General features: G+C 41.2%; 4 protein-coding genes across 5 annotated transcripts in view; 3 read left to right on the top strand and 1 right to left on the bottom strand.

The window, feature by feature from the left end:
* The first annotated feature begins 2,250 nt into the window (after window positions 1-2,250).
* On the top strand, window positions 2,251-21,996 carry slc1a9 (solute carrier family 1 member 9). Its single transcript, XM_078269337.1, has 11 exons — window positions 2,251-2,276; window positions 6,459-6,607; window positions 7,250-7,402; window positions 8,663-8,916; window positions 11,780-11,885; window positions 12,036-12,162; window positions 14,811-15,044; window positions 15,822-16,016; window positions 19,671-19,805; window positions 20,003-20,435; window positions 21,817-21,996. Exons 1-11 carry the CDS (start codon window positions 2,251-2,253, stop codon window positions 21,994-21,996), a joined length of 1,992 nt encoding a protein of 663 aa, XP_078125463.1.
* Window positions 21,997-27,672: 5,676 nt separating this feature from the next.
* On the bottom strand, window positions 27,673-31,966 carry kcna7 (potassium voltage-gated channel, shaker-related subfamily, member 7). The gene is made up of 2 exons (XM_078269579.1): window positions 31,262-31,966; window positions 27,673-28,605 (listed from the first exon to the last, which is right to left on the bottom strand). The coding sequence occupies exons 1-2, from the start codon at window positions 31,964-31,966 to the stop codon at window positions 27,673-27,675; spliced, it is 1,638 nt and encodes a 545-aa protein (XP_078125705.1).
* A 3,356-nt stretch (window positions 31,967-35,322) lies between these two features.
* hsd17b14 (hydroxysteroid (17-beta) dehydrogenase 14) lies at window positions 35,323-42,252 on the top strand. Its single transcript, XM_078270629.1, has 9 exons — window positions 35,323-35,575; window positions 35,661-35,699; window positions 36,021-36,118; window positions 37,028-37,094; window positions 37,198-37,289; window positions 37,967-38,071; window positions 38,163-38,230; window positions 38,809-38,905; window positions 41,180-42,252. Exons 1-9 carry the CDS (start codon window positions 35,494-35,496, stop codon window positions 41,324-41,326), a joined length of 795 nt encoding a protein of 264 aa, XP_078126755.1. The 5' UTR covers window positions 35,323-35,493; the 3' UTR covers window positions 41,327-42,252.
* A 139-nt stretch (window positions 42,253-42,391) lies between these two features.
* The window catches only part of bcat2 (branched chain amino-acid transaminase 2, mitochondrial), a 14,346-nt gene continuing 2,460 nt past the window's right edge, over window positions 42,392-54,277 (top strand). The window contains exons 1-9 of one of the 2 annotated variants that reach the window (XM_078270628.1): window positions 42,392-42,852; window positions 45,977-46,048; window positions 46,509-46,709; window positions 47,219-47,329; window positions 50,225-50,344; window positions 50,678-50,841; window positions 52,274-52,416; window positions 52,543-52,628; window positions 53,538-53,678. In XM_078270628.1, the coding sequence (XP_078126754.1) occupies window positions 42,835-42,852; window positions 45,977-46,048; window positions 46,509-46,709; window positions 47,219-47,329; window positions 50,225-50,344; window positions 50,678-50,841; window positions 52,274-52,416; window positions 52,543-52,628; window positions 53,538-53,678 (1,056 nt within the window). In that variant the 5' untranslated portion in view covers window positions 42,392-42,834. Of the gene's footprint in view, window positions 42,871-45,976; window positions 46,049-46,508; window positions 46,710-47,218; window positions 47,330-50,224; window positions 50,345-50,677; window positions 50,842-52,273; window positions 52,417-52,542; window positions 52,629-53,537; window positions 53,679-54,277 lie in introns of both variants that reach the window. The other variant, XM_078270627.1, reaches the window with a different exon arrangement.

Here is a 54,277-nt window from a genome sequence, read left to right as displayed (position 1 = left end):
GGATCGGTTCGATCCCTGGCCCCTGCAGTTTACCCGTCAAAGTGTCCTTGGGCAAGACCCAGAATTGCTCCTGATGCTACGCCATCGGTGTGTGAATGTGCATAATTGTTTACCTGATGAGCAGGTGGCAAATTGTATGGCAGCCTCGGCCACCAGTGTATGAATGTGTGTGTGAATAGTGCCTGTAAAGTGTGTAAAGTGCTTTAAGTAGTTAAGACTGGAAAAGCCCTATATGAATGCAATCTATTTACATTTACACTGTGAACCAGAGACAGCATTGCAACATCAACATCATTGCTAAAGGTTGAGAAAGTCCCCATAATAAAATGCATAATATCTGCTAATTGTTAGTGTGTTTTGGGTGCAAAGCACAATAAAACTGGGAAAACGACAAAATTAAGTGTTCTTAAAAATGCAAGGATGCATGCTTAAATCGCTCCAACAAAACCTTTTCTGTAATTTGTTAATTTCTCGAAAAAGAATTAGAAGTTCCAGAATATAGGTGCATGCCTAATTTTGTATTAATGCAGAATGCATTCATTTCATAATATTGCCATAGTTTTGGTAAGGATTACCACACACCTAAATTCTCATATGGATTTATGCCTAGCTGTATGTGTGTTTGATATGTGAGGGGTGTGTTGTAGTGCAGCATTGTAGAGCTGCAGTGACCATCCTCATCTCCCTCTGCTGAACGAGGGGAGGATCAGGGGGCGGGTGGGGATTATATCTCGATCCCTTTACAAAGGCCACACTAAACAATCAGCCTTTGGAAATAATCCTCTGAGACACCAGGACACCCGAACACAGTTACAAACACACATGAACATTTCAATGGGTTCATAAAATACACACATTGTCAATTTAGGGAGAATCTACAGCATTTATCTCTTCAGTTAGCAGTTTAGTTATATATAGGCTGATATATGACAAAGACGAGCAGCAAATCATCTCATGTGAAAAGCTGGAAACAGAGGAATGTTTGGCATTTTTTCACAATTTTTGCTTGAAAATGGACTGAATCGATCCTTGGAATAAGTGCATGCTTTTGTTAAAAAGCATGCACTTATTCTTCACTTATTCTTCACTGATGCAGGCAATGAATAATTCAATCTTGATCAAACGTTAAAGGTAACAACACACTACAAGTGTATATTACGTAATCGTTGTACTGTAGCTAGGTTGTGTTAAATATAGATAAACAGAATACATACAGTCAATTAAACCACATTCATATTGTTATGCTGATTTCTATCACAGCTTTTAAAACTTATTGAATGTCTAAATTAAGATTAGGGGCAGGCATACAGATTTAGCAACACATCCTCATACCTAAACAACATTATAGGTCGATATATAAAAAGTATAAATTCAAATTAAATTAATTAAATTTCCAAAGACTCCCAAAACGACCCATACAGCCATTCTATTTACTGCCGCACGTTGGCGGTTTAATCATGTGACTGTAATCATGTGACTGTTCTATTTAACGTAACAGGCGCAGTTTTAAACACGTAGTTAACGTTGTGAAACCAAACTAGTTAAGTTAGGCAAATGAGTCACGTAAGACTTGGAAAATTATGATGTAACGCAACATCACGGATGTACCTAGGTCACGGACTTACAGTAGGTCCGCAATTTCAAAATGACAGTTGACTTTTGGTTTCACATGGGACATGAACCCCGGTTTTCTGAGTAAAAGTCCTGTATTTGTTTGACCCATCCACTGCCACACCCTTCCTCCTTACGGGGAATTTGGCGCTCTTATACTTTGTCACCTCACTTCCTTGTTTGCTCTAAATACTACATCTAACAAGAAATGCAATTGTTGGTCGTTATGGGCTGCTTGCATAATCGACCCATACGGTCGTTTTCTGGGTAAGGACGGGCTGGATTGAGAGAGAGGGGCGAGGTGTAATTGTATGTATAGCCAATGTGCATCTCTTTGATCTCTTGAATCAACATCCTCGATTGGCTGGTGACCTGGTTGGATCATTACTTTTGATATGCGGAGGGTGTGGGGTTCTTAATACAGACGAGCCTGTGACAGCCGGACTGAGCCGAGTGCTGAGGTAGTTTGTCGTGTCATGCTCTGGTGGTGTGTGCACCTTCATCTCCAGCAGCTTGGGTCAGAATGAGTTAATCTCCCAGAAGAGCAGGCTTTGATTACTGTATATGAGCAGTAATCAAAGCCTGCTCTTCTGGGAGATTAACTCATTCTGTCATCGGCGGCCCATCATCCTGGAAACCATGACGATTAAGAAGATGTGTCTTAAGTACATGACTACATGTGGAGACTGATTGTGATGGTTATCACTCACTGCATAGGTCACCATCACACATCTGTTGGACTACGAGAGTATTTACATTGAGGAACCTGATGTTTATGCAGTCTGCTTCACTTAGTAAGTCTCGTTGGCATGTGTTTTCGAAACTGTCTAAAAGACTACGCTTCCTTTCAAAGGGGAATGTCTTCTGTTCCGCAGTTTACCTGGCAGAGTAGTAATACCTGTCTCATGTTACCACGAAATCCAGGATTTACTGGATTGCAGCTGCCTGACCAAACAGTCTGAACCCGCTGAGCTGAATTGCTGTGTTTTATTAGGGTGCTAAACTGTGATGTAACAGGCGTGTCTATGGCTAGTTGTTCCTCTACTGTCTGCTCTGATAAGCCTTTTTCCATGAACTCTGGACAATGTTCGACTAATCAGATGCCCTTTTCACACATGTAGCACAAAACAGCAGATTGTTGGTGTCAGATGCATTCTCACTTACTGGAAATACTCTGTTTGGTGTAGGCAATGGGTGGTGCCTGGGTAGAGCGTGTAGGATGCAAGACATGCCGCGGATAAAACTTTGGTCACGTAGCCGGTTCATAATTTGTTCGTAAACAACCGAGTCTCTTGCCGTTCCTTGAATTTGTCTGACGATTTCGGTATCGGCCCTTACCGACACTAGTTCAAGAATCTCGTTGTAAGACATTTTCGATGACGTCTTTGTGTAAATTACCCTTCTTCACCCCCAGATATTTGGTTTTGGTTTTGCGCCAGCTGCATGATAGAAACATCATCAACATGTCCACTCGCTCGCTGTGAATTCTCTGGACAATAACCTGCTCTGTTGTCACATGGGCTCAATTGGATATTACACCAACTTTGTTCTTGGGAGCTGGCAAGGTCAAGCTGGCAAGTCTTTAATGTCCGCTTCAACTGATTCGGACACTTGCGTTCGCAATACAACTAATGTCTAGATCATTTCAGGTTTGCAGTGCGTGTGAAAGTGACTATACTCTGATCAGCGTCAGTTTCCTGTGTCCCTATAAACTGGACTTTTGTAAATACTTTTCAGTCAAGACAAGAAATTTAGGAGTCTAATTCAACCCTAAAAGGTTGTAAACAGTTTCAGTTTTCCTCAGTTGAACAGACCCACCAGGACAGCCCAGTAAGAGCTGGTTCCTAGAGGCCAGCTACGTTTTGTCTCAAGGCGGCTCTGACATTTCCTGGAGCAGGAAAATAATCTGTCTGTTGGGGAAGGAAGACAGATTTGCAGAGCAGCTTCAGCTCCTTGAGTATGTCCTTTCAGCTTATACTCCCCAGCGCCGCCCTCCTTGCAGGACACATGCTGTTGCTTCATTATTTCAGGGCCTCCATCTGACCTGCTCAGGGAACAAAGGTTTAATATCCAGCTTTCACTGCTGGAGACGACAATCATCCTTATTCTTACTCTCAACACGTGTAACTGAGGCTTAAATAACAAATTTATATTGGGAGGTTTTCGTACATGTCATCACAGAATAACCTGCATTGCCAAAAGTGTTGTCCTAAACTAAGCAAACCAGCCATTATCCTGGCATGATGACCTTGATTTTAAGTTTATCCGCTAGGTTTTGGCAGGATCTCATTTGCCCGACAGGTTTACAGAACCTTATCAACCTACTGATCACTGATTTTAAAAATCACCAAACCTTGGGTTATGATGATAAAAAAATTAATCTTTCCACCTGGTGCATGAGTTTATTGTAAAAAAAAAAAAAAAGGCAGGGAGGATGATTTCCCCATCCCACCCCCTGTTAGACAGCTGTATAACTGAAGCGTATGTGGTCGACTGACGTTCATGCTAAGACTAACATAAGGATTGAAAAGAGGATTTGTGAAGACTATAACAGTAGAACACCCTCCCCCCTCCTCTCCTCCATACTCCATACTCCTCCTGCTCACTGAGGATTATATCTTTGCAATTTAAACTTAGCAGGACATTCTCCGCCCCCAAAATATACAATTTCAGATAACACTGGCAATCCGACTCTGTGCCCGGACTGGCAACTGCAGGGCAAAGATATGGCCAGAGAGTGGAGGTGAAAGCGTGAGAGCATACCAACTAGTAGGTAACATTTATTGTGCTCCCTCTTGTCTACTGTAACTTAGTTTGCAACTGTACTGCATCCCTACAGCTGCAGAAAATGCCATCCACCCAGATGATGGATTATAATCATGTCTGATTGCAATTGTCTCACTGAGTCCAACTGTTTGTAAATGTGACATTCATACTTCTGACAAGGATTTGGCATGGCTGCGCTGCTCTAAAGATGTGTTTATATACGATTAATGTTTAGAGATTGTGGTGGTGAGGTCTCCGTTGAGTAGAAATGTGTAGTGTTATTGGACAGTGGACATTCTTATGGGTTGACTCTTTCGTGTTGAAGGTGATGACTTTGCCTCGGAGGAAAATTTGATTGCTTCGACAGATAGTTATTAACAGTTGTAAGGTGTTTATTGGAGAGCTGTTTGTCCACTCAAAGAAGTGATGTGGCTTTAGGGAGACTGTTCAAAATGACGGATGCAGACTTCCATAAGTACAAGAATAGAGTTGACGTATGTACCTTTTTCTGCATACTTTTTTTCTGCTGCTGAATTGCATCTGGATAAACATCATACTTGAATGTCATCAATGCCAGATTATCCTTTTTTAGCAATGCCAGTGCTGTGGCTTTAAACATGGTAATGCCAGTCAGGCGGTTCACTAATTTGGTCCAAACTGAAATATCTCAACCCCTATTGGATGAATTGCCTTAACATTTTATACAAACATAATCCCGAGAGGATGATTCTTAAAGACTTTGGTGATCCCCTGCCTTTTCTCTAGTGTCACCATGAGGTTGAATTTGTTTTAGTTTTTTAGTGAAATATCTCAACTATTGATATGGTTTGAAATGCCATGAAATTAGGTATTCATGTTGCCTAGAGAATGAATTCTAATGAGTTCAGTGATCCCTTGACTTTTCATCTAGCATCCCCACCAGCAGGTTAAAAGTTTCACATATCAAGTAAAATATCTCAACAGCTGCAAGTTGGATTGGCACATTGTCATGTACAGATATTTATTGGTCCCATTTGTGGTTAAAGGTGAAATGCCTTAACAACTATTGGATGGATGAAAATGTGGCGCATGGCAATGAAATATGGTACAAACATTCTCATCCCCTCAGGATGAATTGTAATAATTTTGGTGATCCCCTGACTTTTCCTCTAGCACCATCATCAGGTCAAAATGTGTTCAGTACTTTGGTTTGTGACCAAATAACTGCAAATGAATGACACTTTAGGGCTAATTAGCAAATGTTAGCATGCTAACACGCAAAAACTAAAAGGTTGAACAAGGTAAACATTACACCTACTAGAAATCAGCGTGTTTGCATGTGCCGCATTTCCCTCCCCTTCCTCTATCTCCGCTATCTATTTTGCAAGGGCACCGTTTTTTTCCCTATCCCAGAATAGATAAGTGGTGTAGCCAGACCATGCTCCAGCTCTGACGCAGCGTTGTGGAGATCCAATATGTGACTTCCACTCAGATCTGTCAGTCACAAATGGTCAAAGAGCACACAGTGCTCCAGTCCAGCCATCTCCAGCCATCTCTTTATCATCAGAGTCTGTATTGTGTTGTATTTGGATTCTGGCATTTTCCATTTAGAGGACGATTACAGAGTTGTTTCTTCATGTCCTGTTTAGCCATCGCCTACTGTGTTTGGGTTACCTGCAGTCATGCCTCTTCACTTCCCTTGGGAATGTAAACCAAATACTCAAAGCACATTCCTGTTGTGTGAATGAGTGAGTTAATGAGTGAGTGAGTGAGTGAGTGAGTGAGTGAGTGAGTGAGTGAGTGAGTGAGTGAGTGAGTGAGTGGTTGGTAGCCTTGGTTGTCCGTCTTCCCCCTTTAAGAGCAGAGCAGAGCCAGCCAGCCAGAATAGCAACAATGTGAATCCTCACTAGCCACTGGACAAGAATGCTTTGTTAAGATAGTGTAAACAATCCAGCGTCTTCACATTTGATGAATCAGTTAAAGAGCCTAGGGAGCATCATTAACCAACACTGAATGCTGTGCAGGCCAGCGTGTGCTGAATGATGTTTAAGCATGTATTCTCCCAGCAGTAAACCCATCTCTCACACTGTCTCCACAGGCAGGATGACAAACAAGTCGACAGCCAACCAGTCCAACACAAAAAAGGAGACAGAAGAAAACCAGCGAGATGACAACACAGACGTTGCGTATAAAGATGCAGGTCACTGCAGCCGCAACACGCACAACCTACTGCTGGGACTCACTGTTTTGGGTATGCATGGACTGGGAAACTATCTATCTGTTATTAAAATATTCTGTGCTGAACTGCAGCACATTTCCATCCGCTTGTGAAAGCTGGATTTGAGTTGTTAAAATAAAGAGTTCAGTTTTATTGTTAAAAAAATAGCCATTTGTGCTGCAGCAAATATGAACACGCACACTAGATGTACAGACTCGGTGATCATTTTCACATGAGATATCTTTGGCTTGTTGTTTTCTTAAGTCTGCCTCTTTAAACACTTTGGTATTTCTGCATAGTTGTGCTCTTTAAAAAAAAAAATAGCCCCTGCAAAGTCGAGAAGTGTGTTATTTTTGTCTGCAATTTGTCATCCACATTTAAACCCAGATTTAAACCCAACAAGTAGATGGTTCTCATTTGTCAGAGGTCTTTTACATGGGTAAGAGAAGGAGGCCAGTGAGTCCACAAAAAAACTTGGAAACTGATGGTCTATTAACATGTGTTTTTTATATTCAATACCAGTTCAGAGATTTAGATATGACTCATATTTGGCTGATATTTTGTACACACAATAGCTTTATTATAACTTTAAAATAAAAAACCCATAATATAATATATATATTTTTTAAATCAATGTTAGTTGTCTCCTCTCCTCCCCCCTCTTCTCCTCCTCAGGTGTTGTCATGGGAGTGGGCTTTGGGATGCTGCTGCGGTACATGAAGGTGACGGACAGCTCTGCCCTTACTATGGTTTCTTTCCCTGGAGAAATCCTCATGAGGATGCTGAAGATGCTCATCCTGCCTCTAATCATCTCCAGCCTCATCACAGGTGTGCCATTACGCCCACATGAAAGCATAGACACACAGGAAGTAATGTTGGTTGGCATTTTCTTTTAGGTTACAACGCGTCCACAAATATTGGATTGGATCATATTGGTTGTTATCCCCATGACCTTTCATAGCACCACTAACCAGTCAAATGTTTTACTTTAGAGCTATTTGATTCATGATAAGATACATTTACTATTGACTTTAAGAGTAACGCTGACATTGCATGCTAAATGCTAAGACGCTGTAAGGACGTTATACTAAAATGCTAAATTACGTGTTTTACCCACAGTTCTGGTTAAAAAGCCATTAACAAGATACCTCTAAAGAATGAACAGATTCCTGTGAGCCTCAGCTGTGCTTTGAGAACAATGCTAACAGTGCCTGCTTACTAAATGCTAACATGCTGTAAATATGTTATACCAGTGGTTCTCAACCTTCAAAAAAAATCATACAAAAATCATATCATTGAATGAAAAATGTTTGACAGCTATATTCATAGACTTATTAAATATAAATGATGTTAACGTTTAATATAGACTATAAAGTTCACGACAAGACCGATTCATAACGCTGCAGTACGGAGTTTATATAAGATGATACTCTGACGTCCCGTTCCCATGAAGGCAGCACAGAGCTGCACCACACAAAGCCTAAAGAAACACTAAAGAGAAGAGTTACGATCCATCATCTCGTCCAGTCGCAGTGGCGTAAACTGGCAGGTTTTAATGTTGCAGACCACTGCTTTTTACAAGTAGTTTAAAGTGTAAACTCGTATTGTTGTGAACCTTTGGCGTAAACTCGCCTTAAAACAAATGCCCCCCAAAGGCACCTCAACGCCCTCCTTTCCACAATATTGCTTCCAGCACCCCCCGTCATCCTATGAACGCCCCCTTGGGGGGCTGTACCACATCCGTTGAGAAACACTGTGTTATACTAACATGCTTTACATTAGTTAATTACCATGTCAACTGTATCAAACTTAAATGCTAAATGTTACACGCTAAATGTCAGCATGTTAACATACTAACTGTACACAAGCTAACATTTTTATGTTAGCATTTTAAGAGTAATATTGTACTGCTGGCTCCATGGCTAACTGAGCCTTCTAAACGCTAACACGTAGGGTAACTATTGTTGTTAGTGTGCTAAATATCAGTATGTGCACAAGTTAACATTCTGAGGTTAAGAGCAGTTGCATTCACAGTACATGGTGTGTACATGATGAGTGCAAACACTGATGGTCATCTGTCTCTTTCAGGGCTGGCTGGTCTAGATGCCCGCTCCAGTGGCAGGATGGGTAGTAGAGCCATGGTGTATTACATGTCCACCACTATAATCGCTGCCATCCTCGGGGTCATCCTGGTGTTGGGGATCCACCCGGGGAACCCCAAATTAAGGGGAGGCTCGTCAAGCTCAGTCCCGAAGAACCAGGAGGTCAGCAGTCTGGACGCCTTCCTCGACCTGCTCAGAAACCTTTTTCCTGAGAACCTGGTGCAGGCCTGCATCCAACAGGTAACCTTAGCATCTGAAATATGTCTTATGAACTGCTATATTACCATGGCTCTTTATTTGTGCACAGTATACAATTGCTTTGAATCCTGTAATGAAATCTGCATCATTCAACTTTAGGATGATGCTAACCAAACTACATTGAACAATTAGTTTTAATAGGAGAGGCTTTCAACTGTTAATTTTTGTGTCCGGTAATGCTAATTGCTAATCCACAAGGCTTATTCAGTAGATGTTCTGGAGATTTCAATCATATCACATGAAGATTATATGATCATGAATGAACTTTGGAGCTCAGCTTTTAAGCCGACATTGATTGAAAGATTGTGTGAAATAATCTAAAGCTGTGGTTCCAAGTTGTACGTGAGCTGCGTTAGGTCAATTTTTACATCATTTGGACGCCGCTTTATGTTCTGCTCCTTGCATGTTATGTTCATTTTGCACTAAAGTTCTTGATAAAATAAGAAAATACTTAATTTGTCAAGTATTTAATTCACCCAGGAGTATACAAAAATAGGCTCTACCATGTGGTTATTTCTTATTTATTTATTCATTGAATTACCAGAAGACATGCTATAGTGTGATATATATCGTTATCGAGATGTAAAATGACCTATATCGGGAATCAGGATAGAAGATTTTGGCCATATCGCCCATCCCTACTTTAACATAATGTTTATTTTTCAGACTTTTCTCCAATCTTTCTGCTTTTGGTGTGAAACACTGTAGTCTCGTCAGCCCTCAACAAAGTAGTCAAATGAAACACTGAGAAAATCACTGCTCACATCTCAAAGACATGCACAGAGGGTCACAGGTAGAGGTTGGTAACCACTGATCTAAAGCTCCATAACCACTTTTCAATGGATCTTGAGGTGAGATAGGTTTGTCAATATTATCAAATTCTTATAACTAAAAGTTGCATTAAAGAAGGGCCATAGTGTATCAGGTATTAACTGACAGAATGAAGGAACCACAGAGAGTTGTTAACGACTGGTAATTCTCTGGAGAATCTGGTTGTCCTCCAAACTCCATACACAATGCTTTCTGCATGTGTCAGGAATGAGGGAGAGGATGATTTGACTCAAAGGGTTTTGACTAACAGGACCACCTGTTCATGTACATCATACACAAGTGTAACCTTGGTAGTGTAATTTTCCAGATAAAGATGAAGTTTAATTAATGCGAATACAAGCAGAGCTCCTCAAACAAAAAAAAACAAATGTAGGGCAACACCAGAGACCCTTTTTATTTAATACTATTGCAATTTGAATATGTTATATGTTCTTTTTTACTGTTGTTTACGCAGAATAATTAAGTTAAAATAAGATATCAATTTCGGCAAACAGGCAAATGGAGATAGGAATTTGTCATGTTTGGGCCATTTAATAAACCTGTTTTGAAGGATAAGGATATTTTTCAAAAGGTTTCAAAATCAGAAATCATCCACATTGTTTTGAATAACAACTGAAAAATAAGATTTGTGATTTTCCGTCTGAATACTCAGTTACAGTAATGATCAGTTGGCTAATGGTGGATGGGACAGGATGACTGTTTATCCAAGATGATAATTTTTAAACGATAATCCAAGTCTCAATCATGATGCGAGTTCTCTCCCCCTTCTTTCTGTCATGCGTGTGTGTCTGAATGATTCCAAGTAATTGTCAGTGTCAGACTGGGTGAGGGTCAGCCCTTCTGCTCCTGCTAATCTCTTTACATCTGTAATGCTACGTCTTTATTTACCACAGTAAGGCATCTGCTGGTGAACTGAGAGCACTGCTGAGCACCAGCTTATAGACTTTTCCTCCCTGGGGTATTCTCTGTTTCTTCTCTTTTTCATCACTCGTCACATCTCTCTCTCTCTCTCTCTCTCTCTCTCTCTCTCTCTCTCTCTCTCTCTCTCTCTCTCTCTCTCTCTCTCTTCTCTGTCTGCATCTCTGTTTTATTGCTTCTTTTGTTTGTACTCATGTGGGATTCATTGAAGTCATAAAAGCCATAATTGCTTTTGCAGGAAGGAATCGTCCTTCCCCTTTCAACCTTCTTGTCTCTCCTTTCTTTCCCTTCCTTTTTTCCGTTGTCTTTATGTGGGAATCTCTTGTTCCCTCTTTTGTCTTTTCTCTAAACAAGATTCTGTGTGTGTTGCGCTGCTGCCAAGCTTTTGTTTGCTCATGTTTAATATGAGTTAAAAAAAATCGGGGTTTTGCAGTGTGAATTGGAATCTTGTCGTTCGATAATGCCACTAATAATTTGCCACTGCATGGTACAGCTCAACTTCTCTCAACTCTTTTTCAGTTTTCCATTAGCAAAAGTTGTGGATAGTACCAGGTACTTTTTTTGGTACCACCTCGGCCGATGTTCCAAGCAAGCTGAGCCGATACTAAAAGGTGTAGTTAAAACACTGCAGATCACTGATTGGTCAGAGAGAACCGTCACTAGCGCGACACGGGACATCCTGCACAAACCCGCCATTATTAAATAGCCAAGATACTATCAATAGCCACCGCAATGTTTTTATTCACTCCACCCAGATTTAAAAAATGGCAGCCCGCAAAACTACAGCGTGCACTGCGTACAATTGATGAAGGGCAGACGTTCCTCTGTTTGGTTGCCGATAAAGGGGGAGGATTCAGCGAGTGTCCCGTTGAAGATGATGTCCCGGCAGTTTCACGAGCCGTCGCTATGGCGATCAGCTGATAATCATGCACACGCTTGCTTTTTTCATTATTCGCAGTGGAAACCAAAAAGAGAAAAGTACTGGTAACAAAAAAGGGAGTTGAGTCGAGCAGAGCCGTACCATACAGTGAAAGCACGGCATTATACGTAGTCTGAACCCCTGATCAATCTGAAAGTGGTTCTGTCCTCCCTCCAGGTTCAGACGGTGCTGAAAAAGGATCTGGTTGCAGCACCAAACCAAACCGAACCTGTCTTGGTGAGCAGGAAGAAACTGGAGTACAAATGGGGCATGAATGTCCTAGGTGAGTCAATGACAGAGCTGATATTATTTTCTATTTTGAATGGTTTGAAGCTCCCTGCATTTACTTTTCCTGATGTTTGCTGCTTTGCATTGAGAACTACAGTACTTTCCTGCAGTCTCCAGTGACGTGCTGCTTTGTGTCTTCCTCCAGGCTTGATTGGCTTCTTCATCACCTTTGGGATCTGCATGAGCAGGATGGGTGAGCGAGGGAAGATCATGTGCGACTTCTTCAACATCCTCAATGAGATCATCATGACGATGGTTTCCATGATCATGTGGTCAGTGTCTCTGTCCTCCCCCCACCACCCCCTCCCCGGTGTGTGTTTGCGTGCGTCCATCGGCATGTGTCCCTGCTTTTGTTCATGCGGACCAACGGCTGCATTACTATGACATTATGGAGATACCACACACCGAGGTCAGTGACAGTGATGGATAAGGCGAAGACTGCGTACATGAGACATATTGTGGGAACGAGCAAGAGTGTCGGAGAGGAGCGAAAGGAAGAGGAAAAGGGAGGAAGAGTGTTAATGAAGGACACGGACAGATGGAATGAGAAAAGGGAGAGAGAGGGTTTCCCTGGCACATGCTGGGGTCTGGTATGCTGGGGAGAAGCAGGAGCTGGGGCCCGGAACAATGTTGTGGACTCCCAGGGGAGCCGGGGTGGATGATGTCCAAAATGTAATGGATCCACCGACAGCAGAGGAGCCACTTGGCAGCAGAGCAGAAAGCAGATGCGTGTGGGAGGGACAGCGGGCCATGGAAAGATGCATGTGAGAGCATGTCTTCAGAGAGCAGTGCACGCCTTGAGGCTTCACAGGACCCCGGCTAGTCACACAGAGAAAGAGAGAGTAGTGGCACTCAGAGCAGGGACGGGAAGGGATGTGAAGGGGGGAGCAGGGTAGGCAGTTGGAAGAGAAACAGCAGGATGCTTGTATTGCAGCTCTTCTAGGCCATCTACATGTGCAGCTGGACACCAAAGAAATTGTGTCCTTGTTCGTATCACTCACACAGTATAAACAGATTACTCACGGGCCTATGGAGCTCGCCAAACACAGAGTCCAGTGTATACAAAAACACGTATCATACAAGGAACACATCCATCACATCATATACACGGCATACTCCACCAAACAACTGTCACTGAATGCCAGGCTCGGGGTTTAGCATGCAGCTGACCTGGGAGAGAGCAGGCCGCTGTTGTGATGGGACCCGCTCTGACTCGGACCAGGAAAGGCTTAAAGGGGAACACCGCTTTAATTCATGCGTCCCACAGCCGTCTGTATTCATGAAGGGGAACAACTGCACTCCAAAGCTAGAAACCAGAGATCCAAGAATGTGTCAAGTCCTCTCAAAGTGAGAAGTGCTCCTTTGACAGTGAATGAAGATGAATTAGGTGTTGACATTTCACACTTAAATTATTGAAATAAGGATGTTGTTTTTTGGCCAAACTGATGAATGCATCCATGTGCCAGATAATATGCTTTATAGGACTGTAACTAACGATTACTTTCTTTCATCAAGTCATGGTTTTTAGTCTATAAAAAGTCATAAAATTGTGTAATTGTTTCCCAGAGGCTGAAGTGACAAATGAAAAATCTTGAGAATATATATTTTTTTTTGCTCCAAAAAAGTATTTCAACGAATGATCAGTTATCAAAATAGTTGCTGATGAACTGACCAATCAATTAATAAACTGAAAGTTTCAGCTCTAGTACCTCTCAAGTACAAATGATGATCATTTGATCATTTGATGCATCTAAGATAAAAACTATGAGATCCGCCCTCAACTTTAAGTCTCAGGTTTGAGCATGATTTAAGACTGAAGGCTTGATTAAGTTTAAATAAATTAGAGCTGCAACAATTAGTCGATTAATCGATCAACAGAATATTTATTCACAACTATTTTAACAGTTGATTCATTGTTGAAATCATTTTTCAAGCAAAAAATAAATATTTAATGGTTCCAGCTTTCTAAATGTGAAGATTTGCTGCTTTTCCTTATCTTACATTATAATAAACTGAATATGTTTGGAACTGAAAATCACATGTGGGAAACTGTAATCATTACAGTGTAGTGAATATTCTTTCATTACATTTCTGATGTCTTATAGACTAGATGAATAATCAGTGAATCGAGAAAATTAAGCGATAATGAAAATAATCATTAGTTGCAGGCCTAAAATATATAATTATTTAAATATATATCACGAAACAACAGTTTCAAAGTGCTTCACATATATAAGAAATTCTTTACAAATGATAGAAAACAGAAAAATACAGATCGATTTACACTACCGGTACACTATCAAAAGTTTGGGGTCACTTAGAAATTTTCATTCCACTCCATTACAGACAGAATACCAGCTGAGATCAGTTGCATTGTTTTTTTAACCAGGGCAGCAGTTTTCAGATTACATTATGTGTTTACATAATTGCAAAAGGGTTCTCCAATGTTTTCTCAGTTAGCCTTTTAAAATGATATCAGATTAGTAAACAGAGTGTGCCTTTGGAACATTGGATGAATGGTTGCTGATGATGGGCAATGTAGATATTGCATTAAAGATCAGCCACTTCTTTCTACAGCAGTCGAGAACCCTTTTGCAATTATGTAAGCACATAATGTAATCTGAAAACTGCTGCCCTGATTAAAAAAAAAACAATGCAACTGATCTCAGCTGGTATTCTGTCTATAATGGAGTGGAATGGAAATTTCTAAGTCACCCCAAACTTTTGACCGGTAGTGTATAGTCGGGCCTGATGCAGTAAAGAAAATATACAAATACATATACAGTACATATAAGTATAATCACATATACTTATTTAGAAGTCAGCCTTAAAAATAATAAAAAACATAAGGTAATGAAGAACGATAGCAAGTTATCATAAGTAATCATTCCAGCTCTGACACATATAACTGTGTGCTTAGGTACTCGCCTATCGGCATCGCCTCACTGATCGCGGGGAAGATTGCGGCCATCGGGGACCTGGAGATGGTTGCCAGGCAGCTGGGCATGTACATGGTGACCGTCATCGTGGGCCTGGTGATCCACGGGGGCTTGATCCTTCCTGCTATATTCTTTGCAATCACCAGAAAAAGCCCCTTTACTTTCTACTCTGGAATCTTCCAGGCTTGGATCACAGCTCTGGGCACTGCTAGCAGGTAGGACAGCCTGCAGGAAGTGTGTGTGTGGAAGTTTGGGCATGTGTTAACACATGTGTGTCACATGTTTCTTTTACAACATCTATTCCTCGAGCAGCTGCCGTACTTACTATGATTGATCGGAGTAGCCTGCTACTCGATTTCAGCTATTTGGGTTGAATCTGAAACAGCAAAAGGCGAAAATGTGTATTTACGCAGACAAATCAGGACGGCGGAGCCAAATGTGTGTAAGCAGCACAGGCTATCATAGATGAGACCATGTCAGACAGATCCTGTGTTGTAAATGTCTAAGCCTTCGGATTAGTCGTCAGCAGCTAAACTGGCCTCGCTGTATCCTGCCTGGCTCGACTTGGCTCGGCCTGCCTCGGAGTCTGCATCGCTTCTAAAACCAACTGTCATTTTGGCACATTACTGAGGCTTTAGTGAATATGGGTAATCCTATCATCGTTTTCTCTAATTATATTATGACCCGAGCTTAGCAGGGCCAGGAATCAAATTCCTTTAAATCACACGTTAAAGGATTGCAACAGTGGCCTACACCAGCTGTTAGGAGGAGGCTGTCAGCGGACTCAAATTTCCACTTTTTTTTGTCTCAGCCCCAACTTAACCCCCTCACCTCCCTCCTCACCTCTGCACTTCGGTCTTTCACCACCTGTCTACCTATTTTATATCCTCCAGACACTGAGCTCCTGTTCTTTGTACATCTGCACCTTTATTATATATATATATATTTTTTTTTTTCCTAACTCTGTATCTTGTGGGACCTTCTTCTCTCAGTGCAGGAACGTTACCCGTCACCTTCCGCTGCCTGGAAGAAAATCTGAAGATTGATAAGCGAGTGACTCGCTTCGTGCTGCCCATAGGTGCCACCATTAACATGGACGGCACTGCGCTGTATGAGGCTGTGGCAGCCATCTTTATTGCCCAGATGAATGACATCACCCTGGACAGCGGACAGATCATCACTGTCAGGTAAGACACACGGTGGACGTCCTCTACACACACACGCCTCATGGTGTTTCCCTGTTTGTGTCTTTATTTTGACTGAGAGTTTCTACAAAGGAGGTAAGAGAGATAAAAAGCCTATCGTGTGTGTTAATAATATCCAAACATTTGACCCTTTATTTCGGATGTACGATGCTCCACAGACACACCCCTTTGTTAGCCACTCCACAACAACACTGTCAATTTAAAACATCCCGCTGTGCCCTGCCTTAAAGGGTCAGTTCGGATATTTTGAAGTGGGGGCTGGATGAAGTATTTATCTTTGGAGAAGCAGGCAGGAGTACCGAAACGGAAGCTAAGCAATGCACCACTGTGGATGGGGGCGGCAGCTAAACGTTTTTTTAAACACCTATCCAGCCATAATCAACATCAGTTTGTACGCTAAATTTACAATATTTTCACTGCTTTACCTTGCCGTCAGACAGCTCTTTCCCATGGGGAACTGAAGCCGGAATATCCATCTATGCTCTCTTCATAGCCACCAGACTCCTTTAACATTTTACCTCGCAGAACACAGGATTTGCTGGTCTGCCTCTGCTGCTGCGATCAGTTAGTTTGTTTGTGTTATTGTGTGACTTTGGTGAATCCTAACTAACCCTTTAAAACACCAAAGCTACCGTCTACTGTAGGTAACACACCGACTGTGGATAAGTACCTCATACAGTCCCACATTTAAAAAAATCTAAAACTACGCCTTCAAATTACCTAAAGATCTCCTTCAGACATGTTTTAAGAAGAAAAAAATTACCATCAACATTTGAGTCTAATTTTACTCATCTACTAATCCAGAATTTATGAATATGCAAATATCTTTCATTTCAAAAGTGTAACCACTGGACACAAAGTCCATTCTCAGTCTTTCCGCTTCAGCAGATAAATATGAAGAAAGCCTTCTGGTGTCAAATTCTCAGGTCTATAGATCAAGCATCCAAGTGAAGGAATAATATACGCAACAAAAGACATTTTTGAATGGAGGAGGAATTCTTTTATTATTGTTTATTATTTCAGCACACAGCAAGTTACCTTCAGTCATGTCCATACCAATCCACTGGTTAGTTAACTTTGCTTTTCAGGAATTTTTTCATCTGCAACAATTTCCCACATACTTTCAAACATGATTTGTGTGTTAATATTACATGTGAAACGTGTGTAAAGCTTCACAATATTACAATATGGGGGTCCGGAGTGGTTCATCCACTCTGCCCGGGGATCCATGAAAAGTTTTCAGATTCATTCATTTCAATTATCATGTTGTAAAGAAATTGTTTTTTTGTGTGTTTTTTTTTATTTATTTTTTTACAAAAGGCTTTGTGGCAAATATGAAAAATAGTTTTAACTTAATGCAGCTAAGTAGTATAAAGTTAACAATTCTGTTGATGTTAATGGGCCACACACTGTGTAAGTCCAAGTTGCATTACAACATTCCTGTGTACCAGTGTAAACAAAAGTCCAAAGGCATTTTCATCAGTTTGAAGTTGAACTTTAATTTAAGAATGTGCAGAGACGAACGGCAGCTTTAAACTCTGCATGAATGCAGTAAGAAAGTAACATTTCTGAGGTTTCAGCAAAACATTCATGTCTGATTGGAACCAGTCTACTTTAGCTTGTTGCGCCGCAGAGTTACAAATGATGCTCAGCACTTTGAGGTTGTTTATTGTATGTCTTTCATCAACAGCCTTTAACCACTCGAATAAGATCCATATGTTGTGTAAATCTTATGATTGTCCCGCTTAACGTCACAGCGGGGTGATAATTAGCAATGATATAAGGATTGAGATGTAACGCAGAGCTCAGATGAACAATATTGTGAAATAAACAGTGTCCAAACTGGCCTGCAGTCACATCTGGGAGCAACATGAACTGATAATTGCTCTAATTGCAAACATGTCATGACTAGCAGCATTTTTCTGAGAATTAATTATGTAGGTAGGATTGTGAAGATCCACGACTTAGCTAAAAAATTGGAACATCGACAACTTCTCAGTCCCTCCCCCCCTTTCTGCTAAAGCCTAAAACGGTCTTCTAAGCCCCTCCACCCACAAGGGAGAATGAATGTGTGTGCATGAGCAGTGATTGACACGCAGTTAGACACCCCCCCCTGGCCCTGATTGGTGCATCTGAACAGGGAGCCGTGGCTATTTGCAAGTCACACTACAGGCTGTAGGTGGTGCCAGAGGAGCCGGATTTTTTTTTAAATGACCTGCTTCATGTAGTTCTACTGGAACATAGGGTCAGTTTCAGCAAATATGACAGAAAGTTATTTTTATAAGTTTTACCTACTGCACCTTTAAAGATTTATGTCTGAAAACAAAAGATGTCAGGAAACATTAAGAGATTTGGTTTTGTTTGGCTATAAACCTATTTTTTCCTCAGATACCACTTTCATACAAGCATTGCATGTACAATGCAGTGAAATTAACACACCAGGTTTTTTGCTGTATGACCAGCTTCTGTAACTGCAAACCACAAGATTATACCCCGCTTTACACAAACTGGGCTTAACAGGGTCAACTTTCAAAAACGTATCTGACATTTTAGGCAGTCTGGTTTTTATTTTTTTATTTGGTCACATGAAAATGTAATACCGCGACTCACATTCTACAATTATCTACATGTATCTTAGTTATTAAGAACATGTTAATGTTAACTTTAACAAATGTTAAAGTAATGCTGTGGAAGGTAACTGCCATGGCATCTTGCTTTAAACCTGTGCAATAATGTATAAAAGGATTATACTTTGCAACCTCTTTTTCTGCGAAAAATGAAGATCCTGTAGAATCTGTTAGATGTTGAAAATATGGCCGTGGAAACAACTTTTAAAAGAAAGGTTATAATCTAAAACACTCAACTGGTTTTACTCCAGTTTTTCACCTGCAAGTTATCAAAACCACATTTACTGGGCTGTGCTGTTATCAACTAAAACAAAGTCCAGAAAACTGTGATACATTAAATTAATTTCACTTTATCTCATTAATCCCTCAAATCCTCACGTTTGCATTCCAAGCAGCTGGGCTGGATACTCTCTGCATGTTTCCTGATTAAACTTCCACTTTCACAATATCATGTGTTTCACATTTCTATTAGGATTTATACTTCATCTGATACAATGTAAGAAATCATGGATTGCAAGTTTGTTGATTCATAATCATAACAAATAATGCAGCAGGGTTTCATTACTACACAGAACCTTCAAACCACCTTGTCCCAAAACTGTCATGACCAACTTCCGACTCGTGTTTTGACACTGAATAACGTCCACATTTACATGGGCTGATTTTATTGCTGACCCAAACATTTATGCTTTCACTGTCACTGTGACTGCTTTTAGATTGGCTGCATCACTGCAGAGCACATAACACATACATCAACTGGCAGATATGTGTATAATACTAACCCTAACATCAAGTGGTATCCGATCCCTTCAGGGCTCGGACACACCTAGTTAATTGGGACTAATTGTGTTGTGTCTGATTTCTACATTCTTTGTGGTGTGTTCAAGTGCAGCATCTAACAAAACATTTGAGTACACCTTTGTTAGACGTCTAAAATGGAGTTAGTGTGTCAGGCCCTTAGAACCTCTATTAGGTTTGTTCTGAAAATTGTCTTCTTTTTCCTCCCCAGTATGACTGCCACCCTGGCCAGTGTCGGAGCTGCCAGTATTCCCAGTGCTGGACTGGTTACCATGCTACTGATCCTGACGGCTGTGGGGCTGCCTACTCAGGACATCAGTCTGCTCATCGCTGTCGACTGGCTGCTGTGAGTCAGGTGTCTGGAGAGTGGAGTGTGTATGACTGTGTGTGAATAGCAGGAGATAAAGAGTCCCTGCTGTCACGCTCCAGAGCTTTTTAAACAGTAACATTTGTAAGAGGAGTTATAAAGGTTCTGGTGTTATTCAGCTCTCGGTGGCTCTCTTCTATTTCACCCGCTGACACTGATACTGTTTGTCCACCCAGTGACAGAATGCGTACCTCCATCAATGTGGTGGGCGACTCATTCGGCGCCGGGATCGTGGACCACTTGTCGAAGGCAGAGCTTGCCGAACTTGACGCAGCAGAAATGCAAATGCTCCAGCCAGAGGAGGAGCTCGATTTCATCCCTCCGCCCCCGATCTTCACCGAGATGGACCTGATTGACCCCATCAAACCGCCTGCGCTGCCACCCCGCTCCCCTCGCCCACCCAAACAAAACCACCATAGTCTCTCCCAGTCTCAATCCATCACTTACTCACCGTCCCGTTCTATCCGATCTCCATCCCCACGCTCCATCCGCTCTCCCTCTCCGCGCTCCGCATGCTCCCACTCCCCCCGGCCTTTCCGTACCCATTCACCATGTCTCCTCCGCAGGACGGAGGCAGGCTACTGTGCCCTGCCCAGCTACGACAACCAGGTAACTACCCACTTCTACTTCTTCTGGTTCTAACACTACACAATATGTGTTCCTCTATGATACACTGATACTTTAAATTTGCTTAAAGAGCTACACCATGTTTTTGGAGATTGACCTGATGGTCAGAACATACAGTGGACTTCTAAACCATCCACGTATCCTTTGCGATACTGCATGAAAGTGCTGTGTGTGTTGAATAATAGAAGACTCTTTAGCTTACATACACTGTGTGTCCAATTTGAACAGTCACTTCCTTTTTAGTCCACATTTTAGGACCCTGTATTTGTTGGAAATATGGTTCCATAAGTTCACCAGAAACAGCTCCTCTGGATATGGTAGTTCACCTACTAACCTTCAGTCCTCTGAAGAACACACTTTAGCATGCATCCTTAGAACGAGGAGGCGTCTGAAATTCAACACAGCATCCATTTAGACTATTGTCAACTTCCAAAGAAAACCATGTATCTCCAAGTTTGGTGATTTTTAACTTTTCAGATCAACTGAAGGATAAAGTGTTCTTTTATGGGTTAAGAATAATTTTTAAATTTCCCATATTGTGAAAATTGAGATTTCCATGTCTTTTTTTATTATATGTTTTATTATAAAGCAGGTCGAGGTGCTATATAAATACTGTGAAAGTTTCAAAACACTCAATCCACAGAGAAATGCACACAGCCCATATTCAAAAAAGGTGAATTTAAATGAGCCGTCAGGGTTTCTGTACGGTTGTGATGTAACAACTGTTCTATATATATATATGTAGAAAGTGCCGGTACAGTTATTCCCCGGCTGACTATGGGGAGTGCAGATGCGGAAGACCTGGAAACGTTGATCAATCAGAGCAGACTGGGCTTTTTCGGGAGGGGGGCTTAAAAAGACAGCCGCTAAAACGTGTGTATGTGTTTAACACGTGTGTGTTTTTTGATTGGTTAAAGCAGAGAAACATCTTCTAGTAGAAACCCAAAATACAACTATGGACCTGAAAATAAGCATAATGGGACCTTTAAAATAAATAAACCATTTAAAAACACATCAGATAATCTAAAAAAATGCATTTTCACAAGCATGAAAAGTTTTATATCTTGGAGATACATGTTTTTTTACAGGACAGCGACGCTGTTAAGGCTAACGTTTTGTGCCATCTTGCTCCTCTTGTGATAAACCAACATCTTCTGTGTAATATTTCTTAAATCTAAGACGATATCTAGTCTCATATCACGATATCGATATATTGCCCAGCCCTTTTTTCAGGTACAATGATCAAATCGCTCCAAACCCTGGTGTATACCTCACAACATTTACAACGTATACATTTGTAAAATCCACCTTTTTTAGTCACTTATTATAAACTACATGTTCTCATTATGTCCTTTTGTCTCAGATTTCTACAATGCCTCGCTCCTACAGAGAGAGAGACAGGGAGCAGGAGCGTCTGAGGCGAGAGAGTGAAACCGAAGAGGAGGAGAGAGAGAGGGTTTTGGGTGAAGTAAGCGATGGCGAGGAGAGTGATGACACTGCCTATGATCGGAGGCACCCCATGCTGCCGAGCGACCTGCCATGATTGGAGTTTTACCACCAAAAAGCTTCCTCATCGACTAGTTTCCATTTTATGACAGCTTTTCGAGGTCCACAGTGGATTTCTGGCTGGTTACATTGCTACCCTCAGATGTATTTTCAGTTCACTGCTCTTAAAACAGAACTTTTGGATAAGTGATCAATAAGCTCACTTTAAGCTTGATATGAATATATATTAAAAATGTTGAGATGGCCCTTAAAACCAGGCCTGTTGGCCTTTGGTTTCCTGCAAAAGAGCTTAAATGGAGAGTTGTTTCCCCAGTTAAATCATGTCTCCATCACTGTCTTGATTTCCTAACCAAATTTAAAATGAGCCTGTATGTCTGAACTTCCTTAAATTTGCCTGCTAGGAGAGAAAGTGTGAGTCTGCTCCCAATGATAAAAGTACCTTGGTGTTACCAGCGTTTAAACGTGCAACCATGAGTTATTAGTTGATCCTTTACCTTTGCTCAACTCCTTTTCTTCTACTTCTACTAATTTTCCTGGGAGGAATTCAATTAACCATTTTATAGGATGTTATGTGCCGGGATATTTCATGTCTGGGAGCAGAGTCTCCACTGGTTTCCTGCCAGTCGAGAAATAGTCCAGCACATACAGTAAGTGTCCAAAAAGCCACAACTTGGTTTTACACTTCTGTTTTTGTGTGGATTAAACAAACAAAATACTTGTTAATGTTAAAGGGATAGTTCAGATATTTTGAAGTGGGGTTGTATGTGGTACTTATCCATATTCAGTGTATTACCTACAGTAGATGGCGGTGGACAGGCACAGAAGCTAAGCAATGTACTGACTGTAATGACCGGGGCAGCAGATAAACATAGTTTAGCTACCTAAAAAAAGGCCAACCTAAAAAAAAAAAAAAAAACATTTACTTTTACACTTTTAGTGTACGCTATATTTGGAATATTTTAGAATATGTCATTTTACCTCGTAGAAAACAGAGTTGCTGGTCTAGCGCTGCTCCCATCGGTTAGTTTGTGTTATTGTGTGATTTTGGTGAATCTGAACTATGCCTTTAAAACACCAAAGTCATACAATAACAGAAACTAACTAACCGATTGAGGCAGCGGTAGACCAGCAACTCTGTGTTATGGGAGGTGAAACGTTTTTGTCAATGGAGTCTGGTGGCTTTGAAGAGAGCATAGAGAACGGCTGAGTTTCCACGTGTAAAGGGCTGTAAAAGTAAAGGTAAAGCAGTGAAAATATTCTAAATGTAGCATACACTTAAACTGATGTTTACTTTTTTAGGTGGCTACAATACTTTTAGCTGCTGACCCCAGTCCACAGCAGTACATTGCTTAGCCTCCATGTCTGCTTCTCCAAAGTGAGGGCGTGCTAGAAAGCGTTTTTCCTAAATGTCAAACTATTCCTTTAAATAACCTTGAGAATAGCAACAGGTTCATGTAAATGAAAGAATATGCAACCAGCAGACATTATTTTTTATAATTCCGTACCTTCTTGCATCTCTTTACATTTTCGTCTTCGGTGCTGTTCTTGTACATCACCTCTCATCTTGATGTTAATATTGTGTATATCATCTATGGTTTGTATCTTCTTGTTGTGGTCTGGTGTCCGAAATGATGAGTAATAGGCAAGATGCCGCTATTATTTTGTTGTATGTTTAAATTGACTAATTCTACTCTCACTTATCATTCTTAATTGCTGTAAAATAGCGTCATCAGTCTCTCCCTCCCAACTGGATTTCCTCTCATTTTAAATTTAAGTTCATCAACTGCCTCCCCACGTCCTTAAATCTTAACTCAGATTCACAGGTCCAGCTCGTGTGTATATTGTATGTAATAAAATCGTAGCGATTTATTTAAAATAATTGCATTTCTGTTGTGTTTTCTCTGCTGCTTAAGTAACTTTGTGCAATCGTGGAGGGATTTGCAGTCAAAAGGGGACAGGCGTCAGTGTTTGGTGACCAAAGACGCAGGAACAATCCTGCAGACAAAGATATTACTGGATGGAAAAGGTGCAACAGACACACATGCAAACATTACTCACGAGGCAGCGCTTACACGCTGATGAGACAAAGACACACAGAGATACCAACACACGTAATCCTCTCAAAGACGCGTTAGAGATGGGCAAGGCAGGAGAGAGTGAGGGATGGGAGAGGAATCGGAAGGCGGCAGATGGCCGGAAAGACGTCAATCCTTTTCATTCTTCCCAGACAGCATAAGGGCACTGTGGGTTTTTGCAAGCAGAGCTAACGTTATAGCTCCAGGTCCCTGCACGTCAGAGAGGAGAGCTGAGTTAGGTAGAGGGAAATGGTGAAATGCTGCAGGTCAGCAGAAATCTGATAGTCTGACAATGTGTTGTGAATTTCAAATTTGTGATGATTTTCTGGCTGAAGTCTGTGGAACAAAGCATGAATCTGTCCTGTAGCATGAGAGAGACACATGACATGAGGATATCACACCATCTGAGGCAGCAGGAGGGTCAGGAATGTAATCACTGCAGCCATCATCATCCAGAAGACTGTGTGTGTGTGTGTGTGTGTGTGTGTGTGTGTGTGTGTGTGTGTGTGTGTGTGTGTGTGTGTGTGTGTGTGTGTGTGTGTGTGTTTTTGTGTTCCTAAGTTAGTTACAGTGCTTAAAACCACCATATTGTAAAGCAATAGTACATGTTTTTGGCTTGACTCAAATACCTGATGCAATCACACGTTTTATCTGCTTTGGTATAATAACTAATATAATTCAGTCAAAGTCTTTTTTTCTCTCTTTTTTTATATGTCATGGAATGAAAACAACATAATGTAAGTCATCTGGATCATATGGCATCAATGAACATGATCATTTCAAGAGGGAAAATGTTGCATTTGGTTTCTCTGAAGTCTTTCATGTCACATTACTGTAAATTAAATCCAGTGGCAGCAGGAGTGAGACAGATGTCCTGGTTTTAAAACACAGTCTGACATCTAGAGGCAGGCTGACTCATCACATGCACAGTGAAATATGCATATGGCTTACCATACAATCTGTACTACACAATATTTTTTCTGATCGTCATACTGACAGAAACTGATATGTGCAGCCTCCAGTATGCATCACCCTCTAATAATACTGTGTAAAAGCCTCATGATGCTTTTAAAACGTTGTTTAGATCCAAGCACACATCTTTACATTCTCCCGAATCACTGCACAGTCATGTGGAAGGAATTCAGAAATCCATGACCTGAGTGATTAAGTATGACCTTTATTAAATAAAGTAAGACATATATATATATATATATATATATATATATATTTATACACAGCCACATCTGTCCTCAGAATATACTGCAGGTCACACTACATCCACACAGTCAAAACAAGTTATGAAATTATCTTAGATTCACCTCCTTTAGGCTTGAAAAATGTTTCTTAATGGCTCTATTCCCACTCAAATTCATGCCAAGTACAATGGATTCAAATGGTGACAATATTTCACCAAATAAGTAACAATCTCCCAAAATAACTGTTTTATCTGCTTATCCATACTCTCAGTATCTTCCAAATACTCAAAAGTCTTTTGACCTCCTCAAAGTTCTGCTGGAATCTGGTGTATTTAGCTGTATTTTGGGAAAAGCAACAAGTGGGGTAAATTATATAGATTCAATATTTTAGCAAAATATATAACTTTTTGATTACAGTTTATCATAATATACAATTTCTTCTAGAATTTCCATTGAGAATCTGTTTTAAGATAAATAAAAGAATTGTTAGAACTTCATACTTCATCCTACTGATGCAAATATTCTGTAAAAGTAATACTGCCATAAAGCAGTCCAGTATTAAAGTCAGCTGGTAGCCAAACAGCCGATGAATGAGTCCCTGATTGGGAATCAGCTGAAGGAAACTGTACATGTTCGACATCAGTTTAATAACACATCTACTCTGCGTAGTTTAAGGCAGAGAGTAACTGAGGGAAAGTTGTTTTCATTGACGTGAGACAAAGCTGTGAAGATTGTTAGTGCTACCACTATCGCCTGGGACCATCAGAGCACAGTGTTGCTCCAGACACTGCAGTTAGTATAAATGTCAGCTGGCTCTGAGCTATATGGTCTGTGACTTGATATCAGCTTTCTCCACACACCTCTCCAGGCTGTATCTATTGCACTGCTGTATCTAGCTTACAAACTGGCTTTGGACTGACTACAAGAACTCTGTCTGCGCTGCCACCAGCCGATCTCTTTATTGTCAACGTCAACGCGAGATTACAGTGCTTCATTTCTGCCATAACTCTGACAAGTACAGGACATCAACACTTGCTGTTCACTTAGCTCCTATACAGTATGTTCACAGCAGCAGTTAATGGCACTGTGGCTCACTTAACACCATCAGATGAATGTGCGGTGAATTGATTTCCTGCATTCAGCACTTCAGTCATTTTCGTTTCCACATTGCTGAAACAGTGACACCAGTAAACCGTCATTACAGAGATTATACAACATAAATTGTATATTATAATAACGTTGTTATATAAGTTTTGTATGTCTGTGGAATATCTGTCTCTGAAGCGGTAGGATCATAATTTTCCTTTTTGACATTTGAGGTGTTTGTAGTGATGATAACATGCTAGTGACACGGGCACCTCACAGATTTTTAAACAACACTTTTCTCTGTTTTAAAGACATTTTTGAGTCCTAAAATAATCCTCCATCTAGCCAGGATAAAACATATACCATCTGCTGCACAGGAAAGAAGATGTTTTACCTGCTTTCTTAGCTGCAGCGCTTTTATTTAGCCAAACAAAGATGGTGGCTGGAAGTTCAATCATTTTGTAATGGTTTACTTTACGGGTCTGTACTTTCTGAATCATTTCTTGGTAATTTTCTTGAATGTTTCCCTGAAAGGACTATATCGTTTGGTATTAATTATAGGGAAATAGAAACGGTGTTCAGTTGGCACACTTTCAGCAACTAAATTCCAATTAATTGCAACCGAGATAGTGTTTTAGTCAGTGCACAGCAAGTCAACTGAATATGAGAAAACTGTCCAACCAAGCAAACATGTCTATATATAAGGAGAATAAAATTTCCAATGATAAATGTATACTGGTTGGAATATTTACTAAGGTTTAACGTTTAACATTTGCTTTCATTAAATTCCTAGTTACCAATGTACATAGTAATTTCCAGAAAACTTCTAGGAAATTATTATTAATTCAATTATGGACCCATAGCATGAAGCGTTACCTGAAACTTTTACTACCTGTTTCATTTGTCTATATTAATCATTTTTCCCTTGCCCAAAACGAGACAGGAAGGCACCAAATGTCAACTCTGGCTGCCATATTTGTTGGGTTTAAGAAACAGAGTCGCAACTTTGGAAAGAAGTTAAAATCTACTTTATTGTGCGGCAGGTAGGTTATTCTTTTATTTGAGCTGGATAGAGGATTCTTTGAGGTGTCTGGATATGTCTTTACTACAGCAGTACGTTTTATCAAAAGACCTGCAGGGTTTTTTAAAGGTTAGATTTTTATTTATTGAGGAAAAAAACAGATGCTTATCAGTCAAATATAATCATGCAAAAGCCTCAAATGTAACACATTAGAGCTTATATCAGTGCAAGTCTTTGTGAAACTTTTCTCCTGTATCCTCTGCCAGCATCTTTCCATCTTGGCACTCTCTTTTCCTTGATGTGAGACAGTGGGACAGGCCTGTCAATCATGTCTGTCAAACCTGAGTGACCAGAGGTTCTTTGAGGTAGAAGTTTATCCCTCTCTGATAATCAGCTTCCTGTCCGTCACAAAGCCCTGCCAGGAGCGTCCCATTGAGCGGTGGGCAGATACCCCTGCTGTCTTGCCCGTACAAGGGTACACAATCTCCCATGTGTTCATGCCCCTCATCCACTCCTTCCTCATTTTCCCCCTCTTCATCGTCCTCTCCTTCCCAGACCGACGTGGAGACATGGTTGTACTGGGTCGTGTCCTCGCACTCCATCTCGCGGTGGTAGAAATAGCTGAAGTTGGACACGATGACGGGAACTGGCAAAGAGATTGTGAGCACGCCGGCGATGGCGCACATGGAGCCCACTAGCTTCCCTCCGACCGTCACCGGGTACATGTCCCCGTAGCCGACTGTCGTCATGGACACGACAGCCCACCAGAACGCCTCAGGGATGCTGGTGAACGCCGTGTTAGGACTATCCACCTCTGCAAAGTAGGCGGCACTAGAAAAGATAATGACTCCGATGAAGAGAAAGAAGATGAGCAGGGCGAGCTCTCTGAGGCTGGCCTTCAGCGTCTGGCCCAAGATCTGGAGGCCCTTGGAGTGACGAGAGAGCTTGAAGATCCTGAAGACCCTCACCAGCCTGATGACCCTGATCAGGGCCAGGGACACGGAGGCCTGCGCGTCCTTGTCCTTGGTAAGCTCCGTGCCCAGGGTGACGAAATAGGGAATGATGGCGAAGAAGTCGATGGTGTTCATGACATCTTTGAAGAAGTGCACCTTGCTCGGAGCGCAGGTGAAGCGCACAATGAGCTCAAAGGAGAACCAGATGATGCAGATGGTCTCTACGATGAAGAAGGGGTCCTGGAAGGGAGTGAAGCCAGGTGGGATCAAGATGGTTTCGTTCGCTATGGTGGGGTGCGGTATGGTGGTGAACTTCTGTAAAACAAAGGATGAAGTAAAAGTTAGAGTTGCCGTCAGAGAGAGAAGAAGTCAGCGCCTATACCAGGCAGGCACATTCTATCATCTGTTTATCAAACATGAGTTGGGAAATATGAGAATAAAGGGGAAGGGGAAGGCTATAATAAATACTGTATCTCCATGGAGACAAAGTTTACAGGAGAGTAAACAGAGAGAAAAGAAGGACAGTGGATAAGTGAGAAGAAGCAATTATTCTGAAGTTTGTCCTCAGCACATTTGGAGTATGACACTTGTCATCAGGATCTCATCGAGCCTGTATGATCTGTGATACTGTGCTAACTTTTCTCTCCTCTCCATTTTCACTCCCCCGGCTTTATTTTTCCCTTACGGACTTTTATATAAATCGGTTTCTCTATATTTAAACGCACACAAAAAAACATTATGTTCATATGACGCTGGGTTGCATTACACTCCTGACACCAGCACGGCCACGACATCTGACACTCATTTAACCCGGCGGCTTGTTTTTTTCTGGGAAGTAGGTGCAAGTTTGAAATGGCTGGGCATTAGTGTCTTTTAACAAGTTAGATAGAGTTACTCTAAGCTTCTGGTAAACCTCGCAGCACATATTGTCCCCAAATAATTCTAAGATCTCCACTTCTAAGATTTCTGCCACCGCTTTGACTGACTCAACTATATGTTTACTGGTAAGGTTGTAGTTTGCAGTGGTGTTGAACACCAGTTCCTAATACTGCAAATGCAAGGGCTTTCATCAATGGCTATAGGCTCAATCACCACTGTGTTACCTCATTCAACGATAGTGACTTAACAGTCATTTATTTAAATGAAAATCTTCAAGATGCGTGCCCGTTCGGAACAGGTCGATTGCTTGGCCCTCGGAAATGCTGCTTACAGCGTTCTCGAGAACCGCTCATCCGATCGACTTCACACTCAACACTGCACTCCCTTGGGTTCGCAGTGATACACTTGCCAAGTTGGAAGTGGATTGGATAAATGTTTTTTGAGATATACGAAGGACAGTCATACATGCATACATGCACAGACAGACAGAGATTCTTCCTTTCGATGCTGCTGCTACAGCACCACCTATGGGCCAAATGGCACCAAATGTGTCATGGCCACTCAGACATCATATCTACATATGTCCACCAAATGTGGTTGCAATAGCAGAAAGCGTTCTGGATATAAGCCCTAAACATTTGAGCAAACTTTGAAATCATAAAAGAACTGAAAAAGTAACTTTTTCGGCCTTGGTTCAGAGATGTTCTGTACTAAATTTGGTGACGATTGCTCGAAATTTGTAGGAGGAGTAGCAAAACGGTGGAAAATTGATCGATGCAAATCGGCACCTACGGTAATTTACGGTTAAGAAGTTACAAGTAGGTGAAGTAGATCCGATTAACGGTTCTATATGTGATGTGAAGGACACACAGACACACAGACACACACACACACACACACACACACACACACACACAGACTCCTTGCTTAATATAACTTGTCATATAGAACCAATAACATCATCATCAGAATCTAACAAAACAAATGTAGTTGGTTTGATTTTCCCCACCATCCGGTGAGTGAGTGATTGTGTGGGGACGGCTTCGCATGCAGGTTTTGTTGTGTTTGTGTAGCTTTCCAAAAGCGTCAAATGCTCTGATCACATGAGCGTATCTATGTAAGGGAGTAACGGAGCACTGTTGGTGGTGATAGGAAACGTAAATCCAGCAAGCGCCGCGGTGTCAATTCTGCTGCCTGAACCTCCAGAATCTGCCACGTCTCCAGGCTACAGGAACAGTGTGCGGGTCGAATTCATTTTGTGTCGGTCATCAGAAAAGTTGAACTGTGAGCCTCTTTTCCATGCTGTTTTTCCCGTGTGTAGCCTATGAGTTACACCGTTTATTAATACAGTCATTCGTTTATGTGTTGATGTGCTCTTAGGGTTGTCCTATCCCTATATATAGCCCTTTAGATCTCCAAGGAGTAACGTGAGACAAGCTCGTCTCTTTTCCTTCCCTTCACACTTGCTTCTTTACCTCTAACTCATTCCACTCTCTATCTTTTCTCAGTACTTTTGAAGTATCCACTACACCTGAATGTGCTTGTTGGCTCTGGCGGTCAGCCCCGAGTGCACGATAACGCATAGGCCTATCATCTCCACAATGTTAACCTAACCTGCCCTGTCTGTCCTTACTCTTGCTTTTCCATCAGCGGTTTCACTGCCCGGCTCATCTCCTTCATTCCTTCACTACTTTAATCTGGGTGGATCAGATTTAACGACAAGTCCAAAATAATCTCAGGAAAACCTCGCCCTTGCCTTCTTCTCTGTCTGCTGCCTTTGCTTTCCCTTCCCTCGAACGTGATTCTTAACTTTACAGATTCCAATCATCCTTCAGATTTACTCTCCTTTTTTCCCCTCAGTGTTGAAAGAGACGATAAAGACGTTTTCACCTCGTGCTGGAAGAGTGCTTCATGTGACACTTGTCAGCACATGTTGTCCTTCTACGTTCACCTCATCACTCCCTCGCAGTGTTAACCTCTGCGCCCTGACAGCTACCTGCCCGCTCCTTCACTTATCTGGTCTGTTTCCATACATCACCTCCATCTGTGGTCTCTCTGTTTCCCTCATCAGCACCATTTAATCCATCCTCACCTCCCGCAGTTCCTTCTCATTCCTGAACTCAGGCATAGTTTCCAGGCAGAAGATGAGAATGGAGATCACGATGACCATGACGCTGATGATGGCGATGATCCGAGCTCCGCCGGAGGACTCCGGATACTCAAACAGCATCCAGAGGCGGCGCTGCAAGTCATTGGCGGGTAAGGGCCTCTCCTCCTCCTTGGGGAAGCCTTCGTCCGCTTTGTAGCGGTCGATGATCTCCTCTCCTAGCTCGTAGAAGCGCAGCTCCTCCAGGAACATGTCCAGAGGGACGTTGGCGGGCCTCCGCAGCCTCCCACCGGACTGGTAGAAGTACAGGATGGCATCGAAGCAGACGCGGCTCCTGTCCAGGAAGAGTTCGTTCCGCAGGGGGTCATAGTAGCGAAGGCGACGCCTGGGGTCACCCAGCATGGAGTCGGGGAACTGGGCCAGCGTGCGGAGCTGGGTCTCATAACGCATCCCTGACACGTTGATGGCCAGACGTTCGTTCAGAGCCCAGTCGCTTCTCCAGTGACAGCGACGCTTCTCCTTCATGGCCTTTCCGCTCGGCTCCTTCTCACTGCTCTCCTTCTCCAGCTTGTTGTGTTTATCTTTGGTCCACTTTTCCTCATCACCGACCTCCTCAGCTTTTTGTTTCTCGTTTGTCTGCCCTCCTCCTACTCCTCCTCCTGTACCTCCTCCCTTGTCTTGGTTATCCATCTCTTAGTCTTTGTTTCTTTCTTCCTTGTGTTTCTTGTCTTACTTTTTTTGTCTCTTCACTCTGGAGAAGACAATTAAAGGTTAACCTGGCTGTGCAGAAACAACAGAACAGGAAAACATGGGTAGATAAAAGGGGGAAATATAGTATATATAGTATATAACACTTTTTAATCACCATGTCTGTGCATTAAAATACATAAAGGTCATTAATATGAAATATATCTTGAAAGAAATTGTCCCTTAGTTGCTTCATTTTGTCATTAATCCACAAAGCAGTAACAAAGCCTCACCAATAATACATATTGTTTTCCAGGAATATGTTGGAACTGATTAATAAAATATTTAAATTTAATCTTTTTTGTAAACTCAGCTGAGAAATTTTCTGGACAAAAATGTTATTTAGATTACATTAAACTGCATAAAAGAGAGAGAGAGAGAAGTGTGCTACATTAAAAATAAAAAAGAAATGCTGACCAAACCATTACAAACTAAACAGAATTAGTATCAAGATGTTCCCATTTTGTATAGCTTTACACAAAAGCCCTCGTAATAATAATACATTTTATTTATATAGTGTTTTTCCTAGTACTCAAAGACACTTTACAGTAAAACCAGAACATTAAGCACATTAAAAACAAGTGAAGCTATAAAACCAACACATAAAAACGAGCCTATTAAAAGCAAACGAAACAGTGAAACCAGCAACTAACAGCAGAATAAAATGTGATATTATTATTATAGGGTGAAGGCTAATCTAAAGAGGTATGTTTTGATAAGTGATTTGAATGCGTCCAGGCCGGTACAGTCACTGATGTTAATGCAATGTTTTAACCTTTCTCCACCATATTCTGTACCGTAACTACCACCATGCAGACCCTCGGTGCAAAAAGCTCCACACATGCAGTCGGCTTCATGCTCCTCACCAGTTTATCACCATGTCCAGCTCCTCTCACCCGTCTGCCGCTGATTCAAACTAATAACACCTCCAGAGAGTGACCCTGCCTCTCCTACTGTACCTCCACCTCAGGGTGTCTTTTGGGCTAAACCTTCCCTCCTTCTGAGACGGTTTGTGGGTCAATTCCTGCATCATGATGTCCAGACAACCCCTCCTCCTCCATGTGTCACGTTTGGGAGAGGAGGGGAGGTAGCACGGGGTGCAGCGTGGCTCCTTCAGGGGCTGCTGGGGGGCGTTAATCTGCTGCATGAGTGAAGTTAAGATAGTAGGCAAAAGCTTGTTTGTAGGTCACTCACGGTTTTCACTTGTGCTCTCTGTCATGCTCAGTGCGCCCCCGGGGAATGCTGTCGGCCCGAAATTCAATATTCTACCCTCTCCTCCACCAAGAGCACTGCTGCCTCTTCTCCCCCCCTTTTCTCTGCCCCCAACAACCCTTCCTGCCCGAAAATGTCAACCTCTTAACCCCTCACTCTTCTTAAACATACTGTTTGCACGCATGTGTAGACTTGCACGCTCACATAGATGAGGCCAAAACTACAATGTAAAAGAAAAGGAACGATTTTAAGAAAAGTAAACGTTGTGTTGGTTATGGTCGTGATTTAAACTCTGAATGAGCACACACATATGTGGTTAGTATTTTCCTTTGGTTTCTGTCCCCTCTAACTGCTTTCATAACTCTGTTGTCATCATCTATTTTAAATTACATTTGGCTACTTGACTGTGGCTTGTCCAAAATTGCCCACAATTTAAAACATGGCAAATGAAACCTGACCTGCTAGTCCAGCCTTCATTTTAAATTAAACATAAATCATCTGGATGTCTGTGGTTATTTTAGACTCATCGTGAAGTCTACACTCAAGCATCTCTGTGTGGCACTGTGTCTGTGTGCAGTAAAACTACAATTCCCACAACAGGAAGCCCTTTGCAAATGTTGCCTTTAAATACAGTTTCTGACTTTTCAGAATCATAAATGCAACTGTATGGTACATTAAATAAACAAGAAATTGGACTCTATCAGAAGATATTGTTAGATTTAAAGCTGTGACTGTGATGATCTAAGGCTAGCCTAATCAATGTCTAATTGAAACACATTTGTGGAAACACATTTATATGAAAGCCTTTCATTTTACTTTCATGTTTAATGCTGGAGCTTTTTTTAATTTGTCATTTTTAGCCATGCAAGCGAAATGGCTATAGGGATGACGCAGTCATTCCAAGGGTTGTTCTGTTCACCTCTTTGGTTCAGACAGAAATATCTCAACAACTATCAAATGGATTTCCATGAATTTTTTGAATTATTGGTCACAAGAGGATGCATCCTAATACATTTGGTGATCTCCTAGTCTCACATTGGCACTTATCTCCACAGCGCTGTGGAGTAAGGTCTGGCTACATCACACATACATTCTGGGATAGGAGAAAAAACGCTCTGGGTTGTTTGCAAATATTGTCATAATATTCTTTGTAAATCTTTACAATCATTGCCCAAAAGAACCATGCATAATTTTCATTTTCAGCATGTAGCTTGCTGAATCGAAATTAGTTGTTGTTTCCCGAAGGAAGGGATTTTGAGAACGGCAACACACAGAGAGAGGAATGTGAGTGACATGTCATGCTTTATCCTGGTAATGTAGCCTACTTCCGTCGAGGTCAGCAAGTCAGTGTTTTCACATATTCTGTGAAATATCTCAATATCTTCTGGATGGATTGGTACAAAATGTGGTTGTTCATGTCCCCCTCAGAAAGAATTGTAACTTCGGTAATCCTTAAAATTTGCATGTAGTGTCATTTTATTAAAATTGTCATTTTTCCAATACCTATGTATAAATATCACCAAAACTATTCCCATCAGCATAAGCTGTACTTTGTGTTCAGTGCTAATTAGAAAATGATAGCATGCTAACAGGCTAAACTAAGATGGTGAACATGTTAAACATTATACCTACTGAGTAGTAGGTATATGCTCATTGTGAGCATGCTAGCATGCCGACAATATCATTTAGCTCAAAGTGCTGTAGCTGTAGCTTTAGTCTCTTGCTAGTCCTGTTATTGTATTGAATAAGGGCAGTCATAGTTGAAAACGTCTGTGTAAAATTAACAATTATTATTATTGTTGTAGTTGTTGTGAGCAGTAGCAGTTTTATTGCCGGTTTTCTAATTTGCTGCAGTGATTTAAAGAAGAGCAGGTGTGTCTTCATTTAGCAGCCAGACATGTTTTCATGTAATCCTTCCAGGTTATGTAAATGGAGTTTTAATGTTCTTTATTTAATAAAGTTCACAATAAATTTGGCGACTAAATTCTCCACTTTATTGACAGTTTAAGTGAGTTTTGTAATTTCCAATACTACCAACAGCACCTGAATGCAGCAGAGCAAACCCCATGATTTGGTAAAACTTTGAACCTCACCCACGCAACCTGGCTACGCTGATCTAAGGAAGTGGATAAACTGAAGAGACGTGGTGCTAACCCCTATAGGTGCTAAGAGACAAATTAGAGCAAATAAATCATTACTCGTCTCGTGCAGTGTTGCGGCGTTTTACGACAAGATTTATCATCATAATAACAGCCGAAATGTCCCTCCGATACCTCGACAAAGTTGTCATTGTGACTGGAGGATCCAAAGGAATTGGCAGAGGGATTGTCAAAGTGTTTGGTGAATATTGATATTTATAATGTGGGTTTGTTTGTGATCAGACAGGAATGGGCGCACTAAATGTTTTTTTGCATCTTTTTTTCAGTGGAGAATGGAGCCAAAGTGGTGTTTTGTGCAAGAGGAGGTTAGTAGCATTATTTTGGTCAACTATTTTCCTATTACATTCTGTTTTATTTGACCATATGCCTTTATCATCTGGGACATTTTTTTGAGTGATATGACTTTACATTTACTCCTAACTCAAGTACAAGTAGAAATAGGTAGAAATACCATAGCCTCCATAGCACTTTATAAAGTACTGCTTAGCTTAATAGTGAAAGTACCCAAGTACTTATGTGCAGTACTTGAATAATTGCCCCCTTTACTTTCCTCCTATAACTAAAGGAGTTTTACTGAAAGCATTTAAACCTAAAATGTGAATATGTATGTCACTATAATCACACAGGTGCAGTAGGTGAGGCTCTGGAGGCAGAGCTAAACAAAGCAGGGCCAGGCTCATGCAAATTTGTCACATGTGACATCTCCAAAGAGGATGACATCAAGGTAATGTGCAACTGCAGTGTTCTGGTTATACTGCACTCAGATTTACAGTTCACTTATAAAACTGTCATAATCACAAGATGTGTGTGTGTGTGTGTGTGTGTGTGTGTGTGTGTAGGGTTGCATGATATTGCCAAATTGTGATATTGCTATATTAAAAAGATATTGCATACTTATCGCGACACTTTCAATATAATATTGCGCAATTGCGCGGGGGTTGCACGATATTGACAAAATGTGATTTTGACACTTTCGATATAATATTGCACAACGTCATATCGCGATAACGATATTGAGTCGATATATCATGCACCCCTAGTGTGTGTGTGTGTGTGTGTGTGTGTGTGTGTGTGTGTGTGTGTGTGTGTTAGGGTTGCACGATATTGACAAAATGTGATATTGCGATATAGATATATAAACAAATATTGCATACTTATCGCGACACTTTCAATATAATATTGCGCAACGTGATATCGCGATAACGATATTGAGTCGATATATCATGCACCCCGTGTGTGTGTGTGTGTGTGTGTGTGTGTGTGTGTGTGTGTCTGTCTGTCTGTGTGTCCTGTTTATCAGTTGGTTTATTTCAAGACCAAAAGATCTAGATATGATATAAAAAAATGATATATATTTATAAAAATAACAAACAACAAAAAGACCAGACATTGATATAAAAAAGGCAGTTATTTGGTGACATGGGTGATAGTACATGGCATTTACCCATCAAAATAATCAGCAATCACCTGCTAAAACTAGCTTGCATTCAATCTTGCGTGTAAAACTTGTTTGTCGACTCCAACCAGTTCTGCGTTTGCTTGAGCGTCTGTGTGCTCTACTGGGTGAGGCGCTGTCTGTATTTTGTAACTGTGTTCTTGTTCCAATGCCACTGGTGGGATTGTCTCTCCGCAGAGATTGATTGCAGTCACAGTGGAGCATTATGGACACATTGACTGCCTGGTCAACAACGCAGGGTGGCGTGAGTCTTCACACTTCCTCATTCACTCCAGCAGATGTGATAATGAGGATGTTTCTAGTTTCTAGTGGAAAATACTTACCCCCCCCCCTCCATCTCTCTTTAGACCCGTCTCATAAATCCACTGATGACACCACAGCAGAGGAGTTCAGGGATCTGCTGAATCTGAACCTCGTCAGCTACTTCTTGGCGTCTAAAGTAATGTTTTGAACTTGACAGATTATTTATCGTAACTTTCTCCCATAAATGCAGACTTCCATGGAAGCAAAGAAGGGCTGTAAGGATTTTATTATATTATAGAGAGACGACAGGAAGGGAGCAAGAGATGCAACAAAGGTCCTCAGCTGTAAATACCGCTGTATTTATACTAAATTGAAAAATGTATGTGATCTGAATTACTCTTTAACGTGGTTTTAAGGGGTGTTACATTTTTTCTTTTTTTTTCACATTGAGAAATTCAGATTGTAAATTCAAGTGTCCAGTATTGAAAAAAAGTGGGAATTTTATATATTTTATATATATATATATGTATATGTGTAATGCTGTGCAGTGGTTTCCAAGTAAAACCTAGTGAGGTTGACATAGTGCAAGTAGTAGTGTGGTGTAAAGTTGTATTGCAGTTATGAATCAGGTAATTTACAAAGGGTGTATTAGTATTTGCCCATTGAGGCTTCCCCTCCCGACCCCCCTCTCCTGACACAGAGGGGACTGGTTGAACAGGACACGGGGGTCCAGAGGTGAAGCCTTATAGAATTACAATTATTACAACCTTTCTTTGCTTCCATTGACCTCCCTCACACGCCTATAGACAGCTATGCATGTACAGCATGTCTACAGGATATTTGAAGTGATAGGAGGTCTCACTCTCTCTTCAGTATGTGTTGCCGTACCTGCGACAGCGGCAGGGAAACATCATAAACGTCTCCAGTCTGGTGGCAACCATCGGCCAGAAAGACGCTGCACCGTATGTTGCCACCAAGGTGAGTCCATCCTCCAGGCAACAAGTGTCATTATTCCTTAAATCTCAGCTGAAGAGAGAAGAGTGCTGTAATGTGACCTTTTCTCCACAAGGGGGCGATCATCTCCATGACAAAAGCAATGGCTGTGGATGAGAGTCGCTACAACGTGAGAGTGAACTGGTGAGCCAAACTGCAGTGTATAAAAGTAAAAGTACCAATACAACAATGTTTAAAAAAAAAAAAAAAGAATACTCCATTTTAAGTAAAAGTCATGCACTCAAAATCCTACTAGTACTAAACGCACAGACGTATTAACAGCAAAATATACTTAAAGTATCAAAAGTAAAAGTACTCAGCAAACTGAAAAAACTATTTAAAAAAAACAGAGATAAACAAACTGCATTAAGTAGCTGTAACCAACATACAGTATTTCTGTCGTATTTTTAAAAATGATATCGATTGTAACAATTTTTTAGACTGATCAATTTTCTTTAAGTTAACTGATACATTAAACATTTCAGAATTTAAATGATGTAAACCACTATATATATATATATATATATATATATATACAGTATATAAACCATCCACTGATATTTAAAATGTGTAAGAGTCTCTGAGCAGACTCTGCAACAATAACTCTGTCCTTTTCTGGAGTAACAATACTAAATGATATAAAGTATCTGAAAGTATTTAACTGACTACAAAGCTAACCGTACCCTCTCTTGTCTAATAATACTGTCTGTCGTTTATTGCAGCATCTCTCCAGGTAATGTGATGACACCTCTGTGGGAAGAATTAGCAGGACAGACACCAGATGCTGCAGCCACAATTAAAGTGGGAGAAAATTCTCAGGCAAGTTCTCACAGTGGAACCAGCATGGAGCTAGAAAGATGGGGAACATGTTCAGAGTGAAAGTGATCTTAATGAGGCCGTGGGAGGTTTGGGAATGGCACAAAAACTTTGGAAACTGTGAAAACGAAAGACAGTCGATTTGTTGTGCGGCTGTAGTGAAAAATGTAATCCTAAAAAGTGTAAAAAGAAAATTGAAGAACTCGTGGCTGGGTTGGTTCAGTGGGTAGAGCAGGCACACATATAATTACATATAATAATTCTCACCTAGCTGTCCTGTCGAATAAAAGCGGAAAAGCCCAAAAAATAATCTTTAAAAAATATATATATATATATCTAAGAACTCTTGTTAAACTTAAATCCTATCATCAGGTCCAATCTTAATTATTTTAGCAGCATTTAACAGATTAGTTGTGAGTAAAGAAAATGCAGTACAATCATATTAAAGGTCCCCCTCATCAAGGAAAGAAAGGTCAGTTTTTAGCTGCAGAGAAACTGTTTCTGTTGAGCCGATGCAGCAGCAGCTAAAAACCCAGTTAAGACTCACTGATTAGGAGGTAGCCTTCAGTTCCTGCAACATTGTTGTGTTAATAGGGGCTTTCCGACTGGAGGGATTGTTGCAGTTCTTAGAACTAAACGTTCCTAGAACACTTTTTTCGTCATGTTCCGACAGGAAAAATTTGGGGATTTTTAAGTTCCTCTGGCCGCAGTAGCGTACTTTTTTAGCTCCTACTTCAGAGCAGGGTCTTTTCCCTTTTCCCTTTTCCTAGGTGTACTTGATGGGTCGAACTTATAAGTCACGCCCACTGCCAACTCAGAACTTGCAGACAGAGCAACAACCAACAACGGGACATTTTTAACAATTTTCACCATCTTATTCATCATTAAATTCACTTCTGACAACGTTTTAGGCGAGAAATTAACTGTTTAGATTTCGAATATAGGCAGTCTTGCGAAAATTGATGCCGAAATGACAATTTGCTTCAAAGTTTTCGGAGTTGAAAACCACCATGAAGTGAGGCGACAGCCAGCAAGCGCCTCCCCCGGCCCCTAGCTCGTCGCTCGGCCAGTCTTGCTCAGACACCTCGCTGTGAGCTGGAGGTCTCTCAGACCGCTCTCATAAATAAGAGGCTTTTATTTCGCCGTTGATGGTTCGTTTGTTTAAATATCACAACGCGTCCATCATAAGATTAACGGGAACCTGTGGTTAACTGTCTTTTCGGAGTTAAACTCCACAAGCGTGTCCTGAGGCTCGCCGGCCGTCACACACACACACACACACACCTCCACAGCGCAGCAGGCAGAGGCGGGGTCTGTTCCGAGTATAATAATGCCCCGTCTGTGTTGAGCAAAACATTACGTGAATTACTACGAGAATGGACGGAATGCTGCTTTGTTGTTGTTGTATGTGGCGCTAAGGTCTAGTGACGATGCTATAAAGACCGTTGCCGTGCTTGCGTCACTCCCTTACCCCTCCTACCAGTCCCTATGGCCACTTGGCCAGTAGGAATGCAAATGGAAAAAAAAGATTTTGGGGGAGAGTAGTTCTTAAAACTGCCTAGAAGTGTACTTTTTCCTCTAAAAAGTACAAGTACTATCCGGTCAGAAAGCACCTATTGATCCAAAAAGCCACGCACTGCGGTCACTCTATTGGGTTGTTAATGTTAACTCCCTTAATCCTTGATCTAAACAGAAAGAGTTTCTGCAACAGGCTGTTTTTTTGTTTTTTTTGCCATGCAAATTACAGCTTTCTATTTATCCCAAAGGTATGAGGGTGAAACAATTAAGAGGAGACACCAGGCTGTGGTCCTAAAGCACAGCAATTTCCCCTTTACAAATATAAAGATTCATCTGATCTTATTTTTAAGAGTCTCAGCTTGCTCGTCATAATTCAGAGTGGAAAAGTGCAAGCAATTAATATTCTCGTTACAGATTTGAAAATGTCTCTGCACTTGGTTCTTGAAGTGTTGCTAAAACACTTCCAGGAATTGACAAGTTCCTGGAAGTGTTGCAACATAACAGGAGGCCAATTTTGAAATGCTTGTTGTAGGAAATAGTTAAGAGAAAAAGAGATGCTTTTTACTGTGCAGTAACACAGTGCAGCAGCAACTGTAGGAACAGCAGAAGCATAAACCACACACACACACACACACACACACACACACACACACACACACACACACACACACACACAGAAGAAAGTTACATGATGCAACCACACACGTGCTGTTGGAAAGTGAACAGGAATAAGAAATGACACGTTGTCTTCTCCAACAGCTGCTGGGTCGTATGGGGACGGAGGCGGAGTGTGGACTGGCTGCCTTGTATCTGGCTGCTGATGCTACTTTCTGCACTGGGATCGACCTGCTGTTCAGTGGTGGAGCTGAACTCAACTACGGCTTTAAGAGTCAGATCCCTTCTTGACTGTCAGTGGTCGTGAAACAGCTGATTTAACATTGAATTGTTTAATCCAGATTATACATACACTACCGTTGAAAAGTTTATAATCTCCTGCCACAGAAGCTAGATTGGGTCCAGTCAGATGTCTGAGAGTATTACTCTATATGTGTGAATGGTCTTTGATGCTTTTAGGATGTAGAAAGTCCTCTTTACAAATAGATGTTATTTTGTATGAAAGGCTTGGAGAACAAAACTCTGTTTAATGGTTGAACCAGACTGACAACTGAAAGGGCAGAAAGAGACAAAGATCACTCTGGGCAACAGTTGAATAATAATAGAAAAAAATCAGCAGTCATTGGTAAAAGAAACTGTTAGCTTAGCATCAAAATGTGTGCAGATTTAAATAGGAACAGGTTATGTGCATAATAATGCAGCCTATAACAAACTGGAATTAACAGGCAACTGTTGCTTTAGTAAAGCTATAACTTCACAAACTAGAAAAAGAAGGTTGATCTAGGGTTAGCACTATTGGAATTTGATCAGGGAATATCAACTCAATACTTAAGAGTCCAGTTGCACCATTGTGGTTTAATATTGATCTTCACTTAACGCTTTGATGGACTGGAAAACAAATTCAAAATCTAAGTGTCAACAGTATTCTCCCATGTAATGTAAAACTGTAGGGACATTCACTAAATTTTTGAAGTTTTTTGAAGTTTTAATAATTTAAATCTTCTTTTGAGGCCCAAACTAGTTCACATGTAAATAATACATTTGGTGTCTGAATTATACTGGTTTTATTATCTCTGTTAAAATAGCCACTAATTAAGGAAAAAAGAACAGGTTATTCCAAACGTTTGAACAGTAATGTATGTCTAAGTGTGCTGATAACATTACTAAGATAAATACTAAATGGTTTTAAATAAAGGGAGGATGTTCATGCAATAAAATTGACTGATCTTTAATAAATAGATAAAAGTGACTTTCTGGCATCCTGGCCAAATGTGTAACAAGACCTGCACCACTCCCCACCGACCGACCAATCAGCATCAACGTCTTTGACTTTGAATAACCTCCCTTTTTTGAGCCTACTGGTGTCCGCCAATCAGATGTTACGCTTTTGTCACGCCCTCAATGACTTCATGAATGAATTATAACAAAGAATTTCTGATCATAATTACAAGACTACTATTAAATTAATTGTGTGGCTATTTCCCCCCTCTAATATACTTGTGTCTTCTTATAGAACAGTCCAGGTGATTTTAAATGATTAACCAAGAACAAATGGGAGAAAAAAAAAATCACAAAGTCGTCACAACCCGTCCCGTTTAAAAGCGTTTATACATTTGCTAAGTCAAGTGTTTCCGTTAAAGGACTAGCTAATATCACGAAGGACAGTTTATGTCTGGGAGGTTTCTGGCTTCACCTCAGCCGGACTGCTAGCGTCTCGTATTTCAAAGCGGAACTCAAGTTGACTTTGAGTGTTTGTTTCCACACGAACAAATAATCGCGTTTATCTCTACGTAGCGGAGATGGCAGCCCTCCGATCGGTGAGTTCATTGAGCGATGTATGTGCACTGTTTATCTGTTTACATCGACTGTCTGGGTAAATGATTGACGTAAATTAGCGACACTGCAGCTGATAATGACCGAGATAATAGTCCTTCACTATAGTCTGCTTTACACGGACTGACGTGTCTGTCCCGCTAGCCCCGAGGGTGGTAAAGAGGAGAGGTCATCAAACCAAACACTATGCTAAAATATGAAATGTATCTAGTTTGCCTCGTAACGTTAAATACAACCCAATGCTTTCTGTACATCTTTATGGTGCGGTAACGAATTCGGCAGACGTCTAGTTAAGTTAGTTAATTAAGTTTTACCTTAATTTATGAAATAAAGTTACCTAACGTTGCATATTTTACCACCTTCCGCGCACTGGTGGATGTCAAGCCAGTTAGATGATTGGTAGATTATTAGTATGCCGAATTGAAAAAGATATCCTTCTGATGCTAGTAGTCGTGAGTCTGTTTTCTATGTAGATTGTAAGTGACGCAACAGAACAGAGTGTGGCCCCATGCGACTAGGCGTTACGTTGCTGCTACATAGTTTGGTTTAAAAGCTAGGCACACATGCTAGGTTTTGCTAATTCTATTCTACTTTAATTCCAGACTGTGGGTCCAAGTTAACAACAACAACAACAACAACAAAGATCACATTTCATGCATCTGATTTACACGTGCATGTCACAAACTTCACAGCAAAAACTAACCTGCACATACTTATGTTCGCAATAAAGACTGAACTTGCATCATTCATTCAACAAAGTGCACACACATGGGCTTCTGCAGCAGACTTTTTATATGGATTACTGAAGCATCAGTCAGGCTTATGCTGTTTTCTAGAGTGGACCGCTCCCTGACAGACAGTCATGATAAAGTCAAGTCGAACTCCGCACCATATTGTGAATGTAACTGTGAAAGACCACCATTGCAGAATGTAAGGCAAAGGCAAGGCAGCTTTATTTGTATAGCACATTTCAGCAACAAGGCAATTCAAAGTGATTAACATAAAACATTAAAGATCAGTTAAAATATAAAAACAACTAAAATAGAATAAGACAGATATGAAATACAAGAATAAAAGGCACAGTGCAGTGTAAGAAATGAACCATTTGTTTAACCCTTGTGTTGTGTTCATATTTTTGTTCCCAGGTCTGGTGGACCCACCACATTATTAGGCTTTTAAATCAATACAGCCATAACAATGTATGTAAAAATATTTAATATATGATCATTTTCGTTTTTTTGTGAGAAAACAAGGAGATTCAATTATTAAAAAAAAGGTAAACAAATGGAAACAAGATTTTTGTTTATTATTGGTGCTTATTTCTTAGAACTTAATCAGAACAGGTGAAAGTGCTTGAAATGTAACAATTTTGTAACTTTGTGTGGGAATAGCAGGTGCAGAAAGACAACATTCCTGCACACAGACACCTACACTCAGACACGCACACATACAGACGCGCACACACACACACACACAGCAGGCCCCGTTAGGAGGAGGACACAGTTAAGTTTCATAGCACCTACAATTTAAGGTTAAAGAAAGGCAGCATCAAAAAAGAAAGGTCTTCAGCCTTGATTTAAAAGAAGTGAGAGTTAGACTTAATCTTAGACTTGGACTTCTCTTTATTGATCCTTTTGGGATGACTCCCGCAAGGAAATTAGATTTCCAGCAGCAGATTTCAGCAGCTTACAAAACACTCTTTAAATAAAGAGGTATAAAAAATACAGTATAAGAATAACAATAAACTTTTAGCTAAATTTTTTTTTACAAAAAGTAAACAAACAGTAAAAACAATAAACTACAGATAAATAAAGATAAATATATATAGGACTGTGTATGGTATTGTGTTATAATACAGTTAAAAGACATTTAGCATAAATTAGCAGTTGGAGTGTCCTGGTATGTATGTGAGTAGATTATTAATTTATTGCACAGTGAATGAGTGAGTGGCTACCACTCCTTCCCTTCCTTCTTGTTCTGTTCTGTTCTGTCCTCTTCACCCTATTTCCTCCTCCCCCCGAGTGAGGTGTTGTAAAGTATGATGGCATGGCAGGGACAAAGGAGTTCTTGAGTCTGTTGGTCCTACACTTGGGAAGGAGCAGCCTTCCACTGAACAGGCTCCTCTGGTTGCTGATGACGGTGTGCAGGGGGTGGCTGGCATTGTCAGTAATGTCCAGCAGTTTGTCCAGTGTCCTCCTCTTTGCAGTTTGTAGTTGCAGCAGAGCCGTGGTTTTCTGGGAGTTTGTTCCAGATATGTGGTGCATAAAAACTGAAAGCTGCTTCTCCATGTTTAGTTGTGACTCTGGGGACAGAAAGCAGAGCTTCCCCAGACCACCTGAGAGGTCTGGGTGGTTTATAATGTAGCAGCAGATCAGAAATGTGTTTTGCCCCTAAACAGTTCAGTGCTTTTTAAACTGACAGAAGTATTTTGAAATCAATTCTTTGAGGGAGATTATGAGATTACTAAAAGCACAAACTGTTTAACAGGCAGTTAACTGCCTGGACAATTCAGCCACACTAACAGGTAAAGAGCAGAATTCACTTAATATTATATCAACTTTGCCTGTGTTACCTTGCATGACAGGGACTACTGACATCATAAAGTCAGGTAGAATATCAAAACCAGTAAAACAAGAACTGGCATGAACTTGCTTTAGCTGTTAGTATATCAGGTGCCAAGGCCAGTTGATGTGTTGTGGATTTTGTGCTGCACTTGACCAACAGCAAGCCATTATTATTGGTTATAAGAACGGATATTGTTTTCTATTGCACCTTTTGTCACCAACATACAGTAGGATCCTTGCAAACTCATTTCTGACCTTGCATTCCTCATTTTGCAGAATAGCCTGCATAAGCGCCCGATTCTAATTACAGCACAGCACTTTGTCTCCCACAGGCATGTGTGTTACAAGCTGCATACTGTCAATTGCAGGCAAAAATGATTGGTGCTGAGTCACACACATCCACAAACACCCAATGTCAGACACGGCGTCCCTGTGTATTCCCATGGCTGGATGCAATGTCACCTGGAAAGACCTTGGTAAGAACTTCAAACTTATGACACTAGTACTGTATATAAACCACGTGTTTTTGTTGTTTGATTTGCAGGCACTCCATGGACGACTTGTCCAGGCCCTCCCCTTCTCCTTTGGCTCTCTGCGGTTCGCTAGCTCCTTTAAGGTAATGAGGAACATGTTTTATTTCCCACGGTGAGGCCTGTTTCATCTCCATCCAGCTGGATTTACAGTCTGGCTTGCCTGTAAATGTCGGAGTACAAGGTGTTTGTAGATCATTATAGGGAGAAGGAAGTGACATCTCTCAAAAGAGGGGTTTGCCCTCTCCAATTCAAGTTGCCTAGAATTGAAAGTTATTTTCCCCTTTTTGTCTTTCCCTCACTGTCCGCCTGTTGTAATCATTTAATTCAGTTTAATTTACCTTTAATTCATTGTGTCTAATTGAGCAGATAAGTCAGCTTCTCGACTGACTCTTTATAACGCTCAACTAATTGTCTTTTGAAAGCATGCATTGTCAATAACGTCAATTTAAAAACAATCACTGTATTCCTCGCCTGTTCTGCTTTTGTACCGGCTACTTCTTTTTCTTCGCCCGCCTCCGGCTCGCTTGTCCTTCCCCACCTCAGGCAGCAGATCTCGTCATTGAACGCAACACAGCATGCAAGCCGAAGCCAGACCCCTCCACCTTGGTGTTCGGCAAACAGTTCTCCGACCACATGTTGACCATCAACTGGTCGGAGAAGGGCGGCTGGGAGGCTCCACAGATCAAACCGTTCCAGAACCTGTCGCTGCACCCGGCCAGCTCCGCCCTGCACTACTCCATAGAGGTGAGGAGAGGGCTCTGATGTTTTCACTGGGTGCAGCAAGACCCAAGAAGTGGATACAGAACTGCCACAGGCTGATATTTCATGCAGATGTATTATTACTGTCATCTTCTTTACTTTTCTCTTTATAGTTATATACTTATAAAGGTGTAAATGTCTCTGAAGCAGCAGTAAGACCATAATGAGAAGAAGAAGAAGAATTCCCAAAAAATTAAATCCTTTTGTGTTATGAACGTTTTCTAACCTTGCAACTGAATGTTAGGTTTGTAACCAACCACACTTGGAATTCACTACAACTGTTCAGTTGCAGGGAAACATTGGTGGAAATTTGGCCTTAAAACAAGTGAAGTAAATGCAACAAACTTTGGAATGAATGAATAGAATAGAGTAGGCGAAGAAGACACTTTCTTTGCGGGTTTACGGCAGGGTTTGCTGTTGTCGAGGAGTAACCTTTAGATACATAGAGAGCAGAGATAAAGTGTTGTGTGTTTCTCTGTCTGTCTGCGCTCCAGCTGTTTGAAGGCATGAAGGCGTTCCGTGGAGTCGACAACCACATCCGTCTGTTCAGACCAATGCTGAACATGGAGAGGATGCATCGGAGCGCTGACAGAAGCTGCCTTCCTGTGAGTTTGTACCCAACCTTGTCCTCCCTCAGTGAGGATAGTGTCGATCACTGGAATTGTACCTCATATAATTTCATGTGACAAATAAAAATGGATAAACTATTGGTGGCAAAAACGTCCTGCTTTGCTCCTGGCTTGGCTGCAGAGCAGTGCCACGTGATTGAGCAAAATGCACAGCACCGGCCATTCATATGCGTCCATGTGCACATAACAGGGCCTTGTAGCATTGTGTTCCATTTACTTTAGAGCTGCAGCTAATGATTCTGTTTATTGCAGATTAGTCCATTGATTGATATATAATCAATCGATTACTAGTTTGCTCTATAAAACATCAGAAAATTGTACAAAACTGTCGACCGACAAAAGCCAGGACGACATGCTCAAATGTCATGTTTTGCCCACATCTCAAAGATATTCGCTTTACTATAAATCGGAAAATATTCACTTTTAAAAAGCTGGAATCGAGGGATTTTGATTTTTTTTTAAATTTAAAAAAAAGATTTATTTTTTTTTGGTCTGAAAATTACTCATACCAGTTGATAAATGATCAAAATAGTTGTCAATTCATTTAATAGTTGACCACTGCTTGATTAATCAGTGGATCTTGCAGCTCTAATTCACTGCTGCTGTGATGAACTCGTCAGAGTTGTACAATCCTGCGTGATGTGTAAAAATCAGCAACTGCCCCTCAGCAACATGTCCACACAAGACAGTTCCTCTGTGTTTTGCCACAGTGCTACTGTTGGTCCGAATGTGCCTTAAATTCTTAAGCCCTGAGGCTATTAAACTTGCACTAGGTTATGTAACTGCTTGGCAGCATGCCTATTGTAGGCTTACCGCCAACACTTAACAGCACAAACCTGATTCAAGAGTTAATATTTCACCAGAGCGAGGCACGATGTGTCTAAAGCCAGGGTTTTCCATGTCATGAAGGTTAACTCGGCTAGATCGCCATGGTAACTTATGCTGCACGGCTAACCTGTTTACTGTTATTTTATTTGTAAGCTTGTTGTTGCGGTCTCTGATCTACGAATGTTTGTAGTGTTCTCTGCCTTCTATAAAATCACAGGTAGCATACATTATATGGAGAATACTATATTCTCCATTAATAAGTATGAGGTTTACATTAGTCCGTTTTATTGCAGCTAATAGAACACCGAATAGAAAATTGATTAGTCTATTGGTATTTATCACATCTATTATTCAATCAATAAAATACATTTCACTTAGATTTGTCCTAAAACTGAAGTGATTTCCACACCTCCATTATGGAACAGTGTCAAACCTAAATGCAGTTCTTGAGTGTAACGAATGTAAGCCATTCCTCTCCTGGCTTATTTGCAGCAACAGTGTGCACCTTTTGCTGTAATATTTATTTCATAATTTCCATAGCAGAGAATGGGAATGTCTCATGAATGTTATTCCCCTCCCTGCGTAACTTATAACCTCCCTACATAATACGTAACATATCTGCTGCGCGCAGCCACACGTGAGAGAGGACAACAAACATGTCGACCGCACCGGCAGCTGCTGCGCCATTCATCAGAAGCTTCGGCTTTAAAAACGTCACACAACATGGCCCAGAACGCAATATATATATATATATATATATATATATATATATATATATATATATATATATATATATATATATATATATATATATCTATATCAGAGACTTGACTTGGACTCTAGCTCAGAGACTTGTGAGCATCTCTGCTTCATAGGCAGAAGTAGGCGCGCCACAATCCATCTATTTGCCCCCTTTTTATGGAACACAGAGCCTGACGAAGAAAGCTTAGGTTAACAGAGCAAGTTGACAACCGCTGTAGTTGTACCCGTTATGTCTGATAAGGGCCTAGGTTAACAGAGCAAGTTGATAACTATGGTCATGGCGCCCGTTATCTCTGATTAGGACATCAGGCTTTGTCGAGCCAGCTAAGGCAAAGAAAGCCTGGCTCTGTTGAACTTGCTTCATAGTAGAGTTCAGGACGCAGTGGGACCATGATGATCCTCTGCCTGAATCCAGTCTCTGCTGTGTGCTGCACAGTATGACAGTTTACATATACTGTACACATGTAATGAAATGCTACTAAACTCTTCACCTTTTCTTAGAAGCAACAGCCAACCATTATGGTTTCAGTGAACGTTGTTTGAAGTTTGTTTACTGAAGTCTTTAATTGATATGACCTGATCTGCATGTACAATGTTGCTATAAAGAGATTTTGTAGCTTTTAAAAGAATAAACCATACTTTTACATATAAAAAGATAAATTCATATGCAGGGAAACACACCCTTGTGGTGGCTAGTGTTAATGCAAACTTTAGATAGATACAGGTTTGTAGGTGATATCACTGAATGAAGTTGCTGACTTCAAACTCGTACTGTTTTTGCATGTCACCGATAAAACATTTCAATAAACGCGGTGTTTACTTCTTGTTTGATTTTTGTGATAAAAGCTTTGAAATATTAGTCTGCCATGCTACAATTCCTGACTTTGAGAGTGCACACACAGTGAGATGCAGACCAGCGTGAGCTTGAATGCAAGTCTATCAAAATGAAAACACAACACACCACCTTTCTCCAGTACACCACGCTTTATTTGCCAAACATTTTTCGGCTATCCTACCTTCATCGGGCTGGTGGGGCCTGAGGCCATTTCCATGCTAAAACACAGTGGCACAGGTAGAGCGGGATTATAAAGTCATGCTATAGGAGTGTGCTGAAAGTCTGTTTTATTGTTCAGGAGTTCAACTTTTATGTGTAAGCGGAAGAATATTGAATAATATATGTTAATATTTCTTCTCTCACTATATCACATTCTCATTCTATTGATATTGTTCAGGGTAGAAGAGCGATTACAGTTTATCTCTTTGTCTTTTTTTTCGTCGTAGCTGTTTGATAAAGGTGAACTGCTGGAGTGCATCAGGAAGCTGGTGGAGGTGGATCAGGAGTGGGTTCCCTCCTCCCAGGACACCAGCCTCTACATCAGACCCACCTTCATAGGAATAGAGGTGAGAAACTGGTTTCATTCGTGATGTAGTTTCACAGCTGAGTTTCTGCTCACCTTTGCAGGTTCCCATCTCGTCTGAAGTGAGTAAATGGTGTTAAATGTGGTTGGAATCGGTTCCTACCCGCGGCCCTTTGCTGCATGTCCTTCCCCCCCTCTCTCTCTCTCCCCTTTCATATCCAAGCTGTCCTATCGAATAAAAAAAAAATCGAAATTAATCTAAAAAAGAAAAGAAAATGTGGTTGGAATACAATGCTGCGTACTCTCCTTCTGTCGTACTAATGGAATGACTTCCTGCTCCTGATTACCTGTCTTCTCTTCCCCACCCCTCCTCTAGCCGTCCCTCGGTGTGTCTCGGGCAGGACATGCTATGATCTTTGTCATCATCGGCCCGGTGGGACCCTACTTCGCAACCGGGTCCTTCAACCCTGTTTCTCTGCTGGCGGACCCTTCGTTTGTCAGGGCTTGGCAAGGAGGTGTCGGAGCCTATAAGATGGGAGGGTGAGTTGGGTATCTTTAAACTGCCCTGTTAGGGGCGACCTCTAGCTCACCCAGTAGAGTGTGCGCGCCATGTAGGCTGAGTCCTTTGCAGCGGCCCGGGTTCGAATCCGACCTGCACCCCTTTGTTGCATGTCATCCCCACTGTCACTTTCGAATAAAGGCAAAAGCCCCCAAAACTGCCCCTTTTTAATTATATATTATTATAATTGTTGAAAGCACTGGGATTGCATTTGATGTTTACACTAAAAAAAGAATAAGAAAACAGAATGAAAGCATCATAATGAATACATCTGTACTATTCTAAAGTCTGCTTTATAACACTGTGACAGCTGGATGAAGTTTCTGAAGTGCTTTACCCCTCAGCTGTGTTTTTATTCAGCAGTGACTCTGGATAAAGTACAACTATTTGGATTTTCTGCTTGGCTCGTGAAGCGTAGAGAAAGCTGCCACAGAGCCGGCTGGTGTTGGGGTCAAACCTGTGCCAAGAAAAGAGAGGCGCTGCAAAAATATACACCTTTTTTAAGACGGACCTTTTGTCACGCCATAGCATGAAAAGTACAGGTTATTAATCAAAGTCAAGAGTTACAGCTGCGCAGGACAAGTGTAAATGTGTTCCATAAGATCACTGATTTGACCAGTTTGACTCATCAAACACCGGTGGATCAATGGAACAGGGCCAACATGAATGCCTGTGCTTCTCCTGCCTGACCAGTCAAAATGTCGGCTGTGACAAAGGTCTGTTGAGCTGTATTTATATATAAATAAAAGGAATGAGGTTAGACAAGTACAAAAACATAAAGAAAAACCTTCACAGACAGCAACACAACAACTATTTCACCATCGGAGACAATTTTTTTTTTTCTCAGAGTGAATGTTATTAAAGGGCGAGTCCCTCCAGTTTTTGCACTGCAGATACCGTCTGTGCTCCTGTAATCTTATTCCACACACCCTCTAATCTCAGGTCTGCTTCCACATGAGCCTGCTCAGCTACACTGTGATTACATGACAGACTCGACTCACTAAACCAACAGAATCTGCTCTCACTGCCGCCGGATTTAGCAGCAGCAGTCACGGGACTGCTGAGTTGATATTTTAGGGTCGTCACTCTGTATGTGTATTATGTTATCGTGTTTATTTAATGTGTGCAAAACTATGGATTTCAGGTCCCCTTTGACTTTTTAGGATTGCATTTTTTTTTTTTTTATTCCCAAACATTATTTCCATATAAGGATTTTCTTATTTTATTTCATTTCGTAATGATGACACACACACAGACTCACAAGGTGAAAATACCAGCATCGCGACTGGTAAATACAATGCGTGCATTTAATGTCACGTTGAGGGGCCGCACAAAATGTTTCTGAGGGTCGCCATTGGGCCACCTTGACGCTCACGTCTCTGCCTGTCTTTGGTTTATTTGACCTCTCTCCAGTAACTACGGTCCTACGATAGCAGTGCAGAACGAGGCTGTGAAGCGTGGCTGCCAGCAGGTCCTGTGGCTGTATGGAGAGCAGGAGGAGATCACCGAGGTCGGCACCATGAACCTCTTCATCTACTGGACCAATGACAAAGGAGGTTTGTGTTTTTTCTGTCTTGAGCGTCGCTGAAATGTTGTTCACAGGTTTTCTGTTTACTACTCTATTTGGTGGAAATATTTAAACACCTTGTCAATTAAGGATAAAACTGTTTGTGTGTCTGCAGAGAGAGAGTTGTTTACCCCTCCACTGGAGGGCATGATTCTCCCAGGAGTCACCAGACAATCTCTGCTGGACCTGGCCAGAACCTGGGTAAGACCACCAGAGAGGAGACCAAACGCAACTCTCACATAGACCTCAACAGCACAGATATTGCAATTCACATTTCCCCTAAATTCCTCTCACTGTGCTCCTCAAAGTTTCCCAAAATGCAACCAGAAAGCCATTGTGGGACGTCTGATTTGTAAAGAGGCATTTCAAATTAGTTTTTCCAACATGGAAGTGCTTTAATCAGTCCCTCCAGAAAAACGTGATTATGCGATCGCATAATTCAATGCATAATCAGCCAAAGTCCGCATATTTATGCGGGGGTCGCATTTTTTTCAAATACGCCGCACTTTCGCCGCATAAATTGACGATTTCTGCGCAAAATATGCGGGGCTTGCATGATTTCATAATCCCCGCATTTTCGTTGCAGAAAAGTCACACATTTTTGCCCGCAACAATCACAAAAAAACTCTGCATTTTTCTGGAAGGACTGTTTAATAACCACAAACCAAATGCTAAATCACAGACTATCAACATAGATTGATCACATCAAAACTTTCCAGATGGGGGCGCCCTGTTAGCTCACCTGGTTGAGCGTGTGCCCCATGTACCAAGGCTCCGTCCTTACCGCAGTGGCCTGGGTCCAATTTTGACCCATGGCCCTTCGCTGCATGTCATCCCCCTCTCTCTCCCACTTTCCTGTCTTAAGCTATCCTACCCAATTAAGGCATTAAAAGCCCCAAAAAATAATCTTTCTAAAAAATAAAACTTTCCAGATGGATAGATCGTACTCACGGCACGATCAAGGCAAGAAAAATCCCTCTTTGGTTGAACTGCTCACAACTCTCTGACACATTCTACCAGTGATGTAAACAGAAATGTCCTTAAGGGGTCACAACCCAAACCTCTGCAGTAGTTGACTTGATTTTAAATAGCTTTTTGTGTGTCTGTCAGGGTGAGTTTAAGGTGACCGAGCGCACGATGGGCATGAAGGAGCTGCTGGAGGCTCTGGATGCCGGGAGGGTCCTGGAGGTGTTTGGAGCAGGGACGGCCTGCGTCGTGTGTCCTGTCGGCAGCCTCCTCTACAGAGGAAAGGTAGGCGTTCGCCTTCTCTCGTGATGATGTTTTTTTTGTACCTTGTGTTGCAAAAATCCCATTCTGTTCTTATGATTTGCTGTAGATCTGTGCATACATGCAGTAGGTCAGTAATCAGATCACCTCACCTGTCCTCACCCTGGCCTCATTTTACATGATGTTTAAGAATTCAGCTTACTGCAGAAAGAAGAATGAAGTCTGATTACTTAAAGGGAAAGTTCAGATTTTTTGAAGTGGGGTTGTGTGAGGCACTCATCCGTAGTCAAGTGTATTATTATCTACAGTAGATTGCGGTCGTCAGCCCCCAGTTTGGAGAAACAGACAGTACCACCGACACTAAAGCTAAGCAACGTATTGCTGTACGCATTTAGCCACCAAAAAAAAAAAAGGCCCACCTAAAAGTGTACGCTATATTTAGAATATTTTCACTGCTGTACGTTGCCGTCAGACAGCCTTTCACAGCGGGGAACTGAAGCCTTTATATCCGTCTATGCTCTCTTCAAAGCCACCAGACTCCTTTTGACAAAAATGTATTTAATAATTTTACCTCGCAGAACAAGGGAGTTGCTGGTCTACCGCTGCCTCGAGCAGTTAGTTAG

The sequence above is a fragment of the Sander vitreus genome, chromosome 15, assembly GCF_031162955.1.
Source record: "Sander vitreus isolate 19-12246 chromosome 15, sanVit1, whole genome shotgun sequence".
NCBI classification, from domain to species: Eukaryota; Metazoa; Chordata; class Actinopteri; order Perciformes; family Percidae; genus Sander; species Sander vitreus.
The sequence above is the reverse complement of the archived record's forward strand: the minus strand, read 5'-3'. Positions and strand labels throughout refer to the sequence as shown.

What these genes read in the sequence shown, in the direction of transcription:
- slc1a9 (XM_078269337.1), top strand. Translation starts at nt 2,251, where the DNA reads ATGACGATTAAGAAGATGTGTCTTAA. An exon ending in GGACAGATCATCACTGTCAG is followed by an intron (nt 16,017 to 19,670) that starts GTAAGACACACG and finishes TTTCCTCCCCAG; the next exon opens with TATGACTGCCACCCTGGCCA. An exon ending in ATCGCTGTCGACTGGCTGCT is followed by an intron (nt 19,806 to 20,002) that starts GTGAGTCAGGTG and finishes TTGTCCACCCAG; the next exon opens with TGACAGAATGCGTACCTCCA.
- kcna7 (XM_078269579.1), bottom strand. Translation starts at nt 31,966, where the DNA reads ATGGATAACCAAGACAAGGGAGGAGGTACAGGAGGAGGAGTAGGAGGA. An exon ending in ATGAGAAGGAACTGCGGGAG is followed by an intron (nt 28,606 to 31,261) that starts GTGAGGATGGAT and finishes TTTGTTTTACAG; the next exon opens with AAGTTCACCACCATACCGCA.
- hsd17b14 (XM_078270629.1), top strand. Translation starts at nt 35,494, where the DNA reads ATGTCCCTCCGATACCTCGACAAAGTTGTCATTGTGACTGGAGGATCC. An exon ending in CCAAAGAGGATGACATCAAG is followed by an intron (nt 36,119 to 37,027) that starts GTAATGTGCAAC and finishes GTCTCTCCGCAG; the next exon opens with AGATTGATTGCAGTCACAGT. An exon ending in TACAACGTGAGAGTGAACTG is followed by an intron (nt 38,231 to 38,808) that starts GTGAGCCAAACT and finishes CGTTTATTGCAG; the next exon opens with CATCTCTCCAGGTAATGTGA.